Genomic DNA, 71,386 nt, shown 5'->3' with positions numbered 1-71,386 from the left:
AGAAGCTAAAGGAATCTGTGTGGGGCACTATGAACAAGTATGCCTACCAACGAAAATTTCAACCACCTCGACAAAGCTTGACTTCGTGTTTTGTTTTTAAGGAACAACAGTAGTGGAAAAGTGGTTGCTAAATATGTTGCAAAGGAAGCCAACACATATAGGAATACTTCTATTTGGGTTCCTAAATTTCTTGTGACTAACATGCATGGCCCCAAGTCTAATTGGGGACCTAAATCGAGCAACTAAATCTATTTTGCAGGCATACTCCTCCGGTGGGTCAAGTTGGGTGCTTGATAGTGGATGTAAAAATCATATGATTGGAGAAAGGAGTATGTTCTCTTCATATACCCCAAAGATGGACTCAAATGAAAATATTCTCTTTGGAGACAACTCTAAGGGGGATGTGATTGGTCTCAGTAAAGTTGTTATAACCCTTGAGTATTCAATTACAAATGTTTTACATGTTGATTCATTAGGTTATAATTTGTTGTTCATCTCTCAATTATGCAAGATGGGCTTCAATTGTCTCTTTACGGATAAGGGTGTGGAAGTTTTTACAAGGGAGGATTCTTCTATTGTCTTTATAGGTTATTTAAAGAACAAGCTTTACCTAGTTGATTTCAATAAAAGTAAAGCTAATCTTAAGACTTGTTTAGTGGCAAAATCTAGCATAGGGTGGCTTTGGCATCGTCGACTAGCCCATGTTGGGATGAGGAACTTGGCCAAACTTTAAAAGGATGAACACATCCTTGGGCTAACAAATGTTCACTTTGAGAAAGATAGGATATGTAGCGCTTGTTAAGCCAGAAAGCAAGTTGGCGTACCTCACCCACCAAAGAGTAGCATGACCACGACGCAACCATTAGAGCTCATACACATGGATCTCTTTGGACCGGTCGCCTACCTAAGTATCAGGGGTAACAAATATGGTCTTGTTATTGTTGATGATTATTCCCATTTCACTTAGATATTTTCTTGTTTGATAAGTGTCAAGTTAGAGACAAAGTGAAAACTTTTGTTAGAAGAGCTCAAAAGAAGTTCGGTCTCCCCATCAAGAAAATGAGAAGCGACAATGGGACCAAATTCAAGAACACCCAAGTTGAGGAGTTTCTTGATGAAGAAGGCATCAAGCATGAGTTCTCAACTCCATACACCCCTCAACAAAATGGTGTAGTAGAGAGGAAGAATCGTACACTAATTGACATGGCAAGGACAATGATAGATGAGTACAAGACGCCAGACCTCTTTTGGTGCGAAGCCGTCAACACCGCTTGCCATGCCATCAACCACCTCTACCTACACAAGAAGTTGAAGAAAACTTCATATGAGCTTCTAACCGATAACAAACCAAAGGTGTCCTACTTTAGAGTGTTTGGGTGCAAGTGTTTCATACTTAATAAGAAACTCAAAACCTCTAAGTTTGCACCTAAAGTTGATGAAGGTTTTGTTCTTGGTTATGGATCAAATGAGCATGCCTATCGTGTTTTGAACAAAACCTCTGGGAGAGTTGAAATAGCGGTAGACGTGACATTTGATGAATCTAATGGCTCTCAAGTGGAGCAAGTTAATTCAAGTGTTGTAGGAAAGGAGGATCCACCATGTGAAGCAATCAAGCAATTGGCTATTGGTGATATAAGACCACAAGAAGATGAAGTCACTGAAGTGGAGATTTCTCAAGCTACTGATGAACAAAGTTCCGCTGATGTACCTGATGCTGAGGAGGAGCAGACCCCTATGGCAAATCAGCAGAGCGGCAGTGCCGCACATAAGAGCAGTAGTGCCACACTCCCTCTGACAGCAGCAGCAAGTCCAACTTCGATTCAAGGATAGAACCTACAACCCATATTCGAGCAAGAAGATAATGAAGATCCAGAAGATGGACAAAAGGCCATTGATCATCCAAGGCTAAGGCATACAATACAACAGGATCATCCCGTTGATAGCATCATTGGGAGTCTTCGAAAGGGGGTAACAACTCGTTCACATTTAGCAAACTTTTTTCAATATTAGTCGTTTGTTTCCTCTTTGGAACCTCTTAAGGTTGAGCAAGCACTTGGTGATTCGGATTGGGTGATGGCCATGCAAGATGAGCTCAACAATTTCAAAAGAAATCAAGTGTGGACCTTGGTGGAGAGACCCAACACCAATATCATTGGCACTAAGTGGGTCTTCCGCAACAAGCAAGATAAGAAATGGCGTGGTGACAAGAAATAAGGCAAGATTAATTGCTCAAGGTTTCACTCTAGTAGAGGGCTTGGACTTTGAGGAAATATATGCATCAGTGGCAAGACTTGAAGCAATCCGAATGCTTCTCGCCTATGCCACTCATCCCAATTTCAATCTATATCAAATGGACGTGAAGAGTGCATTCCTCAATGGCCCCATTCAAGAACTTGTCTATGTTGAGCAACCACCAGGTTTTAAAGATCCCAAGTTTTCCAACTATGTCTTCAAACTCCAAAAGGCGCTCTACGGGCTTAAGCAAGCACCAAGAGCATGGTATGAATGCCTTAAGGAATTCTTGCTTAAACAAGCCTTTAAAATAGGCAAAGCCGACCCTACCATTTTCACTCACAAAGTTGGTAAAGATATATTTGTGTGCCAAATATATGTCAATTACATAATATTTGGTAGTACTAATCATACTTTTTGTGAGGAATTTAGTAGGATTATGACGAAGAGATTTGAGATGTCCATGATGGGTGAGTTGAAGTTCTTCCTTAGATTTTGAATCAAGCAAGTGAAGGATGGAACTTTTATTAGTCAAACGAAGTACATCCATGATATGCTCAAGAAGTCTGACATGGTGAATGCCAAGCCTATCAAAACTCCCATGCTAACCAATAGACATCTTGATCTCAACATTGAAGGGAAAGCCATGGATACCAAGGTATATTGTTCTATGATCGGCTCTCTACTTTATTTGTGCGCATCTAGGCCTAATATTATGCTTAGTGTGTGCATGCGTGCTAGATTTCAAGCTAACCCAAAAGAGTGTCACTTGGTGGCCGTTAAGATAATCTTGAGATATTTAGTACACACTCCTAACCTTGGTTTGTGGTATCCTAAGGGCTCTAAGTTTGATCTACTTGGGTATTCGGATTTCGATTACGCCGGTTGCAAAGTAGATCGAAAAAGCACTTCGGGGACATGTCAATTCCTTGGATGATCGCTAGTATCTTGGAGTTCTAAAAAGCAAAATTGTGTAGCCATTTCCACTACCGAGGCTGAGTATGTTGCGGCCAGTGCATGTTGTGCGCAACTACTTTGGATGAGGCAAACTCTTCGTGATTTCAGATGTTATTTTACCAAAATTCCATTATTATGTGACAATGAGAGTGCCATTAAGCTTGCAAACAATCTTGTAAGCCACTCTAGAATCAAGCACATAGACATCTATCATCATTTCTTGAGACATGACAAAACCAAAGGAGATATCAAAATTCACTATGTGAGCACCAAAAAGCAACTAGCCGATATCTTCACAAAGCCCCTCGATGAGTCAAGGTTTTGTGCTTTACATAGTGAGATAAATATACTTGATTCTCGTAACGTGGTTTGAATTTTAGCATGCCTCTGTTTGAAAAACTAGTATCTAGGCAAAAGAGTTGAAAATTTTCATATTATGCACGAAAATGATTTATAAAAGGCAACTTATGTATCATGATCATGGTCTGTATTGATTATTTGTTTCTGGTCATGGTATATAGGTGATATGTGTCCATATCTTATACAGAGAGAGTCATATAGATTATAGCTAACTCTCACTGTTTTGGGAAGTGCGGCAGTGCTACGCCTGCCGTGCAGAAGTGTCGCTCTGCGGTAGTGACGGGCTAGGCATGCAGAAGTGCCGCACTTTGAATTTCAATTGAGATTCAACCCAAACGGTTTTACTGTAGGGCCCATTATATTCTTCCTCTTATCCTTAGATCCATAGTAACTTCTTTCCCTCTCTCTTCCCCCCGACGCCGACACTCGTGCCTCTCTCTCCTCTCACGCCCACGCCGTCACCGTCGCTTGGCCACGCATTGCTGGTCTCTAGCAGTACCACGGCAGCTGCCAGCCCTCCCTCAATGTCACTGATGGCTGCTACTGCCCTTGGCCCAAGCAGTTTCTTCCCTCTCCTCTCCAATCCTCATTTGAGAAGGTAGAACCCTAAACCTACTCGATCTATGCAATGTGAGTGTTTATGTGATGGATTTGGGTTCTTAGTGGTACTATGAATGAGTAGGAGGGAGATTTGATGGATAAATTGAATCAATAGGTCAATTCATTTGGGGGCGCTACACAGCACGTGCGGTAGTGCCGCGGTAAGGTGTGGCAGTACCGCACCCCGTAGTTTGAGACTATGTCTAGTTGTGACTTTCCCTAGATAAATCGATGTATTGGTTGGATTTATTCACCACATGCTCTCTCCCACTCAAAATGTTATCAATATTCCCATCTATTACATGACATCATGTGTTTTTATCTTGAACTATGCTCTAGAAATTGTTTGGTGATGTGGGAAGACATTTGAAAAATGGATTTGCTAAGAAAGAAGAAGGAGGTCATGAGCTTGTGGAGATACTGAGTGCGGCAGTGCCGCACTGCCTGGGTAGCACTGTCCATAGTGTCTCTCAAGTTCATGATCTAAGTCCTTTTTCTTATCAAGACTATTCTTCAAGTGATTTTCTATGTCCCATTTGCATAGTTTCTTATCTAGTTCATTCTATGCATAGATGGAGCACGAAGATAGTGACTGAAGAGGAAAAAGGAAGATGAATGAGCAAAGAGACAAGGATCCACCTTGCCGTGGTCGAGGGAGGTTAATAGTAGCACGTAGTAGTGTAGCTCCAAGGGGACTTGGTGATAGGGGGAGGCGCAAGCAATACATTGAAGATGAGGAGAGGCTGGAGATGATAGGTCATACCACTAATGCCATTCCTAACACCCCACAACATCTCTCTGAGTTTGATGGCAAATACATGAGAGATTTTGAGGGTGAGATCATCATGAGACCTCCAGATGACTCCCGCCAGCATGTAGTTGTCAACTATTCTAAGAGTTGGAAGCTGGTGGAAGAAGCAAGGGGCATCAATCCCTATGCAGTGCGTAAGGATTTGGGTATTGATTACAGATTCTAGAATGAGTTTCATTCCAACTTTTATGCCACTGCCATTCTTGCATCCAAGAACACCAAGATCATCAAGATGCCGTATATTGATTGGGATGAGATGCAGGAGAAGGAGGAGCCTGAGTTTGACAAGGTAATTAAAATTTGTGAAAGGTTCCAGCTTTCAGACATCATGGGTTTCCAATATAACTGAAATGAGGAGGTCCTTGCACAATTTCATGCCACATACTTCTATGACCAGACCTCTGATGAGATTCACTAGATGATTGATGGTCAGCACTACCGAGTCTACTTTGACACTTTTAGTCGGATTCTTGGCTTTGGGGAGGAGCATAGAGGTTACACTTACATTCATGATGAGCCTCAAGCTGAGATCCATGACATTAGTTACATGTGGAGAGATAGAAGGATTGCATATGGTAAGAGGAGTGGTCTACATAGCTTCTATTACATCCTCAACAACCTTATCAGGAACACCATCAACCCAAAGGATGGAGCAGCCTCAGATATTAATGGATATGTGAGAAATGTGTTGGCTAGATTTGCTCCAGGTGGGGATAGGTTCAATGTCCCTAGATTCATGTGGACTAAGTTGAGATTTGCAATGGAGGATGGGAGGAGGGGGCTGCCCTATGCCCCTTAACTCATGTTCATGATTGAGAGGGTCACTGGATTTTATTTTCCGAAGGATGGGATGCACACCGTCTACAAAATTAAGAAGACCCAGCCAGCTATAGCTACTTAGGGAGCGGGGAACTCTCATTCTCATGTAGATATCCCTGAGTCTTCCCGCTCTAGGTCTCACAGAGGAGGCAAGATGAAGAAGTTTGGCAAGTGGTTGAAGGCAATCTTTGGCAAGTGCACCTATGCAGCTGATAGAGCGTATGAGACATAGCTTGAGCAGTGTCAGCAGTGTGGACAGGACCTTCCACCACTTCCTCCTATTCCACCTCCTCCATAGTATGACCTTCCGAGTCTCTCCGACACAGATTCAGATGATGAGGATGAGGACCAACAGGGACGAGCAGCAGATTGGGATGAGACCCTGGAGGGATACCGTCAGAGATAGGAGCCGAGACGTTCCACTCTCTACACCGCCACTACTCACCATCAGGGTCATGCACGTATTGACTCCAATAACGATGATGGTGATGGTGGTGCCAGGACTACTGCAGGAGGTGCTAGGGCAGCAGGAGATGATGATATTAATAGGATGGACATCCAGGGAGATAACGAGTAGGTGTTGATCTTTCTTCTTTTTTTTTCTCTTTTTGGTGCTTTATGCCAAAGGGGAAAAATTAGAGGGGTCAACAACTTTTTGACACCATGGTCAGCAGCTGCGCTTCATGTCCTATTTGATGAGTGTTAGTCTTCGCTAGGTGGAAAGTTTGAGAGTCGCTCAAAACTCTAAATTGTGAAATAATGCTACTATTTGACTCTTTGTGTATCAGATATGGACATGAATCATTTGTGTGGATTAGAAGTCATCTTATTGTGCTAGGTTGAATATCTTTTTTTTATCTGAGCTAGATGTGTGGTGCTCGACTCTGTCTTGCTCGTATAGTCAGGTGTGGCAGTGCCACACTCCTAGTGCGGCAGTGCCACACTCCTAGTGCGGCAGTGCCGCACTCAGCAGCAGCAGCAACACATATGTGCATGATCTGTCATATGCATCATGTATATATTTTCTTGACACTATGTGCAGCACCCCACAAAGGCATAGATGTAGGGGAGCCCCAATTTTCACTTCACTAAAGTGTGAATCTTGGCCTCTTATGCCAAGTTGAGAATTCAATTCTCTATTCATATATTTAGGGGAGGTTCTACACCCATGGCTCAAAAAAAATCTCAGTTATTCATTTTATATCTTTTGTAAGCTCTAATTGGGTTATCATCAATCACCAAAAAGGAGGAGATTGTAAGTGCAATCAAGCCCTAATGTGGGTTTTGGTGTTGATGACCACCTAATTAAAGAACTAATGAGATTTATTAAGATGACAAGCAGGGAATTCATTATAGAAGATGTCACATGGAAAGGAGGAGCCCCCAATTATAAATAAGGACGGCATCACACTCAAAGGAGTTTTGAATTCTTTTGTCTTTTAAAATTGAGTATGGGAAAAAGGCGTACTATAAAGGGGGACACTACAACTGGTTAAAAGTGTGCAACCAAATGCTCAATCTTTGCACAAAACATCTTCACACCTTAGCCAAGATAGCCAACTTAACAACTCCTTCACCCTTGCTGTCTTGCTGGATGCGGCAGTGCCGCACCTGGAGAGAGGCACTGTCGCACCGCGACACTGCCGCATTGTGGCACTACAGCACTTAAGTAACCATTGAGAGGCAGGGGGGTATTTATACTTTTCCCCGTCCTCCATAACGTCTCTGTCTTCTTCCCCAACGGTTCAGATCGACAAAAATCAGCAGGTGTTCATCTCCTCTCTCCTCCATTGGTGCCCTTCAAGCTCTCAAGCTTTCCCTTTGACTTCCTCATCAATCCTTGAGAGAAAAAGGTGCTAAAAGTGATTAGAGAGCAGCTCCACTGATTCCCAAAGTCTAAAGAGCATTTGGTTCATGTTTTGACCGGCGGTTGTGTTTGTTACTCTTGGAGCTTGGCTTCTAGCTGGCTAGAGTGTCGCCCGGTGAGCTTGTCAGGTTTGTGGCAGCCTCGGGAGGTTTGTAACCACCTCTTCCAGCGAGTAAAATCACCCCTCATCTCAAGACTCTCTTGACTTGAGAACGAGGTTGGGTCACAAAGCCCTAAGCCTTAGTGGTATACCTCAACAACGTAGACTTAGGCAAGCCTTGGTGGCGAGCTGAACTACGGGATAAATCCTTGTGTCATCTTGTGGTTGTGTTGCTACACTTGTGTTGTTGTTGTTGAGGTGATTTCTAGGGTTTGAGGTCGATCTACTTGTGTGTGGTGTTCCCACCACTTTCAGTTGTCGATCTATGATCTACTACCCTGCAGGAAGCTAAGAAATTTATCCGATCTAAATTTTGTTGGGTAGATTTTGAACTATGAACTAATCTCTCCTGCAGGTGCGGCACTGGTAGTGCCGCACTCATAGAGCGGCGGTGCGGGTGAATTTGACTTCGGTTTGAGTTGAATTTTTACAGGCCTATTCACCCCCTCTAGGCGTACCAGAGATCCTACATAAATTCTAACATCTGTTTTGGTCGCTCTTCATCAGTTTTGCTAGGAGTCATGTGTGCATCAAAGCGCTCTCACTACAACACTGATAAGCTACTAGTCTCGTAGCACTACATCTAAGTGCTCCCATCATCAAATCCAAATTGCACTTAGACACACTATCATGTACTTAGCCTTCACAAAACCTTGCAAGTTGCAAAATATGCCAAATCCAAACTCGGAGGGCCAAGAAAACAAAATGGCCTCAATTGGACTAACTCTTTGCCATTATCACCGTAAAACAAAAAGTTAGCCATATGTTCACCAATCACTGAAACCCGAAAATAAGGGCCTCAATGCATTAAGGGAAAAGAGGAGGATATGTCAATTAGTCAATGTATTCCACCTACACCTGCTCACCATGAGCGGCTTCCAAGGTGTGGGCTGGCACCTTCTTTCTGGAATCCTGCTAGCCAAGGCGCTCGATGAAACGAGGAACTATGCAACTATTGTTCTATGTGACATGTGAGATGCTCTAAATACCTTTTTGCAAGAGGATGACATAGTTTCATGAGCTTATCTCTGTAGTGCAAGAGGATAGGAACAATTGCTCAAGTTTTTTCTCTGTAGTTAGAACATATGTTGATAGGTGGTTTTGAGTTATATCTTGGGTCTAAGATTCTACGCAGCATAGAGCATACTAATATCATTTTCTCTCCCTCCTTTTAACTTTTAAATTTCTACTTTTCCAAATGAATGCAAACAAAGAGATGTTTTACGGCTATTTCAAATGATGCACAGAGAGAGAGAGAGAGCAGGTTTCATAATTGTTTTAACCAAACAACTTATAACCTTTTCACAACACATAACTTATAATAGCTTTTCCACATCTCAAAGCTCATAGCTAAACAAAAAGGCTCTTAGAATAGCCACAAAGTTGTTTTTTCATCGATGCCTCAACAAGTATTCCTAGCATATTCGTTAAAAGAATATTCACAAGCTTGTAGCATATTCTCCTCTAAGTATTGAGGTTTACCATTGCAATAGTTGATGCTTGAGTTTTTTTGCATTTGTTAGGTTTAGCCCACTTTGAAAATTGATGATGAAGGAGCTCTCATATTTCAGACCAGTCTTTTAGGTTGACTTAGGCCTGAGCAGGACATTAAGAACTCCAACTGGAGTCCATCTGGTGGCCTAGTGGACATCCATTGGCATATTATGGGCTTGCTTTTTTCTCCACGGTCGATGCAACCACTGATGTCTTGCTGAATCCCGAATTTATTATATTTTTTGTGATGTCAATATTTGCAGATACCCACCTGAGAGGACGAAGGCGATGCTTGTGCACTGACAGCTTGTAAAGACAAAAAAAAACAGGACCTTTGTTGGCTTGGTGTATTGGTTCTTTTAAAAGCTTTGGTGCTCCTTCCTGCACGCTACGTGTTTTTTCTACGTGGACCTTCAAAAGTTCAAAACCTCTATAGTGCTTTTGCAACGTGGACCATCGTGGGATGACAGTGTTTTTTCGAGTTTGGTGCAGGAATATGCTTATATGCCTCTGGAATAACTTGTTTTTGTGAATTTGGTACTAGAATCTGAAGCCAAGCTTCAGTGCACGATGGGGTTTTTGCATGGTAGAAGACTAGAAGCTATGATATGGAAAAGCTGTCTGAATTAAGTTTTGGGGGATTATCGCTGCTGCATCAACCGTTCTAGTTGTGCCTACTACAAGTTATTAGTTGTTATTGGATGAATGAAAAGATCATATATGCGCAGTATGCTTGCAGTTCCCAAGAGTCAATGCATGAGTCAGGATAAATTTTTTTCAGATTCCATTAGAAGCTGACATCGCATAACAGAGCAACAATGTATCGATAATCAGATCATGCACCACACACACCAGTTTTTGTCCAAGGATCGGAAAACCAAATGCTCTGAACTCTGAAGCAGACAGTTATTAGACAGACAAAAGAAATCGAGAAGATGATAACCTGATGATGGTTATTTACAACGAGCTAGCAGCACTCCATCCATATGAATGATTAATTGTGACCGATCGATCGATAAATCATAAGCAGAAGAACTAGAATAGCTTGTTTTCTGCATGCATGTTTGATGAGTATCTACTCCCACAAAAGGGGCGGTGCAATGTGGTGGGCTCATTCATTCACAGTCTACACTAGTTACATGCATCACGTACGCTAGTTCATTCGCGCACATGGATCGATCTTGCTTAACTTTCAGGCCATTTTGTTTGTCTTCTGATCAGCCTGACTTGACTGTGTCGATGGCATGCGCTAGCTCCTCGATCTTGGCGCCGGTGACCTCCTTGACGACCTTCCCACCCTTGAGGATCTTGAACGTTGGAACAACCTTTATGCCCAGCTCCTTTGCAAGCGGCTGCAACAACAAGCAAGTGCCACACAAATACAGTGGCCAGCAGGTTTTTTTTTTCAGTATTCATGCATGCCATTACATATTCCACACAACTAGCAGTGCCAGTGATGAATGAAATACAGACACAGAAGAGAAGAGATAGATCATAGATGTCAATCAAAGCTAAGTAATCTAGGTAGGTAGCTGACGTACCTTGTTGTCCTGGTTGCAGTCGAGCTTGAGGAACACAACGTCCAGGTTCTTCTCAGACATCTCCTGGAACTTGGGAGCCATCATTTTGCAAGGCCCGCACCTGCAAATGAATTACTACTGTCTCAGATTCTACAATTTACAGTCTCAGATTCTTATAGTAGTAAAAAAAATTGCACGTACCACTCGGTGTACATGTCGAGGACGACGACCTTGTCGCCGGCGGCCTCGACGATGGGCCAGAAGGTGTCCTTGTTGACCTCCGTGACCTGCCCGGTGACGGCCTCAGCCGCAGCTCCCACCGAGGTCGTCTCGATCCCGCTCGACCTCAACGGCGCGACTCCCCTCGTCTCGGAGGCCGTCGTCGCCAGCAGCAGGCTCCTCTTCTGGACCGCCGCCGCCGCCGCCCAGCTGCTGCCAACCGCCAAGACAGCCGGCCGGCACGTCGTGGAGATGGGCGCCGGCGAGGAGGCCAGCCCGTGGGACGAGGAGATGGTGGGTATGCGCAGGGCCATTGGTCTGGTCCGTACGTACTCGCTGGTGAACGGATCGGAGCGGAGCTAGCTGAGGAGGGTACAGTAGCGGCCGCTGGGGGACTGACTGGCTGGCGATGATGGAGGTGCAGCCGTGCAGGGCAAGCAAAGGTGGTGGCTGTGATTGGCCGCCGGGATTTCCCAAGATAAGCCGCGTGGCGCCAATCACACACACGCCACGCAGCGCAGCTCGTTCTCGTTCGTTCGCCTGGTAGTTCTCGTTTGGGCCGCGAAATGAAACGAATGACAGGCCCAGAACAAGACCAAGCCCAGGCCCATCCTGGCTGAACACTTTCCCTCTCTGCTTACCGCGGAGCCCAGCCCAGCCCGAGCCGGAGGTTTTGTGCTCTTCTTCTCCCGGTCCGGTAGCGCTCTCTCTGCTGCTCATGGCGCCGCCGCCGCCTGCCTAGCGGCACAACCGGCTCCGCCCGCCCCAAAAGAGACCTAGCGGGATCTCTTCTTACTTTTGGTATGGCGCTGGGTTCTTCCTCCCTCTCCTTGCCCTGCTGATCTCAGCAACAGATTTTGATGCGATTGGGTAGGCGTTTCCCAAATATGGAGATGTTCGTTTAGTTAGCCAGTAATTTCTAGTTCCTTTGGACGGTGGAGAAGTTACTGGCATGCCAACGTTTTGTTTTGACGTCTAAACTTGCTTTGGTCGTCGTGCTGTTTTAGAGGGACAGCTCATGTGTGTTGGGGTCTACGTCCGGTGTTTGAGTTGGTCTTGTGACTGGGTTTTTTTTCGCACCATAAAACTCTATCTCTTTTTTAATTGAGCGGCAGTGCCTTTACCTTTAAAAAAAAAGAGGGACAGCTCATGGTGGGTCGTTGTCATTTCTTCGGAGGAATGTTTTAGCTATGGCTGTTAGTGGTCCTTGGAGTTGGTTGAAACCGGTGTGACTGTTTTGAACTCATATCCTGTAAACTGCTGGTATCACTAGTTCTGAACTACCATATGTTGGATTTCAATAAAAGCTGGACCAAGTGGTTTGTTATCTAAAATTTCTAGTTCCTTTGTTTTAACTGTGTGAGCGGAATGTGCATACTAGGGTCTTATATAGTTTGGTGTGTTTCTCGCTTCCTTGATGTTTGTTCTGTGATTTATGGCTCGATAAATAGGTTCACAGGCTATGCCCAAATTCATCTTTTTTCATTCATGAGGTAAACAGGTAGGCGCATGAACCTTTTAGCGTGCTGCCTAATTTTGTCGTCTTCTTGGCTTCTAGGAGATGTAGGATATTTTGACACAAAAGTTCTTCTGTGTGACCTTCTTAGTTTCATATCTGATCATTATGCACTCTTCTATATGATCTGCTTAGTTCGTACTGATCTGTATGCTTCATATATGTGTTATCTAAAGAAAAGTTCATCTATTTGTGTGAACACAATGTGTTTTACACATCAATATATGAATATATGGAGTACCACTTGTCCTCTTGCATGGTCAGATCAGTATCCTGATGAAAAAAGAAGCTGGGTAATTGAAATGATTTGGTACCGATGATCGATCTCCAATTAATATCGATGTGATGTTGCTGAGTTAACTCAATTAGTAGCCTCTATGTTAGGATGGACAGAAGAGCTTTTAATATGTTATAATAGCTTCGAAACATCATCATATGCATTTTCGCTTCTTGATTAATTTCAGTGCCATGATCTGATTATCTTCAATGATTCATACTGAACTCCATCTCCTTTATTTCAGTCTCACACTCTGAATACCTAACTCACTTTGAGATTGCGATTTTTTTTAATTTTAACACTTTTTGATAACTAATTCTAAATCTAACATGGTCAGGTTTTTTAAAACTAACACTTTTGGCCGCGCCTATTGCCCTGGCGCGGCCAAATGCCTGTGCCGCGCCATGCATGGTAACACGGCAATGGGCTGACGTGGCGACGACTGGATTTGGGGACCGTTGACGTGGCAGGTCCTGCCGCGCCACCGACCTTGGCGCGGCAGTGCCGCGCCCTGATCCGTGGCGCGGCTGGGCCGAATAAATACCGTGGCCAGTCCTGCCTGCCCGAGCAGCAAGCCCGCCCGCCTCGCCCGCCGCCCGCCCGTTGGTACCTGGACGGTTTAATCGGAACGCGTCGCGTCGATAGTGGGAAATATTGCTTGACATAAAATCAATAGTAGTTTTGTTTCTGTCTTTTGTTGAATTTTTTTCACGGCCAAATAGAGAATTTGATAAGCCAATGATTTGTTTTCCGTCTTTCATAATACGGTTAACCACCATTTTAACTAATCGATTACGAAAAATTACCACCGGCGTCGAGATACGCCGGGACTGTCGGTTCCCGAACTAGTTGGTACTTAATCTCGTCGGGAGTGCTGCCGCGACGTAAAGAAACGAATATGAAGCAAATAAATGACCCCGCAAGTTTTGGACTTAATCTCGCCGGGAGTCCATGCGCAAGTTGATAAGCTGCCACATAACATTTTTATTGTTTTGACATAAGTTTGACATAACATAACCAAATAACCCCACAAGTTTCAGGCGCCAATATTCGCTTGACCTAACAAACTAAGACCTAGGAGTGTAAAGATCCCTCGAACGCATCTGTCTCTTTGGATTTGTTGGCAACACATTAGGAGTGTAGCCAACGTCGGTATGGTCGCGTCGACGATGCGTATGGCTCGTACCTTGCAAGTATATGATACGCACGATTACTTATAATTCTTTATGATCGTTAGTTCATGGAGCCTACGTATTTAAAGAAACTATCTTTGATAGTACCTGTGAGGCTCCTTGGGTACCAAGCGGGGCACCACCTAGCTGAGACATGCTGATCTCATCCTGCGGCTAATCGTCCCACTAGTCGTGTTGTCTGCGGAAGCTCAAGGGGTCGTCGTCGTCATCATCGTTGTCCTCGGTTGCAGGGTCCTTCCCAGCGCTATGATGTGGTGGTGTACGCACCGCAGAAGCAGCACCTGTCATCGGCTGAGAAGAGCCGGCTGGTGTCCTCAAAGAGGCTGAAGACGTGCCACCCGACCGCGTCAGGAGTGGCGGTTCCTCATAAGGAGTGTCCATGCAGCTCAGCTTCTGAGCTAGCTTCCTGCAGTTCTTCTTCACTGTCTGCATAAATAGACATTAAAGTTAGTGCATTAGCCAAACACATATACACTAAAGAAACATTTTCGGAACGGACAAGTTTATGTTTACCTCCACAAAAGCCGCCAGAACGCCTAGCCCCTGCCCTCTAGACTCATGAAGCCAGAACGCTGCTTCGTTGGACAGCCTTGACAATTATGTCACCTAGGTACAGAAACGCGGTTGGACAGTTTTAATACACATACTTAATACCAAAAGGATAACAAATTGTACCATTCAAGTATATTACCACGTATCTTTGAAGTGGGGCTCTCTGTATCTGTGTGTCCTCCCTAGTGGTAACATCGTACACATCTTCGATGACATCTTCCTCTGAGTCCTCGTCAATCGCCTCCTCAGTGTACGGGGGCTTGATATGTGTCCTCGTAGACCGGTGAAGCCACCGCAGGTACTTGTCGAAGGTGTGCTGGTCATGTGGAGGACCCGCATGGACCGGAAGTCGTACCCTATTCTACCACAAATGGATGTGCGCGCTGTGTGTCACGCGCCAATCCTTGGTCTTATACCTCTTCCTGCGGTCATACCTGCAACAAAACGATGTTAGTTGTACCACACACCTCTGAATTGTAGCATTGTTATTAATCGATAACGCACCCGTGCAATTGTTGGTTGGTGGAGTAAAGCGGTGGTGGGTAGCCTGTCATTCTTCCAAACTATCTGCAGACCCGGATGGGCAAGTGAATCTCGACCACATGGAAGAAAATAAGAGGGACGTCGCAGCGATACTCGTTTGACTCGTCCCTAGTGACAGGACTGAGATAGTCCTGGAGCTCCGGAGAATCCCAAGCACACCAATGCACCTAAAATTTCGTAATTGAGTTAGGTTGTGATATAGTGTACATCGAAGAAGACACATGTATGATAGTAAAGAGAGCATAACCTGGTGCTGTGTCAGGACATCAAGATCGTCTATGTACTCCATGTACTTGCACCACGCATTCCCTCTAACTAACTCTGCTTCCGTCCAGATATATAGAGCTATAGGGAGTGTATCCTGCCCGTTCCATCGCTGCATTGAACACGATAATGAATTAGCCATTAATAATCTCATCATATGTAACTGCCTCGAAGAATATAGTGAACCGAAGTACTTACCGGTAAACCATTATTAAGGGGCCTCCCAACGGGCCATCGTTCCCAACACCAAACCTAGAGTAGGTAGGAGCAACCCCCAAGGTTCGCATGTCCTGAGGTGTGGCGGTAGGCAACGCATAGCTATTGATACGTCCATGCCAGGACTGCGCTGCCCCAGCTGTACGCCGCTATGTTCTCCCACGGTTGGTGTAGTATGTCAAGGAAGATCTAGCTGCTGGTGTTGCTTGAGGCGTCTGGGAAGAGGAAAGCACCAAGAAAGTGCCAGAGCCACACTCGAGCAAACCTGTTGAGCAGAGCCTCCTCAGCCTATGGGTCCAAGTAATCAAAGCGCTCTGTGATCCAGGACGACAAAACACCAGAACTTTTTCTGAAATTGACCAAAGAAAATGAGACCCCATGGCTGCAGGAAAGCAATGTAAGTATTAAATAGGCTTGAATTACTCACTTATTTTTCTTGGAAGCCTCGTCGTCCGGTGGAAGAAAGCCAGTAAACTGAGCCACCAGCTCCCTCCAATGATCGTTGTCAACTATCCCTATCACTAGAAGTCCCCCCAACCGAAGGCCTAAAGTAGTGCTGGGTTAAGGGGCGGAAGACCGTGGTTGACAACACGGACAAGCTCGAGGAAGCCAGCACACCGTATGTACGGCACATAATGCTCGTCCCACTGGTGCGCCCTGGTGTGCGTGCGGGGCCTCAAAGGAGGCAAGGCCACCTCTGTGTCATTGTCACTCAAGATGTGTGCTCGGTGCTGGTCGTCGTACTCCACCTCAAGAATGGGGTATAACGGGTGCTGCGTAGGAGGGGCCATCCTGTTACAAATTGATAAACAAAGCGTTAGAGTATTCAAATTAACAAAATTCAAATTAACATTAGTAAGTTCACAAGCAAATTCACTAACCTAACTATCCTAAATCCCCAAACCCAAAATCCTCACTATACTAGATAATAAATACATAATCAATCCCTAAAATCCCTAAACCCTTTTGGATTTAGGGTAAACTAGTATCTATACCCAAAATCCCTAACTAAATAACTAACTATAAACTAAATAATAAATACATAATCAATCCCTAAATCCAAAATCCTAACTATACTAGAACACACAACCTCAAACCTAAAAACTACCTACGTAAATCACAAACAAATTCACTAACCTAACTATCCTAAATCACTAACTATCATAAATCAATAACAATCATAAAACCCTAACTATCCTAAATTACTAACTATCCTAAATCACTAATTATCCTAAATCAATAATAATAAAAAAATATAAAATCGAGAGGGAGGTACCTTAGGAACGAGCGGCCTTGACGCGCTGGCAATCGTGGGCAGGCGTGGCGTGGGCAGGCGGGCGAGGCTAGGCCGGGAGGGCGCGGGCGCTGCATGGCGACGGGGCACGTGTGGCTGGTGGTGGGCGGGTGGGTGGGTAGGGGTGCGGGCAGGTGGGTGGGGTCACACGCAGTATTTATTCGGCCCAGCGCGCCATGGATCAGGGCACGGCACTGCCGCGCCAAGGTCGGTGGCGTGGCAGGGCCTGCCACGTCAACGGTCCCCAAATCCGGTCGTCGCCACGTCAGCCCGCTGCCGCGCCACCATGCATGGCGCGGCACATGCATTTGGCCGTGCCAAGGTAATAGGCACGGCCAAAAGTGTTAGTTTAAAAAAAACCATCCGTGTTAGATTTAAAATTAGTTATCAAAAAGTGTTAAAATTAAAAAAATCGAGATTGCCAGACTAGCCAAGCTGCATTGCTCGATGGACGATCTCCCAGAGGCGCTGCTTGTAGAGATTGTCAAGCGGCTTACCAGTCCAAGTGATCTTAAATCTCTTTCTCTCGTGTCAAAGCGACTATATGCCGTTGAAGGAGAGCTGAGGAATTCCATGTACTTTGGCTGTGGCATTTACCCTGCAATGGCCTTGATTCGTCTGTGCTTCTGGTACCCCAATTTGTGCAAAGCGAAATTCCATGCGATGATGTTGGATGATCATGGCCTCTAGGTGTTTTCATCTTGCTGCCCCTCGTTGACTGATCTTACCTTAAGCTTCTGCATGAATGTTCATGACTTAGGCCTTGGCCTTTTAGCGTGCTTCAAGAAGCTGAAGTCTATGAGGTTGAACACACTACCAGCAATAACTTCGTCTGGGCTTCTCTCAGTGGCTATTGGCTACAAGAATCTGTCTGCTCTCCACCTTATTGGCTGCAATTAAGTAGTAGGTAGGGAAAAGTGGTTGGAGTACCTTGGCAGGGTTGGATCATTGGAAGAACTTGTAGTGAGTTTTTGTGAGAAGATCAGCCAGTTTGACCTAATAAAGATTGGTCCAGCATGGATGAAACTTCAGAAGTTTGAGTTTTAGATCAAAGGCTTGCCCAATATATTTGATCCTCATGATCCTTCATGTGTGGAGCACTGTCAGTATAGATATGATTTCAGCCATGAGAGTTTGGAGGATTTGACATTGGCAAGAGTCTCAACTGAGAAGGAAATAGGACTTCGTTGTCTGCTGAGGAAGTGCAAGGCATTAAAGAACTTGTGCCTTTATTATGTTCATGGTGTACATGACAATGACATAGTTACACTCTCCAACAACTACTTATAAAAGTTTGCTTGCTAAAATGGAAACTATGTGCAAACATTGTGATGAGCTAACTAATAAAGTTGCTAATCTTGAAGCTATCGGTTCTACCCCCACCGAGGCACTAAAAAGAAATGTTCAATTTTTGACATGCCTAAAAAAGATGCCTCTACTTCTTGTAATGATTTATGTTTAAACTTATCCTTGTGCAACCAAGTTTGTGTTGAGAAAGTTGTTGTAGATACATGCACACAAGAGGTTGAAATGGAGAATGAGCAACTCAAGCAAGAAGTGGCTCACCTCACCAAGGACTTGTCGATGTTTTACCACCGATAGTCTGCCACGGGGGTACCCAGGACAGTTGTTCGGGCTTCGGCGAATAGCAGAATTCGGCGGTTACGCAAAGAGACTCACGATTTATACTGGTTCAGGCCCTCGACTTGGTCAAGTAATAACCTTACGTCTAGTTTTGGCGTTAGCCTGTTTACGTTGTATTGCTTTGAGTATCGGGTATGCCTTCTTCTCTTACAATGGGTACCCTCACCAGCCCTTTATAGTCCAGGCGCTGAGAGGCGTTGTTTATGTCCTATTCGGATACAAGGTCAGAGTCCTAAGCTACGCTTCGGGCACCTTTCCTTGTATAGTTTGAGTTGGAGTTTCGGTTTTGCACGTTGCTTTGCTCCGCGTTCTTCTTGGCGATTGGGCTATAGGCCTTGTTACCAAGGCCTACCTCCCTGCAGTATGCTCTATGGGGGGCCCGTAGGGTTCCCCATCAACAAGCCCCCGAGCATTTCATGATAGAGCTTCAAGGGCCGAGTTGTTGTAGTCTTGATCCGGGTCCTTCTTGAAGTAAAATCTTGAGATGGTCTTCTTTGATTCTTCTTTTGGCTGATGTGCACTTTTCCTTGATGTCCTCCGGGTTCTTTTTCCTTTGAGTGCAGCGAGTGCAATTTTGCATTGAGTGTAACCCCCGAGCCTCTTGTTTTTTGGTACAAAAAGCTGGAGGGTCAAAAAATTTGAAAATATGTTTTTCTGTGGTAGGTACTTGCAGCCCCCGAGCCTTCTCCGGGTTCTTTTCTGTTGAAAAGAAGTCGGAAGACGGGTCTTGATTTGTACTCCTTTGATCTTTGTCTTTTGCTAGTCACGGATGGGTCTTGTATAGCCATGAGTGAGCGTCTTCTTTTACTTTTTGTCAGGAATCTTGCTTTTGGGTACTATTCACCTTTGTTGCTTTGCTCTTTTGTTCTTTTCCTCTTTCTTTCTTGTGATCCTTAGCCTTGTTTACCTCTAGTTTGCTATAAATACCTTCTTTGTTGGTTGTGGTTCTTCCTCGAGTAGAAAATTTCTTCTTCAATTCTTTCTTCATTCGTAGATATGCTGGTGTGTGAGGTTGAGCAGCCCCCGGGCTTATGCTTGCTTGGTAATAAACATGCTGCTCTATCTGTTCTTCTGCGTCTAGGCTGCCGCTGCTGCCGCCACTGGGTTCCTTGTTGCAATATTTAAGAATCTTGCCTTTATCTTATGTCTGAGTTTATCCGGTCCTGTTTGGCCGTCTATAACCTTTGTATTTGTCTTCGATCAATGAGATGTATACTTTTTCTCTGTCCAAGTTCTTTTTCGACTATAATCCTTTGACATTGTAATTTTGTATGTGATCCTTCATACGTCTCTGAGTTGTTTGTTCGGTTACTTATTGCTGTTGTCATTCTGGTTGTTGGAGAATTCAATGCATGTCTTCACGGGTTGTATTGTTGCTTGTGGAATATTCTCTTGGATATGCTTGTCCTTGAGTGCCGTTCTTTCACGCCAGAGTCCTCTTTCATTGAATTCTGTCTTTTCATTGTGTCCTTTGTTAGATTTCTTCTGTTGGTGCTCCTAGTCCATGTGCACCGCTTCTTTTGCCTATAAATGCCCTTCCGGAGTGCTGTTTTGATTCATCGAGCCTTTTGTTGCCGGTTCTGAAGTCTCTGTAGTTATGAATATGCTTCGTCCTGTCTTTCTTTTCTTCTTAGATTTCTTTGAATAATATGGACAAGTTTCGCCCTGTCTTTCCTTGTGGCTTTTTTCTGCTTTGCCATAGCTTGTTTCGCTCTTTGGGTCGGCGACCGAGTTGTTTGGAGTGTTTGTGCCGCTCTTTGGTCGAAGTAGTCGATTGTACCGCTCTTGGGATAGACGATCGAGTTGTTGGAGTGTTTGTGCCCCTCCTTGGGCAACGTAGTCGATCATGCCGCTCTTAGGGTAGGCGACCGAGTTGTTGGAGTGCTTGTGTCCCTTTCTGGGCGAAGTAGTTGATCGTACCACTCTTGGGGTAGGCGACCGAGCTGTTGGAGTGCTTGTGCCGCTTCTTGGGTGAAGTAGTCGATCGTACCACTCTTGGGGTAGGCGACCGAGTTGTTGGAGTGCTTGTGCCGCTTCTTGGGTGAAGTAGTCGATCGTACCACTCTTGGGGTAGGCGATCGAGTTGTTGGAGTGTTTGTGCCCCTCCTTGGGCAACGTAGTCGATCGTGCCGCTCTTGGGGTAGGCGACCGAGTTGTTGGAGTGCTTGTGTCCCTCTCTGGGGGAAGTAGTTGATCGTACCACTCTTGGGGTAGGCGACCGAGCTGTTGGAGTGCTTGTGCCGCTTCTTGGGTGAAGTAGTCGATCGTACCACTCTTGGGGTAGGCGACCAAGTTGTTGGAGTGCTTGTGTCGCTTCTTAGGCGAAGTAGTCGATCGTACCACTCTTGGGGTAGGCGATCGAGTTGTTGGAGTGTTTGTGCCCCTCCTTGGGCAACGTAGTCGATCGTGCCACTCTTGGGGTAGGCGACCGAGTTGTTGGAGTGCTTGTGTCCCTCTCTGGACGAAGTAGTCGATCGTACCACTCTTGGGGTAGGCGACCGAGTTGTTGGAGTGCTTGTGCCACTTCTTGGGCAAAGTAGTCGATCGTACCACTCTCCGCTTCTTGGGCGAAGTAGTCGATCGTACCACTCTTGGGGTAGGCGACCGAGCTGTTGGAGTGCTTGTGCCGCTTCTTGGGCGAAGTAGTCGATCGTACCACTCTTGGGGTAGGCGACCGAGTTGTTGGAGTGCTTGTGCCACTTTTTGGGTGAAGTAGTCGATCGTACCACTCTTGGGGTAGGCGACCGAGTTGTTGGAGTGCTTGTGCCGCTTCTTGGGCGAAGTAGTCGATCGTACCACTCTTGGGATAGGCGACCGAGTTGTTGGAGTGCTTGTGCCGCTTCTTGGGCGAAGTATTCGATCGTACCACTCTTGGGGTAGGCGACCAGACCCGTATAGCACAACCGTTTCCAGGTTGGCTGTTTGTAGGGTAAGTAAGCAATCGTACCAGCTCTTGGGGTAAGCGATTGCGCCCGTATAGCAACAACCATTTCTGGGTTGAGCTGTTTGCAGGGCTGCCCCTTTTTCCCCAACCTGATTATGGGTTGGTTCTGTCCGTTGGACAGGGCTGTCAGTCATACCATCTCTTTATGGTAGAGTGACAAATGCTAGCTTGGGTCTCCTTACCCAAGAAGCTATTTGGCCATTGGCCGTTAGTCAGACCATCTCCATATGGTTGAGTGACAAGATTGCCCGTGTAGCGCAACCATTTCTGGGTTGGCTGTTAACAGGGAAGCCCCTTTTTCCCCAACCTGATTACGGGTTGGTTCTGTCCGTTGGACAGGGCTCATATTTGAAGCTGTTCTTCTTGAATAATCTCTGTTTTATTTCTCTTGAAACTTGAGTACAATCTGTTGTACTTAATTATAGAATCTTTTGAGCTGGCTGATATGCCAAGTGTTCTTTACAGGTATTTCATCTAGAGTCGTCAACTCGTATGTGCCGGGTCCTGTTGCTGTCTTCATGATGAAGGGTCCTTCCCATGGACTGAGTAGTTTGTGTCGTCCATCTTTCTTCTGGATTAGTTGTAGTACTGAGTCCCCTGGCTTTAGTGATCGGGGTTGAGTACTTTTGTCATAATGTCTTCGTAACCCTTGCTGATATCTTGCATTTTGTATGATTACACTGTCTCTTATTTCTTCTATTGAATCAATTTCTAACCGCCTTGTTTCTTCTGCTTCGCCTTCTTCATATTGTTCTATTCTTGGAGATAGCCATATTAAGTCGGCTGGTAGTACTGCCTCTGATCCATAGACCAGAAAGAACGGTGAGTATCCAGTTGCTCTGCTGATCTGGGTTCTTAGACCCCATACTACTTTTGGTAATTCGTCGATCCATTTTCCACCATAATCTTTCAAATCTTCATATAATCTTGGTTTTAAACCTTGTAATATGAGTCCATTTGCTCTTTCAACTTGTCCATTGGCCTACGGGTGCGCTACTGATGCAAAGTCTATTTCTATCCCACAATCTCTTGCCCAGTATTGGAATTCTCTTGCTGTAAATGGTGAACCAAGATCTGTGATTATTCTGTTGGGCATGCCAAACCTATGCATGATGTCTTGTATGAATTCCACTGCCTTTTCTGCACTGTATTTGACCAAAGGTTTTTATTCAATCCACTTTGTAAATTTGTCGATTGCCATAAATATGTATTCGAAGCCTCCTTTTGCTTTTTTGAGTGGTCCGACTTGATCCAGCCCCCAGCATGAGAACGGCCAAGCCGGCGGTATGCATATTAAGTTGTGAGCCGGCACATGTGATTGCCTAGCAAACATTTGGCAATTCTTGCATGTTTTGACGAGCTCTTCTGCATCTTTGAGTGCTGTTGGCCAATAGAAACTGGTTCTGAATGCTTTGCCGACTAGTGTCCTAGAGGCTGCATGATTTCCATAGCATCCTAAGTGGATTTCGTCCAAGATTTCCTTTCCTTTATCTGTCGGAACACATTTAAGCAGTACTCCTGATGATGCTGCTCTTTTGTATAGTTTATCCCCCACCAGAACGTAGTTTTTGCTTCTTCGTACAACCCGAGTTGCTTCTGCTTTGTCTTCGGGTAGTTTCTTCTCTTTGATAAAATCAATGTATGTTTGTCTCCAATCACTTTGTATGACCATGATTTGTCTTGACTGGTCTGGTTCTTCTGCTTGATCTATTTCCATTGGATCTGTTGTCTCCTTCTCTTTTTCTGTGTTTCCGAGTTGTTTGATGGATGGGGCTGTGAGTTCTTCCACAAATATACCGGGTGGTACTTTTGCTCTATCTGATCCTAATTTGGCTAGCACATCTGCTGCAACGTTGGAATCTCTTAGTACATGATGGATTTTGAGTCCTTGGAAAATTTTCTCCAATTTTCTGACTTCTGCACAGTACGCATCCATGTTATCTTTTGTACAATCCCAATCCTTGTTGACTTGATTGATTACTACAGCTGAATCACCATAGACAAGTAGTCTTTTGATCCCAAGCGAGCTTGCAACTCTTAGACCATGTATCAATGCTTCGTATTCTGCCTCATTGTTAGTTGCCTGCCAAAGTATTTGTAGCACATATTTTAACTGTCTCCCTTCTGGTGATATGAATAGTACTGCTCTAGCTCCTCCTAACTTTAGGGAACCGTCAAAATACATTTTCCAATGATCAAGTATTGGTTCGGGTTCTTTTTGACTGATTTCTGTCCATTCAGCAATGAAGTCGGATAATGCTTAAGATTTGATTGTTGTTCTTGGTTTGAAGTCTAGGTTGAGAGCACCGAGTTCTACTGCCCATTTTGATATCCGACCTGTTGCATCTTTGTTGCGTAGAATGTCTTGAAGTGAAAAATTGGTTACCACTGTAATCTTGTGTTCATGGAAATAATGTCTCAGCTTTCTTGATGATATCAACACTACATAAAGTAGTTTTTGCACGTGTGGGTATCTCACTTTTGATTCTGTTAGTACTTTGCTTATGTAATAGACTGGTCTTTGCATTTTGTATGCGTGTCCGGGTTCTTCTCTCTCAACCACAATTATTGTGCTGACAACGTTCTTGGTTGCTGTAATGTATAGCATCATGTCCTCTTTGTCTTTTGGTGGTGTCATTACTGGTGATGATGCCAAGTATTCTTTTAACTTTTGGAATGCTTCTTCTGCCTCTTCTGTCCATTCAAAATTTTCTGCCTTTTTCAATAATTTGAAGAAAGGTAGCCCTTTTTCTCCTAGTCGAGAGATGAATCTGTTGAGTGCTGCCATGCATCCTGTAAGCTTCTGTATGTCTTTAACTTTCTTTGGAGGTTTCATATCCATGATGGCTTTAATCTGCTTTGTACTTGCTTCAATTCCTCGGTTACTGACTAGAAACCCGAGTAGTTGTCCTGATGGTACCCCAAAAACACACTTTGTGGGGTTTAGCTTCCACTGCCATGCTTTTAGATTCTTGAAAGTCTCCTCGAGGTCTTCTATCAATGATCTGGGTTCTTTTGTCTTGATTACTACATCATCAATGTATGCTTCTGCATTTCTTCCGACTTGACTCCCCAAGCAAGTTTGAATTGCTCTTTGATATGTTGCCCCTGCATTTTTTAGCCCAAAAGGCATTGATTGATAGCAATATGCCCCAAAGGGTGTAATGAACAAAGTCTTGCTTTGGTCTTCTTCTCTTAAGGATATTTGATGATAGCCTGAATAGCAATCTAGAAAGGATAACAGAGCTGATCCTGCTGTCGAGTCGATGATTTGATCAATCCTTGGTGGGACATATGGATCTTTTGAGCAATGTTTGTTGAGGTCTGTGTAGTCGATGCACATGCGCCATTCTTTTGAATTCTTCTTCTCTACTAGGACCAGGTTGGCAAGCCAATCCGGGTTGATTATTTCTCTGATGAATCCTGCTGCCATGAGCTTGGTGATCTCTTTTTTGATTGCTGCTTTTTCTATCTGGAGCGAATCTTCGTAACTTCTGCTTAACGGGTTTGGACCCTTTGTTCACATCAATTATGTGCTCAGCCAACTCTCTTAGGACCCCTAGCATGTCTGCTGGCTTCCAAGCGAAAATATCTTTGTTGTCCCGAAGAAAGTTGGTGAGCGCGAGTTCCTATTTGGGGTTGAGATTTGCACTGATGATTGTCGTCTTCTCCGGATCACCAGTCAGTAGGTCAATAGTCTTGGTAGCGGCTTCTTTTGGTGGTGTGAAATTGCTTGGCTTCTTAGCCGGTATCTTAATCTCATCTGGGTTCATTTCGTTGGCCAGCATTGCAATCTCCTTTCCTTCCTTTATATCTTGTAATCTTTCGGATATTTGTACTGCTTGTACGTCACAATCATGTGCTTTCTTTAGATCTCCTTTCAATGATAATATGCCCTTTGTTGTTGGCATCTTGAGCAGTAGGTATGGATAATGTGGTATTGCCATGTATTTTGTTAAAGCTGGTCTCCCAAGTATTGCGTGGTAGCATGATTCAAAGTCTGCAACTTTGAATTTGATGAATTCCGTCCGGTATTTGTCTGGTGTGCCAAAGGTGACGGGTAGGGTTATCTGTCCGAGGGGCATAGCTGCTCTGCCGGGTACTATTCCATAGAATGGTGTGCTTGTGGGTGTCATTAGACCTTCACAATCCAGATTCATCCTTTTGAGAGTATCTGGAAAAATTATGTTAAGCCCGACTCCTCCATCGATGAGTACTTTAGTTACTGCTACTCCTACGATAGTCAGACCTAGTACCAGCGGGTAGCATCCTGTGTTTGCTGCACTGGTCCATTGGTCTTCTCTTGTGAAGTGGATGGGTACTATGACCAATCTAGATATCTTGGGATGGCTGGTTCAGCTGCCATGATGGCTCTGTGAGCTAGTTTCTCTTGTCTTTTGCTTCGTGTGTTAGGAACACCTGAAAATATCACCGCTAATTGGCGTTGGGGTTCTTGATAATCTCCTTCAGCTCTCTTTTCCTCCTTCTTGGATTCTTCTTGCTTTGGCTCCGAGTTGTTTTGATTCCTGTTTTCTCTCTTCATGAATTGCCGCTGAAAAGTGCTGCATTCAACTAACTTGTGTCTGGCCCCTGGGTGTATGTGACACGGCATGTTTTCTATGTCTTCCGGCGCTCTTCCTCGGTAGTTGTTACTCTGATAGTTGCTATTACTATTGTAACCGCTGTTGATACGATTGTTGCTATTGTTGTAGTTGCCATTGTGATTGCTACCATTGCTATCATTGCCGTTGCCATTGTATCTTCTTTTGTTGTCTGTGGTTGCCACCATATTGTCCTGCCTTGGTCTTTTGTCTTGCTGTCTGTAATCGGGTCTTCTATTCTCTGGGTTGTCCCTAGCAAATCTGTGCCGAGTTCTTTCTTCTGACGAAATTAGCTTCTCAACAACCCTCTTGAAGTCTTCATTTGTTCTTGGGTTCTCATTGAAATAGTCCTTGTATTGCCAGTTTGCCCAGATTCCTTCTGCAAAGGCCTCTATCACCTCCCTATCAGTAATGTCGTGGACTTGAGCCCTGAATTCTCCAAATCTTCTATAGTATTCCCTTAGACTTTCTCCTCTCATTTGCTTTACTCCTTTCAATTCGGCTGCAGTCATTGGATGGGTAATAATGCCTACGAAGTTGTTGCAGAAAGCTTCTTGCAAGTCTTCCCAATACCTGATTGATCTTGGCCTCAATTTGTCAAACCATTGTAGTGGCATTGCTTCGAGGGCCATTGGGAAGAATAGAGCCTTGATGTCATCGTCTCCTCCAGCTAATTCAATAGATTGGGAGTAAACCCATAGCCATTGTCTTGGTTCGACTTTGCCATTATACTTGGAATGATTTGCTGGTTTAAACTTGTGCGGTAGCTTTAAAGTTTGTAGTCTTCCTGCGAAACAAGGGAATCTGTCGTATGGTTCTGTTCTTCCGTAATCTGGCGATCTTGCCCTTCTGTAATAAGACATGTCTTCTTTTAACTCAGACTCTCCGTAGTCATCTTCTTTGTCAAATCTTCTTGATATTTCTTGGTAGCGTTGACTCAATTCTGGTTTGTCTCTTTCTTGTTGCTTTGAGTAGTGTTCCTTCCTTCCATTGATATCAGCACTTTCTACTGGTCCTATCCTTTGAAAATTCGATTTTTTGGGTGGCTGCTCCCTTTGTGGCTCCTGTGGAATTTCTTCGCCGGGTTGTTTTTCTGATCCCCCGACTTCTTTCTTCTGGTCTTCCTTTGCTTTCCCGTTATTCGTGAGGGTGTACAACTCCTTTGTTAATTCTTCAATTCTTTCCCTTTTTGTATTTTTTGTGGCTTCTTTTTCTGCCTTCTTTCTGTTGTATTCCATTAGCTCCGCTTTGTATTTATTCCAGACTTGCTTCCTTTGTTTAGCCCGGTTCCTCCTTCTAGCTTTCAATTTGTTCTTCTTTATCCTTGCTAGTCTTTGCTCATCATTTTCGTTGCTGTCGCTTTTCTCATCTGGCGAGATGTTGCCTTCTGATTCGTCTGAAGATTTTATATCTGGTATCTATGGTGGCTCCAAAGGTTGTTCTAACTGCTCCGCCATGTATACAGTATACCTCTTCCGAGCTCTTCTTGTACGGTATTCCATCCTTCGTTTGGTTGAGTTGTCTATAGCTTCTGAACTGGATCCGAGTTCTTTTCCCTCTTGATAAGGTAGTTCTTCAACGCGCATGCCAGTCTGGACTTTGCTTGAGGTGAAAGAACCTGGCCAATGCACCACACAATCTTGCGGGGTCACTGTCATGATCATCCCTTCTTGTGCTCCCTCTAGGAGTATTCTTCTTGCTGAGTTCATCTTGTTTTGGGTAAAGTGTTGATAGACTGATGCCGCGTTGCGCAGTCCGTAAGTTCCCAAGTTCTTCTTTGAGTTGTACGGGTTGTATCCCTTCGCGATCGTTGTTGTGTCTCTGAATCCAATTAGGCTTGGCTCTTGTGCCGTGAAGATTGTCTTGGAATCGGGTTGTATCTCTTTTTCAGAGTCGGTTTCGTATCCGCTTTCTTCCTTATTCCGAGTTGTATCCGAAGTTGAGAGTTTTGTCATCTTCTCGACGAGTTTGTATTGAACTTCGTCATCAAATTCTTTTTCTTCTCAGAGATGGGTATGAAGCTTGCCATCGCCGTCAGCCTTGCAGATCTAGGATCCGAAGACAAAGGTTGTTCCCACCGAAAAGGTCATCTTGAGGTTGAGGTCCGCCGAACTCTCGAGAAAAAATTCATCGAAAGCCCCTACCTGGCGCGCCAGCTGTCGATGTTTTACCACCGATAGCCTACCACGGGGGTACCCGGGACAGTTGTTCGGGCTTCGGCGAATAGCGGAATTCGACGGTTACGCAAAGAGACTCACGATTTATACTGGTTCAGGCCCTCGACTTGGTCGAGTAATAACCTTACGTCCAGTTTTGGCGTTAGCCTATTTGCGTTGTATTGCTTTGAGTATTGGGTATGCCTTCTTCTCTTACAATGGGTACCCTCACCAGCCCTTTATAGTCCAGGCGCTGAGAGGCGTTGTTTGTGTCCTATTCGGATACAAGGTTAGAGTCCTAAGCTATGCTTCGGGCGCCTTTCCTTGTATAGTTTGAGTTGGAGTTTCGGTATTGCACGTTGCTTTGCTCTGTGTTCTTCTTGGCGATTGGGCTGTAGGCCTTGTTACCAAGGCCTACCTCCTTGCAGTATGGTCTATGGGGGGCCCGTAGGGTTCCCCATCAACAGGACTTGACTCAAGTGAAAGGCAAGAAGAAGCAAGCTCAACTTCATCAAGATAACACCGTCAAGGGAGTGAAGAAGCTTGATAAAGGATAAACCGTGGTTTGCTATGTAGGCCACAAGTCTTATGAGTGCAAGGTAAAGAATGGGGGAGGAGAAAAGAAGAAAGAGAAAAACAAACAAGCAAGCTCTCCAACACCTACACCAACAAGGTGGACAAGAAGGCCTCCACACCATACTTGTTAAAGAAGAAGAAAAATAACAAGGCAGTGGCCATCAAGGTGAACAAGCGAGCCAACAATGGGGTCAAACGTTTTTGGGTGCCAAAAGAGATCATTTCAAATATGAAGAGCACCAAGAAGGTTTGGATCCCGAAAGGAAAGTGAGAAGTCCGATGGACATCAGGGAATTTGGAGACTTGGTATAGTTTTGGGTGCATTTCATGGGGTGCTTCACATTGGATCATGTCAATTGCCAAGTGGGTTAGTGAACACTATGGACCCAAATTCCTCTTCCCGTGTTAGGTAACTAGATTTAATTTCTTGCAATTTCAATTAGCATCTAGTTCCTTTTCATGCCTAGGTTTGCATTTGCATGTTTAATCATTTGTTATGCATACACTAGGTATATCTTATGGTAGGCTTGCTCGGTTTCACTCTTAACCCTTGGAACAAACCTGCATGGTTTAAATTGTTTAGGAACTCGGCACATAGCTTGTTTTAATAATTGTTCATCTAATATGTGCCAAAGTCCAAATTATAGATAATCTCTCCCGAATATCACCTTCAAAAATGTTTCTCACATTCATGTGATATCATCTTTCAAGTGGTATTTGTGATTCTAAAATCAATGTGCATATCTCCTATAAGTATTCCATTCTTGTGTGCACAAATTTAGAGGGAGGTTACTCTATAAGTTGGATGCTTTGAGACCAACACCTTTTCAAGCTTATCATGTGTGTAGTAGTCTCATTGCAAGGAAAATAGAGTCCCCAGAGTTAAGCATCATACTTCAAATATCCACCACCTATTGCAAGTGGTATAAATCAAATTGGTTTCCATATGTGGTATTTCTAAACCGATATCATCATGTTCTTTGGTATTTATATGCTTTCTCCATGCATTATATAGATTAAACTCCCTTGAGTATTAATTTGCAAATTATACATAAACTACATTCTCCATCGTATGTATGCATATATTTAGTGGGAGATTAGTCTATGTAATATGAGAGTCAAACTTTGTGACCTATTCCACTCCACATACAAAGGATCACAAAGTTTGACCCTTCCTTGTGCTACTAATGTCTTCCTTTTTAGTGTTTGATTCCAAAGAGGGAGAATTTGTAGGACCAAAAGCAAGCCCGATCATAATAATTTACAAGTGATAATGGTCCGAAAAAGGGAAGATAGCGGATTATGGATTAGTCAATGTAATGGGGAGAATCTGTAGGACCAAAAGCAAGGCTTAAATCCATAATGCCACATGGGGACATTTGCAAGGGCAAGGTAAGTTTCCAAAGATGTTTTACATCTAGTACCTTTTAGCTTTACAATTGGTATCTTCATTTGGTATCTTTTAGCATCATATAACCTTGCCCTTTGCATTGCATCCTAGCAAGTAGTTAGTTTTTAAATTTCAAATTTTTTATTATTTGCTTGCTTTGGTCGTGTTGTCATCAATCACCAAAAAGGGGGAAGATTGTAAGGAAAATGGACCCTAGGCCCATTTACTTTGGATTTTGGTGTTTGATGACCAACACAACCAAATTGGACTAATGAATTTGCAAGTGATTGTTTTGTAGTTCAATAGGGTGCAAGACGTGACTTCGACGAAGGCGACGTGATGATCCGATGATCAACACCTTAAGCAAGACCCTAGAAGCACAAGAGAGGACCCAAGAAATCAAGCAAAGTCCAAGCACGAAGATAGAAACCAAGCCGGACGTAAGATCGCGAAGAAACGAGCTTCACAGAGTGATCGGACGCTGGCCTTATAGTGATCGGACGCGTCCGATCAAGAGGCTCGGCAACAGCAGGTGTCAGCAGCAGTGATCGGACGCTGAGGATTGAAAGTGACCGGACGCACCGATGGCACTGCTCATCATCCCGGCAACACATTCAGCACTGACCGGACGCTGGCGGCAAAACGACCGAACCCAGAACTGCAGCGTCCGATTGAGTACAGAGAAGTTTCAGAGCGGCGAAGTTGCGACCGGACGTGTCCGGTGACATGTGACCGGACGCCATCAGCGTCTGATCAGTTGATCGCTCCGAAGATCAAGTGATCGTTGTGAGTGACCGGACGCGTCCGGTCACGACGTTTGCAGCGTCCGGTCAGTAGCAGAAAAACGGGTTTCATCCCCAACGGCTACTTTATCAGTGGGGCATATAAATAGACACCCCAACCGGCCATTTGAGGGTGTGGAGCTGAGGAAACATATCAAGGGTATAGATACCCCATTTTAGTGATCTTCACTTACATAGTGCTTAGTGATTCATTAGGTGATTAGCGTAGGTGCATTGCAAAGTGCTTAGGTTGATTAGACCACCACTTATGCGCTTGCTCTAGGTTTAGGCCTAGTGTTTAGTGAGGTTTGCATACCTCTTACCACTCGGTGCTTGCGTGCACTATTGTTGTACATCGGAGGGGCTTGTAGTCTTACGAGATCACACCAACCGCGTTTGTGGTGTGGCTGCCACCGTGTACCAAAGGGAACAAGGCCCACGACGGTTCGGTCGGAAGCTTGATAGTGAAGACGGCGGGGAGCGGTCTGGGAGAGGCACACCAGAGACCCACTTGTGCGTGAGGAAGGCCCGGGGCTATCCAAGGAGTTACCCGACCGGGAGCTTGGCCCTTGAGAGGGATTCCTTGTGAGGGGCTCCAACAAGGACTAGGGAGAAGCTTGCGTGCTTCTCGATACCTCGATAAACTACCGGAGTCGTCAACGGGAGTTTGCATATCTCTATCTTACTCTTTAGCTTTCGCATTTACATTGATTGCATAACTCCATTTGCGGTAGAGATAGCAACACACTAGCAAAACCGTAGTTACATATTTAGATAGTTTATCTTTTGCATAGGTTTTGCTAAGAATAGAAAAAGAGACCTTAGTTAGAGTTAGAGTTTTAAATTGTCTAATTCACCCCACTCTTAAACGTCACGGTCCCCGCAAACTCAACCTACGGCAGACACTCTGGCCAGACAGGCCTTATCCGCCTCTAGTTCTAGTACTACAATCTTTGAGCCTGTATGCTCCAGTAATGATCAGCATCATCATTGTCCAGTGATGAATGCTCTGCTGTTGTACTTAAACCCTGTATCTACCATTGCAGCACGTTGCTGCTGATATAAAGATGCTTGTTGTTAAAAAAAACTGATAACTGGACGCAAGAACAAGCTCAGCCATCACTGCGCTTCGTTTTTCTTTTGGTTCTAGATTGATTCTGCAAGGTTGTCGCTCATCGGGCACCTGCTCTCCTCTGTCCCAACAAAAGTGTCATTTTACATTCAAAACTTATTCTGATAAAATATCATTTTAGGCGTGGGTCATATAGTTACTAGTCTCCACCATAGCCTGCGGACTCTTCACCTCCTAACACCTTCCGCTCTCTCGTTTGCTAAAAAACAGCACCGGCGAGAAGGCGGAGAGAGCATGATGGCCTAGCACGGAGGCAGAGCACGCGGCGTGCTCTAACCCGAAGGTGGAAACAGAGAGATTTGGCGTCAAGGCGGAGCTGGCGGCGCGAAGGTGGAGACGGCTGGCGTGACCGACTCGGAGGTGGAACGACCGGCCCCGGCACGGATCTTGCTCCTCCCTCTTTTTTCCTCTATTGACGCCCTTCTCCTCCTATGAGATCTGTCGCCCTCCCTCCTCTTCTCCGACGGCTACCCTCCCCTCCTCCGTCCCCAAACTTGCCAACGGAGGCCGCGCAAGGGCTAAGGAGGCGCACTCGCCCATACGTGGCAACGTCATATCATCTTTTTTTTCTTAGTTTGCACCCTATAATTAATGAACATATATCTAGGTTCGTCTTTTATGCTTGGGAGTTCCCTTTGAAGTCGGACTGGAGGGAGTAGTAATTCGTAGGCTCCACAAGATAAAGAAAAATCTCTATGAGAGAATGATGTGGTCATATTTCAATTGAAAAGTATTATACGAATGAGCTATTAGATTGCTTATTACAGATAGCAACATCTTCTAGCCATCAGTTAGCTTTATTACTAACCATTCTCTAACAAGAGAGAATTTGTATTATATTATTATAAAGTATTGGTTTAAAGTTTCTACCAATAATGAAAACATTTGTTTAGCCATAGTCAAATACTTTGTTAGCAAACATTACTGCTAAAGATTAGTACAAAATTTAATCACCTTATCCATCTCATATCGGCCTGTTCGGTTGGCTGGTTCGTATCGTTGCTGGTTTGTGAAGAAGTACTGCTGGCTGGTTTGTGTGAAAGAAAAATATTGTTCCGGCTGGAAATTTATCATCGTTTGTGAAAAGCCACAGCCAAACCAACAAGCTGTCACGTGCTAACAGTACTGAAAGCATCTAGGCCCCTAGTTGGATTTCGGTGATTAATGACAATACAAGATTACTGTGACTAACGTGCGTTTTGCAGAGGCAATTAAGTTAGGTCATGGTAATGGAGATCGATTGGGCGATCTAGTTTGTCATGCCCCTACGATGGAAATTGTTTCAGTTTTCAAAGGACGGACGACAAGGTTAAGGATAACTAGTTCTAAGTGTCAATTGAAGTTGGAGAGACACTTAGAGTAGTTTAGGACTTTGTTTTTCCTTTGGCCGTACTATGAAGGGGGGTATGAACGGGTAGCTTGACCTAGTTGAGTCTAGTGAGTTAGGTGTGGTGCACACTTGTTAAAACTAGCTCTAGGTAGCTCCTATGAATGCCTAAGATCCTTTGGAGCAAACTTCATTCACATATGTTCGAAAGTTGGAAGTGAATGGAGGGTCAAATACTGACCGGACGCTGGCTTCGGTGCGACCGGACGCTGGCCGCAGGGTCCGGTCAGTTCATTTGACCGAGGAGAACAAGTCTGGTGTGACCGGATGCTGGAAGGTCAATGTGAAGGGACGCTGAGGGCCAGCGTTCGGTCGACTCCAGTAAGGGTCCAGACTTGAGAAAGAGTGACCAGACGCGTCCGGTCAGTACTGACCGGACCCTGAGTATCCAGCGTCCGGTCGTTTACAGTAAGCATCCAAGAGCGACCGGACGCGTTCGGTCAGTACTGACCAGACCCTGACAGCGTCCGGTCATCACGTGAAAACTGTTGCGCGGGTTGAACTGACCGGAGTGTCCGGTCAAAACGATCGGAGCATCCGGTCACCCCGCAGAAGCTCATAACAGTTCGTTTTTCAGGCTGCCTTATAAATAGACGCTCCACTCGTGAGTGGAGTTACTTTTGCTCATTCCAACAGCTGAGAAACACGTTTGTGAGTGCCAAGAAGAGCAAGGTCCTAGTGAGGTGTTTGTGATTTGAGAATCTAAGAGTGAAACCTCATTAGTGAATCAAGAGTAGACAAGTGTGCATCCATCTTCTCATTAGGCTTCGCGTGGTCAAGTGAGAGTTCGTGCTTGTTACTCTTGGTGATCGCCATCACCTAGACAGCTTGGTGGTGATTGGGAGCTTGGTGATCACCCGGCGGAGCTTGTGGGTGACCCAACTCAAGTTGTGAGCGGTTTTGGGTGATTCACCGCGACAGAGTGTCGAAGAATCAACCCGTAGAGAGCACTTGATCCTTGCGCGGATCAAGGGGGAGCTACACCCTTGCGTGGGTGCTCCAACGAGGACTAGTGGAGAGTGGCGACTCTCCGATACCTCGGCAAAACATCGCCGCGTTCCTCTCTCCATTTACTTTGAGCATTTACTTTAAGTATTTACTTTGAGCAATTCAATACTTGTCTTTACATTCATAGAATTGCTATGCTAGAGTAAGTTTGGAACATAGGTTGCAAGTCTTTTGTGCATTAATTTGATAGAAACACTTTTTCTAGGCACAAGGGGTTAATTGGGCTATCCGTAGGATTTGATTATTGCAAGAAAATTTAGAATTAGCCCAATTCACCCCCCCTCTTGGGTATCTTGATCCTTTCAATTGGTATCAGAGCCTCGTGCTCACGTTTTTAAGCCTAACCGCTTAGAGCAAGATGTCTCACGAGGATGGACCTCCTCTTATCTTCGAGGGGGATGATTTTCCATATTGGAAAATTCGCATGGAGGCTTACCTAGAAGCTCTAGATGTTGGAATTCTTAGAGCCGCCTCTCAAGGGTTCCCAACACCTAAGAATGCCGCACAACTTCAAGGCGATGAAGTAAACTATGAAAAATGGAATGCAAAGGCTCGCAACACCATCTTTAGAGGCCTTTACAAAGATGTGTTCAATCGTGTAAGGAACCACAAAGACGCCCATGCACTATGGTCGGACGTTTGTGCGCTCCATGAGGGAACCAAGAGTGAGCATGAGGAACGCTATCATCTTGTGATTAAAAAGCTAAATTCTTTTGAGATGCTTCCCAAAGAAAGTGCTAATGAAATGTATTCTCGTTTAAATGTTCTTGTAGAGGAAGTCAATGGGCTTGGACTTACTCAAATGTCACCATCCAACGTTGTGAGAAAGATCTTAAGTGTTCTCCCCATTGACAAATATGGGCACATTGTGACCATGCTACATCAAGGTGATCTTTCCGCTGCTACACCAACACAAATCTTGGGAAAGATCAATGCTCATGAGATGTACATGCACATCACGCCACAAGATGGCTCATCCTCTACAAAGAAGAAAGAGAAGGACTTAGCATTCAAAGCTAGCCAAGATAAGGGCAAGGCAAGACTTGAGTATGAGAGCTCAAGTGATGAAGATGATGAAGAAAGTCTTGCTCTTATGGTGAAGAAGACCGCCAAGATGCTAAAGAAGCTAAATAAGAGTGGCATCAAGTTTGACGGCAAGAAGAAGAAGTTCTTCACTAGCTCAAGAAGAAAGCCAATCTCCGAGATGGATTGCTATAATTGTGGTGAACTTGGCCACCTAGCTCATCAATGCACAAAGCCCAAGAAAGACAAGTTCAAGAACAAGGGCAAGAAAGATGATTCAAGTGATGAAGATGAAAAGAAAAAGAACAAGCCATACAAGAAGAGAGATGGCAAAAAGAGAGACTTCTACAAGAAGAAGAGTGGCAAGGCCTATATTGTCGGTGATTGGCTCACGGACATTGATTTATCAAGTGGATCATCCGATGATGAGAGTGACAATGAGAAGGTGGCCGCTATTGCTATTGATCTTGCATCCTCACCGCCACCATCGCCATCATCCTCTACACACCTATGCCTTATGGCCAAGGGTGAACGAAAGGTAACTAAGAGTGATGATAGTAGTGATGATGAGCGAGCTAGTGATGATGATAGTGATAGTGATGATGATTCACCCACATATGATGATCTTGTCAAAATATTAAGAAAATACACTAAGATCATTAGAAAGAGTAGAGCTACAAATGAAAAACTTGATGCTAAAAATGATTCACTCTTAGCTAAGTGTGATACATTGGAAAAGGCTAATGATGAGCTCAAAGAAACAAATGACTCTATATCATCCAAACTCAAAGAGCTCAAATCTTCTAAGAAAGAGCTTAAAGATAAACATGATAAACTTGAGTGGGTGCACAATGAGCTTATCATTAGTCACAACAAGCTAAAAGATGAATATACAACTCTAAAGATCAATTATGATACCCTTGTTATTGCACAAGAATTCTTACCAAATGAGCCACATGTTGCTACTAACCATGTTGTTAAGATTGATATAGCTACCTCATGTGATGATTTAATTGATGAGAGCATTGAGCATGGATCTAGTAGCAAAGGCAAGCAAGTGGTTGAGTGCAATGACTATGATGAGTATGTCAAGCTCAAGAGTGACCATGAGAAGCTCATGAAAGATCTTGAAGAGATGAAAAGTCACAACACCATTGTGCTAGAAACTCTTGATCATGACAAAGAGTTGATCCTTGAGAATGAGAAGCTCAAAGAAGAAAACAAGAAACTCAAGGAAGAGAAGAACAATGATATTCTCAAGGAAGAGAACAAGAAGCTCAAGATGGAGAAAGGGCATCTCAAGGTGGGATTGAGCAAGTTTGCTAGAGGCAAGCATCTCCAAAGTGAGCTACTCATGAATACCGTCATGAAGATGGATAGAAGTGGCATTGGATATATGGCAAGTGTAGAGAAGAAGAAGGCTCAAGCTCAACACCAACAATCAAAGCCAAAGCTAAAGCCAAAGAGATGTTTTGAGTGTGGACAAGAAGGCCACTTTGCTCATGAGTGTCAAACTCCACCACCACAACTCTTGCCTAAGCATGCTAGACCCTTTGCTTTCAATGCTCACTACATGCTTAGAAAAGATTCTAGTGGAAAGATAAAAGTCATGTTCTTAGGACCCCCCAACAAGAGTAGACCTAAGAAGATTTGGGTGGCTAAGTCACTTGTTGAGAAGGTGAAGGGCCCTCAACAAGTTTGGATCCCTAAAGCTTGAATCTCTTGTGTGTAGGTGAACTACAAGACCGGTGGAAGTCATTGGGTTATTGATAGTGGTTGCACTCAACATATGACCGGTGATCCTCGTATGTTCACCTCACTAGATGAAGAGGTAGATGGACAAGAGAAAATAACATTTGGAGATAATTCAAAGGGCAAGGTTAAAGGATTGGGCAAAGTGGCAATATCAAATGATCATTCCATCTCCAATGTGCTCTATGTTGCCTCATTGAGTTTTAACTTGCTATCCGTTGGGCAATTGTGTGATCTTGGTTTCCAATGCTTATTCACCGAGAAGGAGGTTGTTGTATCCAAAGTAGATGACAAGCAAGTGATATTCAATGGATTTAGATACAACAACTTATATCTAGTTGACTTCACCTCCGAAGATGCAAACTTGAAGACTTGCCTATTCACCAAAACAACACTTGGGTGGCTATGGCATAGAAGACTTGCTCATGTTGGGATGAGCTCACTCAAGAAGCTTATGAAGAATGATTTGGTGAGAGGGTTGAGGGATGTGAAGTTTGAGAAGGACAAGCTTTGTAGTGCATGTCAAGCCGGCAAGCAAGTTGCAAATACTCATCCAACCAAAGCTTTCATGTCAACCACAAGAGTGCTAGAACTCCTACACATGGATTTATTTGGACCAACAACATATAAGAGTTTGGGAGGAAATCTCTATTGTCTTGTGATTGTGGATGACTATTCAAGGTATACATGGGTGTTCTTCCTTCATGACAAATCCGAAGTTGCATCTTGTTTCAAGAAGTTTGCCAAGAGAGCTCAAAATGAATTTGAAGTGAAGCTCAAGAAGATAAGAAGTGACAATGGCAAAGAGTTTGACAACACAAATATTGAATCCTATTGTGATGAAGTTGGAATCAAACATGAAGTCTCCGCAACCTATACTCCTCAACAAAATGGTGTAGTTGAGAGGAAGAATCGGACTTTGATCACCCATGCAAGGACAATGCTAGATGAGTACAACACCCCCAAAGCTCTATGGGCGGAAGCAATCAACACCGCATGTTATGCATCCAACCGCCTATTTCTTCAAAAGTTCCTTGTCAAGACACCGTATGAGTTGCTCAATGGGAAGAAGCCGGACGTCTCCTTCTTTAGGGTGTTTGGTTGCAAGTGCTACATCTACAAGAAGCGGCAACACCTAGGGAAGTTTCAAAGACGTTGTGATATAGGTTTTCTTGTTGGTTACTCATTGAAGTCCAAAGCATATAGAGTATTTAATCATGCCACCGGCTTGGTTGAAGAAACATATGATGTGGAATTTGATGAATCTAACGGCTCCCAAGGAGCACATGAGAATCTTGATGATGTAGGTGATGAACCATTCAGGGAGGCTATGAAGAATATTCCGGTGGGAGACATCAAGCCAAAAGATGATGAAGATGATGTACAAGTCATTAACCAACCTTCTTCATCAAATGTACCACAAGATGGTGAAAAAGATGGGAGAGTGGAAAATGAAGATACTCATATCTCTCATGAGCAAATGGTGGTACAAGCACAAGATGTTGATGCTCCACAACCTCCTCCTCAAGTGGTCAATAGAAGAAACACACCTCTCCTACAAGATCATCCACAAGATCTCATCATAGGGAGTCCATCAAAGGGTGTGATGACTCGATCTCAAAAACTTATTTCATTTATTGCTCATCACTCTTTTGTCTCTTGCTATGAGCCTACCAAGGTAGAAGAAGCTCTTAAAGATCCGGATTGGATCAATGCCATGCATGAAGAGTTGAACAACTTCACTCGCAATGAAGTTTGGACTCTTGAAGAGCGACCAAAAGGTGCAAGAGTCATTGGAACGAAGTGGGTGTTCCGCAACAAGCAAGATGATCATGGTGTTGTTGTGAGGAACAAGGCAAGACTAGTTGCAAAGGGGTTCTCTCAAGTTGAAGGTTTAGATTTTGGAGAGACCTTTACACCGGTTGCAAGATTAGAAGCCATCCGTATCCTTCTTGCATATGCATCATATCATGAAATGAAACTATATCAAATGGATGTGAAAAGTGCATTTTTAAATGGCTTTATAAATGAACTAGTCTATGTTGATCAACCTCCCGGGTTTGAAGACCATAGATATCCTAATCATATTTATAGGTTGTCCAAGGCATTATATGGGCTTAAGCAAGCCCCAAGAGCTTGGTATGAGCGCCTTCGGGACTTCCTCATTGAGAAGGGCTTCACCATTGGGAAGGTCGACACCACACTATTTACCAAGAAGCTTGATGGGCATATCTTCATTTGTCAAGTATATGTTGATGATATCATCTTTGGATCATCAAATGAAGACTCATGCAAAGAATTTGGTGAATTGATGTCGAAGGAGTTCGAGATGTCAATGATTGGTGAGCTTACATTCTTTCTTGGTTTTCAAGTCAAGCAAATGAAAGAAGGCATCTTCATCTCTCAAGAGAAATACACAAAAGATCTTCTCAAGAGATTCAAGATGGATGAATGTAAGCCAATCAAGACACCAATGCCTACAAATGGACATCTCGACCTAGATGAGGGAGGTAACCCGGTTGATCAAACTCTCTACCATTCTATGATTGGTAGCTTGTTATACTTAACCGCATCTAGGCCTGACATCATGTTTAGTGTGTGTATGTGTGCTAGATTTCAAGCTAGTCCTAAGGAAACACATTTAATTGCCGTAAAAAGAATCCTTAGGTATCTTAAGCACACACCAAGCATTGGTCTTTGGTATCTCAAAGGAGCTTTATTTGAATTAATTGGCTATTCCAATTCGGATTACGCCGGATGCAAAGTTGATAGAAAGAGCACATCCGGAGGATGCCATTTGCTTGGTAGATCACTTGTGTCTTGGTCCTCCAAGAAACAAAATAGTGTGGCTTTGTCCACCGCCGAAGCGGAATACATTGCCGCGGGTGCTTGTTGTGCACAAATATTATACATGAAACAAACTTTGCTAGACTATGGAGTAGTTCTAGAGAAAGTACCTCTTTTGTGTGACAATGAAAGTGCGGTAAAACTTGCAAATAATCAGGTTCAACACTCTCGCACCAAGCATATAGATATCCGCCATCACTTTCTAAGAGATCATGTGGCTAAAAATGATATATCACTAGAAGGTGTAATATCCGAAGATCAATTAGCGGATATCTTCACTAAACTGCTAGATGAGGCTTCATTTTGTAGATTGCGGAATGAGCTCAATGTACTTGATTTTAGTAACTTCACTAAAAATTGAGCTTGTGTTGTCCCTTGCATTCATTGTAATATACAACATGTTTAATTTGTGGCAATGCATATAGGGCTTGTCTAACATGGTTAAGATAACCGCCCAAAAGCGTGTGAAGAAGCTTAACCTTGGATCAAACTTGACAAGCAACTAGATTTACTTACGAGTATTGCATATGCATGAATGTTGTTTTGTCGTTTTGTTCCATTTGCCCTCTTGTTGCCTATTTTCTTAAAAAGAATTATAGCCTAAGGCAAAATATTTTGAAAAATGTGAGGGTTTGAGAGAGGTCACTCACATCAGTCCCAATTGGTGTTTATTTGGATCTTATTCAAGTTGGGACTTGATTGGGAACAGGCAGCATGAAGGATGTTTGAAGATTTGCTGGAAAAGGTGCACCGGACGCTGCACCAGACGCTGCTGTCCAGCGTCCGGTCAGTTCACAGGAGGTGAACTGCTGGTGAAGGAGTGACCGGACGCTGTGTCTGTGCGTCCGGTCAGGAAGGGTTCAGCGTCCGGTTGATCGAAGGAAGACCAAGTTGTACTGACCGGACCCTGCCTGCGTCCGGTCATGGACCACCGGACGTGTTCGGTCCCGATTCCAGAGGATTTGGACCTCTCTGGAATCGACCGGACGCTGGGTGGTAGCGTCCGGTCGCTACCACCGGAGCGTCCGGTCAGTGGATCTCGCGCGGCTTCAGGACTCCCTTCTCCGTTTCCTTTTCTGTCGTGTTTTGGGGGATTATTTAACCGTACCACCGCATTTTTTTTCTGCATCCCGCCGTGCCCTAACCCGAGCCGCCGCCAAGTCGCGCCGCCTTTGCCCTAGCCAGCGCCGCCGCCTCCTGCGCCTCCACTGCTCGCCAGCCGTGCGCCGCCGTGCTACTGCCTCGCCGAACCACTGCAACACCGCGCCGGCCACCTCGCACCCACGCCACCGTGCTCCAGCCTCGCCGCGCCACTGCGCCCGAGCCTTCCCGCGCGCCACCGCGCCAGCATAGCCCGCGCCGCCATCCAGGTAGCTCCACCATAGCTCACCGGAGTTGCCCTGTTCGCGCCCCTGCTCTGCCTCCTGCCGGAGTCATCTAGCCCTAACCCTTGTGCTTCGATTACCCTAACCCTAGCTCGGTTCCGAGGATCCCCCGCGTGACATCTTGTCTTTTCTCGGATCACTGATCATCAGGTAGAAAGCCATTCGATTCAAATTCGCATCTACATTGCTTTCTCTATTAGGGTTTCGCATCTATTAGACATATGGTATTTATTTGTATATCCATCTATTCTATCATGCAGCGAGTCGGTTCCGTTGTGGTTCTTCTGGCAGTTGGCAGTCAACTCGGAGCCAAGCTCGCGAGTAAGGATCGAGGCCAAGCCTTGAAAGCGGTAGTTTGATAGTTGATCTTCATCAGCGGTAGTTCACTATCTTGTCAGTTCAGATGGCTCGCACCAAGAACGTTGGTGGTGGCCCAGGTAATGATGATCGGAGGCCCCTGCCTCGCCAGCCAGCCGGATCTAAGGGCAAGTCAACCAAGCAGGTGACATCCAAGAAGCGGAAGTATCCCGATGCAGAGACAGCGAGAGCAGCAGCTGTTGCAGAGGCCTCAGAGCGTGCCGAGAGAGGTGGTGCCCGTAGTAGAGTTGTCATTGCAGATCAGCCAGTTTCACCAGCAGTCAGAGCTGCGATTGAGGAGGTTGAGCGTCGTCATGGTAGTCCAGCTGGGACTGCCACGTTTGTAGGACAACGGGTTGCCATTGAGGAGGGTCCGTCAGCACAGCAGTAGCCCCCACCAGCAGAGCCTCAGCAGACCCAGGAGGCCGAGGAGACAGAGCCGGCACCCCAGCTTCGCCGCTCTGGACGGACCCGTGTACCAGTCTCGCCGAGGCCGCCGACATAGTGGAGGGGATCACATCCTCCACCTAGACCATAGGGTCCACCTCCAGTGGTACACCTCGACTTGAGGGCCGCCACCGCCAGGCAGGTTCAACAGCTGCGTTTTGTTGAGTTTGAGGTGTGGTTTCCTCCGAGGATGGATGAGAGAGCAGCTGAGGGTTTCTACACGCCACTGCAGAAGGATTTCTACAATGCTTATCTCAACAGTGGGGCAGTGTTCAGATCTCAAAGAGTCTGTCAGATAGAGTCTATTGTGGTAGCAGCCAGAGAGAGCATTCGGCCATACTTGTCATATTTGCCAGGACTGACAGATTTGATTGGATGGACGGGGATATATGTACCATCTTGGGTTCGTCAGTTTTATGCTTCACTCTTCATCGATCCACATCACAGGTTTATTCACTTTGCTTTCAGAGGCAAAGACTATAGAGTGACGAGTGGCAGGGTCAGAGAGATACTGAGGCTACAGGAGCAGCCTGTCAAGATGCATGAGGTCTGTTATGGGCAGCAGGAGCCTCCCAGGCGTCCTCATGGAGGGTTGGTGCCTCCTACAGATTTAGTGCGACATTGCTTCAAGGAGCCTTTTGGAGAGGGGTTGAGCAGAAACCCCAGTGACTTGACTCCTACAGCGAGAGTGCTAGAGGCCATTATCAGGAGGACACTGCTTCCCAGGTTGGGATATAGAGAGGGCCTGACTCGCTTACAGCTCTGGCTTCTTAATGCCCTGATGCAGCAGGCCGTATTTGATATCTGGGACCTCCTTCTTTCAGAGATGGAGGATACTATAGCTGAGGGATTCAAGGGTCGCAGGCAGCTTCCCTATGCTCACTGGATCACGCTTCTTATCCGTAGAGTAGTGCTTGATAAACCCCCTGGTATGATGGATGAGTATACAGGTGCCACCACAGAGTTCCCAGTTTACAACCTATCACAGAGGATCAGACACACCACTCCTCAGGCACCCAGACAGCCTAGTCGTCATCCTGATGTACCAGAGTCCGCAGCTCAGCAGGATGAGATCATCAGAGGGATTGCAGCCACTGAGGAGGAGGAGCTAGAGGCATAGCAGGAGGTGAGCAAGTACAGTGACAGTTCTGACGATGACTACCGGCCCATACCTCAGATGCCTCCACGCAGACATGATGTAGAGGCCGGTAGCTCTAGTTCTGCTCCACCTGCTCCGCAGACAGACCCCGCTCTCATTGCTATTCTTGAGTGAATGCAGCAGACCCAGGATAGACAGGCACAAGAGACAGCTGCTACTTTTGCCTAGTTTCAGACTCGACAGGATGAGTTCCAAAGGCAGCAGCAGGCCATGCAGCAGCAGCAGATGCATCAGCAGCAGATACTCTTGCAGCAGCAGCTTATGGGATTCATGCAGCACGTAGTGACAGCTCTTAGGGCCCCACAGCCACAGACTTCGCCCTAGCTTGCTCAGCCTGCTTCCACCACGACGACTCCAGCTATACAGCCCAGCGGGCTTCAGGGTCAGGGATAGCCTCCAGCTCAATTTGCTTCACCTCTTGTACAGGTGTCCCAGTGGTTGACCTCACCCGTGGTAGCCCCGCAGTTCACTCCACTTCAGACGGGCTTCACACCAGAGCAGTCTTCCTCGCTATTCGTGCCTGACACGTTAGTCTCCAGGAGTCTTGGAGCATTCTTCAGCGAGCTGACCGGCATGCCTACACCGCCTCATATGCATACTGCCGGTCCTTCCACAGCAGCTCCAGTCACAGTGACTACTCAGAGGCTCCCCTCGTCTGTTGCCTCGTCAGATCCTACGACAGACATACTCGCAGCTTCACAGGCAGCACCAGCCCCAGCTCAGACCTAGACCGCTTCAGCGATACTTCCTGCCACAGAGGGTCAGTTAGTTCAGAGCTCAGGGTCAGATGATGATGGTGACCAGTTCCAGCTTGCCCCACGTTCTTCAGCGCCCGGCTCGTCCGCTGCAGCCCCGCCGACCGACCCCTAGGTTTTGGTGTTTGACGCCAAAGGGGGAGAGGGAGTTCGAGTATGTAGTCTCAGGGGGAGCTACATTTAGGGGGAGCAAGTTATATAGTATTAGCTCATTATATACATTTGGAGGTTAATTTGTGTGATACACTATTACTTATGCATTCGTGTGTTTACTTTCATGCATACTTTTATATATATGTGATAGTGCTATCTACGTGATTGTGATATTTGACATGTGTGATTTCTACTTTGCATTATCTCTATGTCATATCATTTGTGATGCTTATTTGCTTTTGCTTCCGCGTTTATCCTTCGAAGCAAATGAGCTTTGTTACTCGTACTCATGCTTAATTCATATTCTTTGAGTACATTGTGTTGGCTTGGGTCATATAAGCTTGCCTAACACTGTTGTTCTTACCGACAAAAGCTTATATGAATCAAGCTCTTCAAAAACCTCACTCCATAACATACTCGAGGTGGTATTGTCATCAATCACCAAAAAGGGAGAGATTGAAAGCATCTAGGCCCCTAGTTGGATTTCAGTGATTAATGACAATACAAGATTACTGTGACTAACGTGTGTTTTGCAGAGGCAATTAAGTTAGGTCATGGTAATGGAGATTGATTGGGCGATCTAGTTTGTCATGCCCCTATGATGGAAATCGTTTCGGTTTTCAAAGGACGGACGACAAGGTTAAGGATAACTAGTTCTAAGTGTCAATTGAAGTTGGAGAGACACTTAGAGTAGTTTAGGACTTTGTTTTTCCTTTGGCCGTACTATGAAGGGGGGTATGAACGGGTAGCTTGACCTAGTTGAGTCTAGTGAGTTAGGTGTGGTGCACACTTGTTAAAACTAGCTCTAGGCAGCTCCTATGAATGCCTAAGATCCTTTGAAGCAAACTTCATTCACATATGTTCGAAAGTTGGAAGTGAATGGAGGGTCAAATACTGACCAGACGCTGGCTTCGGTGCGGCCGGACGTTGGCCGCAGGGTCCGGTCAGTTCATTTGACCGAGGAGAACAAGTCTGGTGTGACCGGACGCTGAGGGCCAGCGTCCGATCGAGTCCAGTAAGGGTCCAGACTTGAGAAAGAGTGACCGGACGCGTCCGGTCAGTACTGACCGGACCCTGAGTATCCAGCGTCCGGTCGTTTACAGTAAGCATCCAAGAGCGACCGGACGCGTCCGGTCAGTACTGATCGGACCCTGACAGCGTCCGGTCATCACGTGAAAACTGTTGCGCGGGTTGAACTGACCGGAGCGTCCGGTCAAAACGATCGGAGCGTCCGGTCACCCCGCAGAAGCTCATAACGATTCGTTTTTCAGGCTGCCTTATAAATAGACGCTCCACTCGTGAGTGAAGTTACTTTTGCTCATTCCAACAGCTGAGAAACACGTTTGTGAGTGCCAAGAAGAGCAAGGTCCTAGTGAGGTGTTTATGATTTGAGAATCCAAGAGTGAAACCTCATTAGTGAATCAAGAGTAGATAAGTGTGCATCCATCTTCTCATTAGGCTTCGCGTGGTCAAGTGAGAGTTCGTGCTTGTTACTCTTGGTGATCGCCATCACCTAGACGGCTTGGTGGTGATTGGGAGCTTGGTGATCACCCGGCGGAGCTTGTGGGTGACCCAACAAGTTGTGAGCGGTTTTGGGTGATTCGCCGCGACGGAGTGTCGAAGAATCAACCCGTAGAGAGCACTTGATCCTTGCGCGGATCAAGAGAGAGCTACACCCTTGCGCGGGTGCTCCAACGAGGACTAGTGGAGAGTGGCGACTCTCCGATACCTCGGCAAAACATCGCCGCGTTCCTCTCTCTATTTACTTTGAGCATTTACTTTAAGTATTTACTTTGAACAATTCAATACTTGTCTTTACATTCATAGAATTGCTATGCTAGAGTAAGTTTGGAACATAGGTTGCAAGTCTTTTGTGCGTTGATTTGATAGAAACACTTTTTCTAGGCACAAGGGGTTAATTGGGTTATCCGTAGGATTTGATTATTGCAAGAAAATTTAGAATTAGCCTAATTCACCCTCTCTTGGGCATCTTGATCCTTTCCGGTACAACCACGCGGTAACTGTAGCACGAAAAATAGCTTTCTTTTCACCGAGGCTCCTCTACCGACTTCCTCGCCAGGAACGTGCGTGCGTGCTGCTGCTGCTGCTACAACTCTACGAGACCATCTCTGCAAGGCCCCTGCTGTCTTGATTATTACTGACTGTCTCCCCTGTTCTGATTGCAGCCGTTCGGGGAGGTGCCGATGCTTGAGGACGGAGACCTCACCATCTTTGGTACGCGCGCCAATGAACCAATAATTCACTCCATTTAGTGTCCTCGTTTATACTCGTCTTGCTCAAAATAGCTCAAATTATCTTAAGCTCGGTTTGGTTCCAAAGAAATGAGAGGAACTCGAAAGTAATCTAATAATTTTTTAGAGAAATTCACCAATATTTATGACACCAAAACAATGTCATCAGATACACCAACGAAATATATTTTATTATACACTTATTACTTATTTAATGTTATATAGATGTTGGTATTCTTTCACAGTTTCACCGTGCAGATTATGCCGACAGTTGAAACATGTATTTTGATTGCGCCTGGATAAAAAATGTTTTAATTCATTGTTAAATTAAAGAGGGTATTGCAGTTTGCTTCATATCAAAGGTTGTCACGATTTCAGAAAGCCTCACAGCGTTCTGTGCCCCTCAACGCCGTGTAAACCTGCCAATTCGTTTCACATATCACACCCTTACGTGACCATGGCAACATTTTTTTTTGCCTCATCAACTATAGAGAGAGATACAGATGTTTCTGTGATGATATTGCAAAAAAGAAGCTAACGGCCGTAAGCAACATTTACTGACCGGTGGTACAAGAGGAATAAGCAAAACAGAGCTATATGAGTATATATAAGTGAGGCATTACAGAAAGATGGCATCTTTAAAATCCCACGGTCTAATTGTCATTAGCGTAAACATTAACAAATAATAACACAACATGATCTATATGAGACTAGAGCTAAGTGTGAGCTAAAGTGAAAAAAAAATTACATGTTTTATAAGGAGTCAAGTGGCACAAAACATTTGATATATGTGGTTTTCTTGAAGCATGATTCTTTCATGTGGTGTAAACTGAAATTCAAAATAAAAGAATGTCCAGCACCACAAAAATTCCCAATATATAACACATTTCAAAATAAAAGAATGTCCGGGCGATCGCGTGGCACGTGCTCCGCTAGTACAAGCCGGAGCTCCTAGGGTCCGGCAGCCTAGAGCAGTCGGCGCTGGTGGACATGTGGCTGGATGCAGTGGCGGATCTAGGATGGTGATTAAGGGGGGGGCTAAACAATGAAGACCTAAGGCTAACACTAAAGATTAATGGTGATTTGCCCCTATGTAATAGTGATTTATGAAGAGATTAGGCTCACTAGGGGAGCTGTAGCCCCGGCAGCCCCCCCTGTGGATCCGCCACTGGCTGGATGTGGAGGCCCACCAGCTGCAACCGCCGGCGGGCGCCATCGCCGTCGAGTGTGTCATCGCGCCCGCCTTGTTTGGCCGCGAGCGCAACCAGGCCATCGTCGACGAGAACGTGGAGAAGCTGAAGAAGGTGCTGGAGGTGTATGAGGCGCGGCTGGCGCAGAGCAGGTACCTCGCCGGCGATGCATTGAGCCTCGCCGACCTCAGCCAGTTCACCATCATGCACTACTTCATGGCCACCGAGTATGCCACGCTGGTTGAGGCCCTCCCACATGTCAGCGCCTGGTGGAAGGGTCTCGCCGCCCGGCCGGCGGCGAAGAAGGTGGCGGAGTTCATGCCGCTCGGCGGTGGGCCATCCAAGAAACATGAGTGATAAAGCAAGTGACGCGTGTTGCGTGTTGCGTGTTTAAACTACTTTCCTACCTGTGGCACCTGTTACTTTTATATTTTGTTCACTTTTTATCCGCATGAATAACGGGGGTTTTGTAAATTTAATGCATTTCATCACATTTAGCAATAAGATTTCCCTGTAGCTAGCAGATTTCGTTGAATTTGGCATTGGATATTATAATGCACGGGCACCTGTGCTGCAATAACCACCCCTAGGGCCATGAATATTTAAGAAATGCTTCTATTTTAGAAAGTCTAAGAACAGTTTGGAAGCTAAATTAGAACATTTTAGGGCATCTCCAATGGTTTCCAAATAGCTAGTCAAGGAAGAACTCTATTGTCTATCAGCCAATCAAAGAGAGAGATGAATAGCTAGCGACTGTCAAATCACTAGTCTAGCACGATCTCGCATAAACAACTCTCACACACCTTACGTTACTCTCCACTATAGTGGCTTTTTTATTATTTCCAAGCTCCATCTAGCTAGCTATTTGCAAATTGCTATTGAAGACGCCCTTAGCATCAATTTAGCTACTTCCTCCGTTCTAAATTATAAGTTACTTTGACTCTTTTAGTATATCTATTTTGCTATGCATCTAAATATAATAATATCTCTAGATACATAGCAAAATGGATGAAAAAAAATCAAAGCGACTAATAATTTGGAATGGAGGGAGTAGAATATAAACATAAAGCACCTTTTTCAAGACAGTGTGGTCCCACCCCTGTTGGTACTACGTTCTAATGTTTGCGCTAGCAGTTTGCAGCTGGCAGCCTTGACAGTACTATCGCCCTACAAATGTCTTAGAAGTTGCAAGTTTTGGATGCAGGGAATTTGAGACTATGATATTGCTCGAGGAATTGGCAGTTGGGACACTTGTTGAGAATATATACACTTGTGATTATGGAATCTGATGTTGGGTTTTTCTTATGGTGGAACCTAATTGTTTCTATTATTCTAAAGCAAAACTTGTTAATAATCACCGGCAATTGGAGTTCATTTTGCGTTAGCGAATTAGATGTAGGGGACCTTGTTTAGATGTTGTCAAATTCACCCTCATCCATATGTGTTAGGGTGGATTGAGGTGAAATTTAGTTAAGTTCCACTCCAATCCACCCCAACACATGTGGATTGATACGAATCGGATTATATCTAAACAAAGGCCACACGGTGAGTCAGATTTGTTAGTTGATCTCCACCCTGCTCCCTGATCGGGGGAGCCCAACCCTAATATGGTTGGTGGGCCCCTGTCGCACAGCACATATAAAAGAGAGGTGGGGATCATGGCTCGGGCTACGAGGTTCAACGGAGCCGCCGTAATCCCACTCACAGAAACCTAGTCCGATCTAAAGGCTGTGCTGCCAGCGACGGGATGCCCCACCGCACCGCCGTGACCTCTGCCTCGCCTCTGCAGGCCACGGGATCACCACTGGACCTCGCCACTGAGCCGGAGCTGCCTCGACACCGATGTCCGCGAGGTTGCAGCGCAACCAGGGTGAAATAGATGAACCCTAAAGAGGTCTACTCCGATCTATGGTTACACAGAGGTAATCAACGATCCTAACATTGGTACCGGAGCCAGGTTGCCAGTGTGTAACCCTAACCCTAATCGGGTAAAAGAAACGGAAAAGGGACATGGGGTGGAGGACGTCACTGGAACCCCGGTCACCACCGCCATCGCGCGGGGAAAAGTGCTGGTGCGGCAAGAAAAGAAAAGAGTTCCTTATGGATCTGAACAGAGAAGGGGTTTACTAACCCTAAACCCGTAAAAGCCTTCAACGGGAAGAGAAACAGTAGAAAGAAGAAGAAGAGTGGGTTCGGATTTGGCCGAACCCTAAGACCTAACCCTAATTTTAACCCCATCCCAAATTGAGTTGATCCCAAAAGAAGAAGGGGAAGGGGGAAGAAGGGGAAGGAATCAGTCTCGAGGAAGAACAGTGAACCCTAGCATCTCGATCTCGAATCAAAACAAATCAGGTTGAACCGAACCCTAACCCTAACTCGAATAAAGAAGGGGAAGAGACCCATTCGGATGAACTCCGAAAAGAAAAGAAGATCCAAAAGCAAATTAGAGAAGGGGAAGGTCGGATTCTGAACCCTAACCCTAGATCTAAACCCAAATCCCCACCTCAGGTTCGGATAAGAGAAGAGAAATCCAAATCGGAGAAGGGGGAAAAGAGGAATGGACCTACCTCGCCGTGCGTCGGGATGGCCCTTCACCGGCGCGGGAGAAGAAGAGCCGAGCCGGCCCTTCGCCGGTGTGGGAGAAGAAAAGCCGAGCCGGGGCAGCTGCTCACCGGGCTCGGCCAAGGGGGCGTCGTGGCCAGGCCGCTCGACGGCAGCGTGCTCACCCGTTGGGGAGCACGCGCGCCGGTGAGGTGGCCGGTGACGGTGCCTTGGTCGCTCCACCGCCTTCGCTCGCTCTCGGTGGCTGCTGTCGTTGCGCTGAGGAGAGGAAGGAGAGAGAGCGAAGAGAGAGAATGGGAGGTGCCGAATGGAATTAGGGTTTTTGGGAGGAGGCCGGCGTCGGTGTTTTGATCACCCGATCTCGCCGCTCGGCCGTCCGATTGAAATGAACGGCGCCGGTTGATTGGGCTGGCTCTTGGCCCAGGCGGGCCCGCGCGACCGCGCGACTTTGCCGGCCCAGGCCCAGGTTGCGGCCTAGGTGCGGTCTGTGCGCGCGCGGAGAGATGGGCCGGGCTGTTTCACTGGCTGGGCCAAAGAAACAGTATGAATTTGAGTAATTTTTTCATTTTTCTTTTTCCAGTAAATGTTTATTTCCTAGAAATTGATTAATAGCTTAAAGAAAATAGAAAAAAAGTAATTTTTCCCTATGGGTAAAATTGAAGAAATTGAGTATACGTTTTCCACTGCTAAAGAAATGGTTTATTCTCCAGTTAATTTGTACCAACGTGATATTTAATTGGAGAAAAAGAAAGTTTTTCCGCTGCTAAAGAAATTGTTTATTCTCCAGTTATTTTGAACCAATGTGGTATTTAATTGGATAAAAAAGAGATTTGACATGATTATGATGTTGTTATTTTCTGACCAACGTTGTTAATAGCAATATCATAATTTTAATGATTTATGCATTAATTTTACTTCTGCTCAACGATGATGTAGAATTAGTGTATGAGAACAGTTGTATTAATTTTAAAGATTTATGCATTAATTCTATTTCTGTCCAACGGTGATGTAGAATTAGTGTGTAAGAAAGTTGTGAAAGTTAAAGATTTATGCATTAATTCTATTTCTGCCCAACGGTGATGTAGAATTAGTGTATAAGAATAGTTGTATGTTTTGATTTTGACCAACGTTGAAATCAAGGCATGCAAATGGTGTTATTTATATGTTAAGAAAATGTTTGACCTGGTTTTCATCTTGGCTAAGATGGATTGGGTAGTCACCTCACCGTGTCCCACTGATTCTATGGCACCGATGAGGAAGACAAAAGAGAATGATGCCGATTAGGCAACTAAAGAAAGGGATTTTGAATCCCAAAAGATGTCCTATGACTTTGAGCATAGGAAGTGGGTCACTGCCAACAAGAAATGTTTGACTATGATAAAGAACACGATTGAGCCTGCAATTGTGGGCTAAATCCCAGTGTGTGACACGGTCACCGAATACCTCGATAGAATAAAGAGTCAGTTCACTAGCTCTTCAAAGACATATGCTACCCAGCTGATAAAGTAGCTGGTGATAGAGAGTCACTCTAGAAATGGTGGCATAAGAGAGCTCACGATGCGTCGTCGAAATTATGGCACTGACGTTTAGGCCATATTTCAAGGGAGAGAATAGAAAGACAAGTTAAGAATGATATTCTTCCTCCATTAGAGCTCTCAGATTTAAAACAATGCAGAGAATGCATAAAAGGAAAGTATATAAAGAAAAGTAAGAAAGATGACAAACGAAGCGTAAGAATTTTATAGATTATTCACACAGACATATGTGGTCAGTTTCCTGTAAAGAGTGTGGATGGTAATGATTCATTCATAACATTCACAGATGATTACTCCCGTTATGTCTATATTTATCCAATCAAAGAAAGAACAGAAGCATTGGATAAATGTAGATATTTAAGGCAAAAGTTGAAATCCAACGCAATTTAAAGATAAAGATAGTCAGGTCTAACCGTAGGGGAGTACTACGGTCGGCATACCCCATATGGCCAAGTTCCTGGACCTTATGCAGGGTTCTTATAGGAGAATGGCAAAGTAGCCCAGTATTCTATACCGGGCGAACCTCAGCAGAATGGAGTAGCTAAAAGATGCAATCGTACAATGAATGGATATGGTGCGTAGTATCATAAGTTACTCCACCTTACAGTTGAGCCTATGAATGGAGGCATTAAAACCGCCATTCATATTCTCAATAGAGTATCAAGAAAGTCGGTGCCCAAAACACCGTATGAGTTGTGGACAGAAAGAGTACCCTCACTAAACCACTTGCGTGTGTGGGGGGAGCCCTGCTGAGGCTAAAGTATTTAACCCAAACATTGGGAAGTTAGATCCCAAAATAGTAAGTTGCCATTTGTTTGGCTACCCAGAAAAGTCAAAAGGTTTTCGTTTTCTACTATCCAGAGAGACATACAAAGTTTGTGGAAACGAGACACGCTGTCTTCCTAGAGGACGAATTGATGAGGGGGAGCATGGTAGCTCGAGAAATTGACCTTGAAGTGAAGCGGGTGTAAGCGCCCACTCCAATGATTCATGAGCCATTTTTCTCACTACCTGCTGTAGCTGCACCGACAGTGCTAGATACTGTGGTGCCAGCACCTGTTGTTATCCCACCTGTGGCAACAATGAATGACGATGAGAAACCTGTTCTTCAGGATCCTATAGAACATATTGCCACACATGAGGGGGAGCAACAACAGCCTCAAACAGAAGTTGTGCCAAATGTGAAGGCCCTTAGAAGGTCTCAAAGAGTTAGAAAATCAGCTATTCCTACTGATTATGAAGTGTACAACACTGATGAATTTCAAATGGAGGATGATCCCACCTCATTTGAAGAAGCCATGAGAAGTGATCATTCATCAAAGTGGCTTGAGGCCATAGAAGATGAAATGAAATCAATGAATGCCAATAAAGTTTGGGACTTGGAAATAATTCCTAAAGGAGCCAAAACAGTAGGCTGTAAATGGGTCTATAGAACAAAACTTGACTCTCAAGGGAATATAGAGACATATAAAGCGTGACTTGTGGCAAAAGGCTTTATGTAAAGAGAAGGGATTGACCACAATGAGACCTTTTCTCCAGTCTCATGTAAAGTTTCCTTCAGAATCATAATGGCATTAGTGGCACATTACGATTTAGAATTACATCAGATGGATGTAAAGACGGCATTCCTCAACGGGGACTTGGAGGAAAATGTTTACATGGCACAACCGAAAGGTTTTGTCATGGAAGGAAAAGAACGAATGGAATGTCGTCTAAAGAAATCCATTTATGGATTAAAACAAGCTTCAAGACAGTGGTACTTGAAGTTTGATCAGCAAATAAAGAATTTTGGGTTTTTAAAGAGAATGTAGAGGACAATTGTGTCTATACAAAGTTTAAGAATGGGAAGTTTATCTTCCTTGTCCTGTATGTGGATGATATCTTACTTGCTAGTAGTGATGTCAGTCTACAACTGGAGATAAAGAAGTTTTTGTCCTCAAAATTTGATATAAAAGATCTTGGTGAAGCCTCATTCGTTCTAGGGATCGAGATTCACCGAGATAGAAGAAAAGGGGTATTAGGACTGTCACAAAAGGCATACATAGAAAGAATCTTAAAGAAATTCAGTATGCACAAATGTAGTCCCTCACCTGCTCGTATAGTCAAGGGCGACGGATATGGGGATTTTCAATGCCCCAGGAACCAATATGAGATCAATCAAATGAAAGTGGTTCCATATGCTTTAGCTGTCGAAAGCTTACAACATGCTCAAGTATGTACGTGCCCTGACTTGGCATTTGTTACCGGGTTACTTGGCAGATTCCAGAGTAATTCTGGAACAGAACAATGGAAATTGGTAAAGAAAGTCTTGCATTATTTGCAAGGAACGAAAGGCCTCATGATAACGTATAGAAGATCTGATTCACTCCATATAGTGGGATATTCAGATTCTTATTATACGGGAGATGATAGAAAATCCACGTCTGGGTATGTATTCACTCTCGTAAGGGGAGCTATTTCATGGAAAAGCTCAAAGCAAACCGTCATTACATCATCCACAATGTATGACAGTTTGTAACATGTTATGAGGCAACGGGCAGGTGAACTGGCTAAAGAAGTTCATACCCGGTTTGAAGGTGGTTGACGACATATATAGACCACTTAAGTTATACTGCGATAATAATCAGGCAGTACAGTATACTCACAACATAAGTCAAGTGGTGCTGCCAAACACATTGACATAGAGTATTATGTTGTGAAAGATAAAGTCCGGGATCAAGTCATAAGTCTTGAGCATATAAGTACAGAAAAGATGCTCGCGGATCTACTTACAAAAGGCTTACCACCCAACGTGTTCAGAGAACATGGTGTTCAGAGAACATGTAGCTAGCATGGGTTTAAGGAAAAGCCTAAAATTCCTGGACAAAAGAAGGCCCAAAGATAAGTATCTATTTCAAAACAGAGTAGTGTGTTGTAGCTGTTAAGTCTATCGACAATGGACCATGACGATGAGACATGCTCTATGCGCTAATCTGTAATGGAATGAACAAAAGTAAATAAAATTGAAAGATGGTAGTAAGATCAAGGGGGAGAATGTTAGTTGATCTCCACCAATAGGCCCAACGGTCTATTGGGCCCTTGTCTCTGCTCCCTGATCGGGGGAGCCCAACCCTAGTATGGTTGGTGGGCCCCTGTTGCACAGCACATATAAAAGAGAGGTGGGGATCATGGCTCGGGCTACGAGGTTCAACGGAGCCGCCGCAATCCCACTCACAGAAACCTAGTCCGATCTAAATGTTGTGCTGCCAGCGACGGGATGCCCCACCGCACCGCCGTGACCTCTGCCTCGCCTCTGTAGGCCACGGGATCACCACGGGACCTCGCCACCGAGCCGGAGCTGCCTCGACACCGGCGTCCGCGAGGTTGCAGCGCAACCAGGGCGAAATAGATGAACCCTAAAGAGGTCTACTCCGATCTACGGTTACACAGAGGTAATCAACGATCCTAACAGGATTAACACCCTAATGCTTCCTCTTCATGGAATTCGATTAGGATTTTTTCTTTCCCATCTAACAAAGCTCTTCTCTATTGTGTGGTCGGTCCACTAAAGATGGCTTAGATGGTTCCCTAAAAAAAAAGATGGCCTAGATGCAGCGGTAGATATGCCGATGAGGTACCTGTGCTCCTCCTTGTCATATCCTCTAGTACTTGTTTCCTTTGCAAAGACTAAAAAAAATTGAAATTAAATGACTTTGTTGACTTGTCATCGACACACTATATATGGTCGACCTACTGGTTATTATTGGTTGGGAAGAAGGTCGGGGGATGACGTGTGCAGGAGTTATGCAATGCAACGTGCAAGGCCAGAGCGCCCATGCATCCGCGGTGGGAAGACCACCGGGCGCGGGCGGCCCGGGTCAACAGCGGTGAGCGGATCACACGCAAGCAATGGCGTCACGCATTTCTGCCTGCGGCAAGCGACGACGACGTCACGTACACTTGAAGGCGCCGTCGTTGACCAAACGCTGAACCAGCTAGATTACCAGTCCGATTAGTCATCGCACTCTGCCGCTCCGCTCGATCTTGTTTCATCTATTTCTACCTGCTGCGCCCTAGTCGGGTAGCATAGCCAGCGACCGGCCGCCGCAAGAGCAAGCACACGTACCGGAAACCGCGCAGGCACAGCTAGCAGAGGGCGGCGGCGATGGCGGTGAAGCTGTACGGGTGGTCGAGGTCGCCGTTCGTGTCGCGGGCGCTGCTGTGCCTGGAGGAGGCCGGCGTCGACTACGAGCTCGTCCCCATGAACAAGGAGGCCGGCGACCACTGCCGCCCCGACCACATCGCCAGGAACGTACGTACTACTGCTGCTACAACTACAACTTTACGACCTTCCCTTTGATCTTGATTACTGACGCCATCGCTGCTGTCTTCTGTCCGTGCTTGGTTTGGTTGCAGCCGTTCGGGCAGGTGCCGGTGCTCGAGGACGGAGACCTCACCGTCTTTGGTACGTACTCCAACATCTAATTCACTCCATTTTTTGGGCCTTCTTCTCGCTTACTACTATCTCATCATCAATGAATTCTCGTTGTCACTCAACTCCACTATATATATATCAAGTACTCTCTCTCTCTCTATCTCTGTGTGTGTGTTCATTTTTGTAAGGAGTACGTATTTTGTTCCGCTAGGACAATGATTATGCATTTAGATCATACAAAATTATAGTGAATGTTTTTAAAAATAAGAATACTTTTATATCAACTGAGTGGTCATTGGTAAAAGACGAATTATCCTACTAGCGACCGACAACGCATGCCTAGGACAAAGGGTGATGATCGACAATTTTGCGTTTACTCCACCTGCTTCTCTTGTTTAATTATTGAATATATAAACTAACTATGCATATCTTCTCATGCCGGTTCTTTAGTTACAAAACAAAAATTGCTAGTCAAGCTTAATTAACAAATCTCCACTTGACCAAGCGTAATATGGTACAAATAAAAATTTAGCTCCACAACTCTCATGCATGTGGCCACCTAAACCTGCTTCATTGCTTGCTAGCGTTACTAAAAATGTAAACGAGCCTGGCCTCGTTTACTTTCTTTTTTTTTCCTCTACCTCGTCGACTATAGAGAGAAATACAAATCTTGACATGAGGATATTGCCAAAGCAACTATAATGACCTTAACCAAGATTTACCGGCCGGGGGCAAAAGAGGGATAAGCAAAAGAGAGCTATATAAAAAATGAGTATAAGTGAGGCATCATGGAAAGGTGGTATCTTTAACAATCCATGGTCTAAATCTCATTAGCTTAGGCTCTGTTCGGATCTATTAGCTGCTAAGAGTTAGGTTGCTAATAATTCATAGCTAATATTAGCTACTATTAGCTAGTTGGGTTCAACTAGTGAAATAGTTACTAGTTGGGTATTCAACTATAACAATTAGCTAAACTATAAGCTGGCTGCTAAACAATAAGGAATGGAAGAACAGTACTATGAATCCGAGCTAGCATCGTACTAAATCCGTCCCAAATTATAAGATGTTTTGGCTTTTTTAGATACACTTAGATGCATATCGTTGAGGGAGAATCCGGTGGCGATCTAGAAGACGCGGTGGTCGCCGCCGGTGATCGGAGCGAGTTTCTGGAGAGTGGGCGAGGGTCTCCTTGCGGGGCTAAGGAGAGGTCGGTGGTCGTCGGTGGCGCAAGCTCGTCGGTGAAGGATGGTGGGGGCCAGCGCGGTCCTTTTCCGGCGACGCGGGGACATGTGTTGTCACGGAGAAGGCGCCTTACCCTGGCGCCGGCGATCACGAAGAACTTGCTCCCTCGGAGTAAGGAGGTCAACGACTACGTCGCCAGCGAGAAGGAGATCGTCGAGGATGTGGCGCATCGCCGATCAGAAGGACGTGATGCCTTGTCGCGGATCGTCAAGTTGGCAGCGGTGTTGAGCCAGAAACCAAAGCCAGTCCATGGCGCCGATTTCATCTCCAAGTTCTGGTCGTCCGGCGTTGATTCAGATTCTGATGAATCAATCGATGCGGAGATCGACTGTTCATCGCCGACTTCAGTACCGGTAGTCGCAGTGGGGTTCTCGGCGGACGACGGCAACATCGAAATCTCAACGCCGGAGCTCGTTGAGGAGGCAATCGCCGCGGGCTACACCGTGGAAGACCTCTTCAGGGCAGAAGAAGCGCTTGGATCAGGTAAAACCTCGGCAGATCGCCGTGCTCCTCTCAAACTGATGTCCGATCTTGTGCAACGTAAGGGTGTCGGGAAACCATGGCAAGGCCCTCTACCCGCTCCTAGGATTTCTCGTCCGAGAACTCTAGGGGACTGTGTTGCCAAGGCGACGTACCAGCGGCGTAAACCCTAGACGGTGAGGTCATCGGTGAGTTCGCCGGTGGGCTTCATGGTCTCGGGGAAGAAGGATCGAGTTTAAAAAAAATCGAATTGGAGGAACCCCAGTGCCGTGATCTTGATTTTCCGCCTCTGTCTACCGGTCCATCTCCTGCCGCGATGGCATCACCGCGTAAGACGGAACTGGATCGGTCTCGGGAGGGAGTGAATATGGAACAAGGCTTACCGGGGATTCTAGAGAAGGTACAAATTGGGTCTGGAAAAAATTTTAGGCCCACCCGTGGGCTGTGTTTCCTTTTTGCAAGGACTGGAACAAAACCTAGAACCCACAGCTGCCACAGGCAAAAGGTCGTACTGCCGTGGGCGAAAAGAACCTTTGCCGAGGTGGTGCGTAGGGGGAAGGTTATGGCGAATCAGGGAGGCTACGGCAACCATGGTGCGCGTGGTTGAAAGGTCCTTGTTTGGTTTTGGTAATTAAGTGACAACTTAGGTGGACTAATTGTGTTTATGTGAGATACACAGGTAATTAGTCCACAGGTACATGTGTGTGAGCAACATATGCCATGGAGGTGAAAATGGCTTGGAGATGTTGCAAAGCTCACACATGTGATGATGAAGGAGCTTAAATGCACATGAGACATGACATTGAGTCATGTGATCAAGGTGGAGAAGATCAAGACAAGACTTGGCTTGATGGATCGGTTGCAAGCGTGAAGGGCAAGTCGAAGGCTTTGGAGTGATGGACCGTGTGGCGGTGAAGCTTGAGCAAGACTTGGCGCCGATGGACGATGGCAACGGTGAAGAGCAAGTAAAGTCAAGATCGATGAACCAATATGATCATGTGATGATATGAAGTGGATCATATCATTGTTGATCGTGTTGGTGCATGTGTTGCATCGACGTTGGAGGAGATGGAATGGAATGCGCAAGGCAAAGGTATAACCTAGGGCATTTCATTTCACCGGTCATAGATGTGTAGAGAAGTTTATGACCGGGTTTAGGATAGATGGCCGTACTATCAAGAGGGGCAAACTTGTTTGCATATCGGTCATCTAGTGCTACTTGAGTGATCTAACTTTGCATCGTCGCTAGGATCGAGTGGCGTGGCAAGTTGAGTGGCTAACATCCTTTGGGAAATGATTGTGAAAAGCTAACACACATACACATGGTGGTGTACACTTGGTGGTGTTGGCACATTTACAAAGGAGGTGATGTTTGCAGGGTTGAGATGGGTTTGGGGTCCCTCTCGGCGCTTTCGGGGAAATGGAATGCCTATTTTCTATTGCGCCGGATGCAAGTTCTTGTGGTTGGCACATTGGAGCAAGGGTGAAGAAGTTAGAAGTGAAAACGAGTTGGTCGCGAAGACGCTGGCGTCGGTCAACTGACCGGACGCTGGGTCTGAAAGCACCGGACGCTGGCAGCATACGTCCGGTCGAGCTGGTCGGTCGGCACAGTACCGAGGGTATTGCACTAGACGCTGGTCTGTGTCCGGTCAAGGTGGACCGGACGCGTCCGGTCGAAGAAATACGCCTCGGGGAGCTTACTGGAAACGACTGGACGCTGAGGTCCAGCGTCCGGTCAGGTCAAGTGACCGTTGGAATCAGGACACGTGGCCGTCTGCGGGCGACCGGACGCTGAGGTCCAGCGTCCGGTCAACACGACCGGAGCGTCCGGTCGGCCCGATTTTTGCCCAGTGAAGGGGTAACGGCTAGTTTAGCCCTTGGGGCTATAAATAGAAGTGGCCTTCGGCCATGGCTGGAGTGGAGCACCTTGGGGGACTTTGTGTCCATGCTTGAGAGTGCTTGGGAGCCCTCCATCTCACACATACTTGATAGTGATCATTCGATTGTGTGAGTGAGCGATTCTAGTGCGATTGCATCGTGAGGTTGCATCGAGTGACACTAGGTGATCAAGTTGCAAGCCGGTGGTGCTTGTTACTCTTGGAGGTTGCCACCTCCTAGACGACTTGGTGGTGGTCTCCATCGAAGCGCGCAAGAAGCTTGTGCGGCGCTCCGGAGAAGTGCTTGTGAGGGGCATTGTGCTCGCCCCGCGGGAGCCGCGAAGAGCAACTCTAGTAAAACGTGTTATTGAGCTACCCTCACTCAAGGGGTAGGTTCTTGCGGCGCCCGACGTGCGGGCTTAGCGGGTGATGCTAATTAGCCGCCGAACCACCAAGTGAGCGGTCGACACAACGGGGACTAGCGTGTTGGCAAACACGTGAACCTCGGGAGAAAAATCATCGTGTCAACCTTGTTCTTCCTGTTGGTTTGCATCCCCATTACACAAGCTTGCAATTACTTTTATACATATTAAGCTTGTGTAGTTGCTCTTGTAATTAGATAGCTTGTGTAGCTTGCTAATTACCTTCTTGCTTGTGTAGCATAGAAGTAGCTCCCTTGCGTGGCTAATTTGGTTTTAGCAACCTTGTTAGTCACATTGCTTAGTTTGTCTAGCTAAGTATTTGCGCTCTCTAATTAGGCATTGGTTGCCTTGTTATTGAGCATTGCTAGTGAGCTTTGTTAGCTTTGTGCTTTTGCTTACTAGCATGTGTAGGAGCTCTCTTGTTGCTTAAAATACTAGTGGCATAGGTTTGTGTAACCTTGCTCCTAGAATTGTTTAGGAGAGCTCTAACTAGCCCGGCACCTTTGTTGCATAATTGTTATATTTGCAAGGTGCTAGTGAACATATATAGTGGGGTATAGTCTTGGCTAGACCGATAGTTTTAATTCCGCATTTGTATCGGTTAGCCGACGCGATTAAGTTTAGAAAAGACTATTCACCCCCCCTCTAGTCCGCCATCTTGACCCTTCAGTGGTGGAGAGGCCCCGGCGGCTTTCCACCCGGGCTTCAACCCAGGATTTGATCCGGGGTTTGGAGGCAGAGGTGGTGGCCATCGTGGTAGAGGGGGTTTCCAGTCAAGTGGCCGAGGTCGCCGGGGACGTGGTCATGAACATGGTGGATTTGATGATCGCGGACATGGTGGTTTTGGCTACCATGGTCGCTATCATGGTGGACATCACAACCATGGCCGTGATGGGTGGAATCGCGGTGGAGGTCGCAATCATAGAGGTGGTCGTGGCTGGGGAAATCATGGCCATCACCATGTGGCGCCGGGTTTTCACGGTGGCCATCCCAACGCCGGTGGCCATGGTCACGCCCCGTTCTAGCAGGGCGGTTTTGGGCCTGGTGGTCATGTCGTTGGTGGCCAACCGGTTCTACCGGTCGCCGGCGCACAGGTCGGAGGACAACCGGGAGAAGGCGGCGTTGTTTTCCAGTCGGCCACAGGCGGCTTCGACGCGGGCAATGCAGTGCTCCAACCGCCTGCTGGAGGCCTTGCTGCGGGTGCCGCGTACCAGCCTACCGGTGCTCAGCAACAGATGGTGCCGCAGCCAGCTGGTGCTCAGCACCACCCGGCAGGTACGCACCATCAACTGACCAGTGGGCAACAGGCGAACCATCAGGTTGGGCAGGCTCCAAATGCTATTCAATCGCCTGTCCAACATCAGATAGAGGAGAACCAGCAGCAGCTTCCTCAACAGACAATTGTGCCTACGGAACAGAAGAGCCAGGGAGGGCAAGTTTTTGCTATTGAAACAAGGAAGGTGAACACTGCTCCCCAAAACCCTACTTTAGATGTTTCTGAGTCTTCTCTGAGAGGTGCTAATAAAAAAACAAAGGAAAACCATATTGTTACCGATGCCACACAAAAGGACATACAATTGCTACTTGTACTACAGTTCTTAGTTGCGAGATTTGTCTTGGTGATCATGTGAAAAAAGATGTCCTAATTTGAAAAATTTGCAATCTACTGCTATTCCTTGTGGCTATGCTGTAGAAGGTCTGGGCTTCTATTTCATACCTGTGATTGATACTCCTAAAGTAACTTCTGTTGATACTTCCGCTGTGGTACGTGTGTTGGAGGGTTCCCTTACTGCTGATCAGTTGGCAGTGGAACTTGACAAGCTACTACCAGGACACAGTTGGGTCATTAATCTAAAGGGCACTGATGCTTTTACTACTAATTTCTCTTCTTCTAAAGTGCTAAATCACATGGTGAATTGGGGCCGATGGATACTAAATTAGTGACTGCAAAAATCAGGTTTGAAAAGGGTGCTGATAATGATGTTTATAAATATGAGATTGAGAAAGTTTGGGTCCAATTCCGGGGTATTCCTTTGGAGCTCAGAGAATTTCCTATTATCTGGACAATTGGTACTATTCTGGGTGTTCCTAAAGCAGTGGATACAAAATTCACAAAAAAACATGGTAGATGTAGATTGAAGGTAGCAGTGTTGGACCCTGATATTATCCCCAACCTTGTGGATGTTGTTATTGGGGACTTTGTTTACGAGCTACAGTTCAAGGTTGAGAGAGATTTGGTCGATGGTGAGCCTTATGTCATTGACATGGACTCTACCATTGACGAGGACAAAGACCTAGAAGAGGAAGACCCAGAGGATATGGATCATGATGGGAATAAATTAGGAGGTAATCAGGAGGAACAGGAAGAAAAGAAAAATAAAAATGATTCAGTAGCACCTAGTGAGCCACACGGCACTGGGGCTCCCACTGAACATTTAGAAAATGTTGAAGTTAAACAGGCTGAGGTAGTGACCAAGAGGCTCAGCTAAGCCTGTGGTCGTATTATCACAAACTGGCTTTAATACAGATGGCACAGCACAATGGAAAGCAAGTGTTCTGCAAGACAAAAAAAGAAGCAGGAATTATCAACAAGAAAAAGGGGTTGTGTGAGGGGACAGTGTCACCGACAAGATCTAGCAAGAGGACTGCGTCTATTTCAGACCAAGACTCTTTGGAGAAAGCAACGGCGATGAAAGCACGGCGGAACTTAGATACCACTTCATTTAAAGGTTCTATTCTGGGGAACTTACTGGCTGCGGCAATGGGCAAAGCTGCAGCGGCGTGAGGAGCTTCGTCTTCAGCTTCTTCTTGCAGGGCAACGTTTAGAGACGTCCGCGCTTCACTTCTTTAGTTCCAATGGATGGTTATCGAACAGATTTATTGGTTAGCGTTTGTCAGGATCTCTTCGGTGTCAACTTTGTTATCCTTTTGGATGTTTTGTGGCCCTCTAAGTTTTTGAGTTGGGCAAGGGTCTTGGATCTGGTGTTTGTATTAATTGGCCTGATTCTACCCTCGGGTAGATAAAGCCGGATGTTTTATCCATTATCTAAAAAAAAGCTAAACTATAAGCTAGAGATGTTTGGATCTAAGGTGTCAATATTTTTAGAAGAATCCAAACATGGCCCAATATTAACAACACAACATGGTGGCCTATGTGGGATTAGAGCTAATAAGAATGGGGCTAAAGTAAAACAGTTGGGTCGTTTATATGGAGTTAAGTGACATGAAACACTTTATATGGTTTTCTTTAAAACATGATACTTTTATGTTGAGAAACAGGTGCATCCATAAAACACCTCAACGTCATTTGTTTCGAAATAAAATAATGTCCACCACCACCACAAAATTTCTCAATATGTATACATATTTGTTTATTATATTCAGAATCGCGCGCAATTGGAAGGCACGTGCTCCGAAAGTACAAGCCCGAGCTCCTGGGCGCTGGCAGCCTGGAGGACTCGGCGATGGTGGACATGTGGCTGGAGGTGGAGGCCCACCAGCACCACCCAGCCGCGGGCGCCATCGCCCTCGAGTGCATCGCCGCGCCCGCCTTGCTTGGCCGCATGCCCAACCAGGCCATCATCGACGAGAACGTCGAGAAACTTAAGAAGGTGCTCGAGGTGTACGAGACGCGGCTGAGCAAGTGCAGGTACCTCGCCGGCGATTTCCTCAGCCTCGCCGACCTCAGCCACTTCACGGTGATGAACTACTTCATGGCCACCGAGTACGCCGCGCTGGTGGAGGCGCACCCGCACGTCAAGGCCTGGTGGGAGGAGCTCGCCGCGCGGCCGGCAGCCAAGAAGGTGGCAGGGTTCTTGACCATTGGCTCCGGGGTGACAACTGAGAAGTGAAGAATAGTGTTGTAGCAGATCATTTCACACTATAAATTAAACCGTGTCTGGTACTTCTATCATTGTAATAATTAAGTGTTACTTGCTTTAAGTTCTGATTGCTATATTTTCATATGAATAATAGAGATTTGGAAATTAACTGTAACTATTGCATTAGAGAAAAATAATAACCAAATTAGTTTTAGGTGGGCAGATGTCTTTAATGACTCGCACTACCACATAAATGATCCGTATAGCTGTCAACCCCCCTCCCCCTCCCCCCCCCAGGCAGCCGCCTCTACAAATCTGGGCGGCCACCTGAAAATCGGGAGCATTTTCAACCTGTGAAAGGAAATTTGTGGAGCCACCTCTACTAATAATGTTGGCATATGTAATAACCCCCATTCTTTCATGGACCTCGAGATAGTTACTGTGACCGGAGGAGAAAGGGAGATGGCCTTAGGCTACCTCCAAAAATTGCAAATCTAAGGGATGAATGTTCGGATTTTGATTTGAGGATTTGCTAGAAGATAATTAAATGTTATTCCAAACTTCTTTTTTGAAGTTTTAGTGGTAGATTTGTTGCTTAATTAGGGTTTTTATTTTTTTTCTCTCTTGCATGGTGATTGAGGCAATTATGGAAGAAATGAGATCAAATCTTTGAAGGTACAAAGGTAAATTTAGTAGGTGAACAAGATTGTACCGTTATTTAGTGGTCATACCTTGATTTTAATAGTCTATTAGTTTAATTTTTAAATAGGGATCATATTTGCATCAACATCATCTATAATTGGAATTAGAATTATTTATTTTATCAACATTCATATATTTTTGTTTTAGAAAGGGGATTAAGTTTGCATGAAAAAAATGAACAAAGAGATCGATACCACAAACAACATAAGTAATTTTGATCAATTATAGATATACTTAGCATGAACTTGTAAATGTCTCAAGATTTTAGCATGTGCACGAGCACTAGAAAATAAATGGAAAAAGAATGCACATGCAAAAAAATTTTGGTGACTGTGTCTAATATGCGTGTTTTTATTAAGAGAAAAAGAAAGTTTGCAACACACAATCATAGTATTAATGTTCCAAATATCAATTAAATTATAAAATATTTTCGGCATGTATCCTGGTGTGTATTCGGTCTAGCAACTAGAAGGAAGCGATTTTTTTTTAAATTTTAACACATTTTGAAAACTAATTTTAAATCTAACACTCTCTGTTTTTTTAAAAACTAACACTTTTGGCCGCGTCTATTGCCATGGCGCGGCCAAATGCATGTGCCGCGCCATGCATGGTGGCGCGACAGGAGCTGACGTGGCGACGACCAGAAAGGGTCACGGTTGACATGGCAGGGCCTGCCGCACCATCCATCTTGGTGCGGCAGTGCCGCGCCACGGAGCATGGCGCGTAAGGGGCACATAAATATCGTGAGCAAGCCCCCCCCCCCGCCCGCCCGCACGCCGCGCCCACCCACCCGCACGCCTCGCCCGCCCGCCGCAGCGCAGCTCCCCGCCGCCAGCGTGCCCGAACGGCCGCCCGCACGTGCCCCGCCACCGGCGCCGGCCGCGCCGGCCAAGCCCGCCCGCCCACTCCGGCCGCGCCTGCCCGCCCACGTCCGCGCCACAAACGCCGGCGCGTCAAGGCCGCCCGCTCCTATCAAGGTACCCCTCTCGATTTTATTTTATTTTGATTATTATTGATTTAGGATAATTAGTGATTTAGGATAGTTAGTGATTTAGGATAGTTAGGGTTTTATGATTGTTATTGATTTATGATAGTTAGTGATTTAGGATAGTTAGTGATTTAGTATAGTTAGGTTAGTGAATTTGTTTGTGATTTAGGTAGGTAGTTTTTAGGTTTGAGGTTGTGTGTTGTAGTATAGTTAGGATTTTGGGTTTAGGGATTAATTAGGTATTTATTATTTAGTTTATAGTTAGTTATTTAGTTAGTGATTTTGGGTATAAATACTAGTTTTCAAATGTCGGTACTTACTAGTGCGTGATACGTCGATTTTGATGACTTGATGAAGTTTCGTCAAATGCTTATATTCCTAGTTAAGTTGTTTAATATGTCTGTTAATGTTACTTTGAATATATACATGTGCTTTCATATTATGTTCGTATTGCATAACAAGTAGTTCAAATTTCGCAATGCTACATAATGTTAATTTGAATTTTGTTAATTTGAATACTATAACCCTTTGTTTATCAATTTGAAACAGGATGGCCCCTCCCACGCAGCACCCGTTGTACCCCATTCTTGAGGTGGAGTACGATGACCAGCATCGAGCACACATCTTGAGTGACAACGACATAGAGGTGGTCTTGTCTCCTTTGAGGCCCCGCACACACACCAGGGCGCACCAGTGGGCGAGCATTACGCGTCGTACATACGGCGTGCCGGCTTCCTTGAGCTTGTCCGTGTTGTCAACTACGGTCTTCCGCCCCTTGACCCAGCACTACTTACTGCAGCTGTAGACAGGTGCGAGTGCCTTATTTATACGTAAACATTCTTGTAACAAATTTGAGGCAACTAACAGTCATTCTATTCTTATAACAGGTGGAGGCCTGAGACCCACACGTTCCACCTACCTTGTGGCGAGATGACATTGACCATGCAGGACGTGAAGGCTATTTTTGGCCTTCGGTTGGGGGGACTTCCAATGACAGGGATAGTTGACAACGATCACTGGAGGGAGCTGGTGGCTCAGTTTACTGGCTTTCTTCCACCGGACGATGAGGCTTCCAAGAAAAAAAAGTGAGAAATTTAAGGCTATTTAATACTTGCATTGCTTTCCTGCAGCCAGCGGGTCTCATTTTCTTTGGTCAATTTCAAGAAAAGTTCCGGTGTTTCGTCGTCCTAGACATGGAGCGCTTTGATTACTTGGACCCACAGGCTGAGGAGGCTCAGATCGACAGGTTCGCTTGAGTGTGGTTCTAGCACTTTCTTGGTGTTTTCCTCTTCTCAGACGCCTCGGACAACACCATCAGCTGGATCTTCCTTGACATACTATGCCAGCCGTGGGAGAACATTGTGGTGTACAGCTGGGGCAGCGCAGTCCTGGCATGGACGTATCGACAGCTATGCGTTGCCTGCCGTCGCACCTAAGGGTATGAGAACCTTAGGGGTTGCTCGTACCTACTCCAGGTTTGGTGTTGGGAACGATGGCCCGTTGGAAGGCCCCTAAATACTGGTTTACCGGTAAGTACTTCGGTTCATTATATTCTTTGATATGGTTATATATGATGAGTTTATTAATGGCTAATTCATTATCGTGTTCAATGCAACAATGGAACGGGCAGGATACACTCCTGTGGGGGTATTAACCCCTATACCCTTATGGCTAGGATTGGGCCGGCCCGGACCAGGGGGTCTGGCCCACTAGAAGACGACGCATGGCCCGGCCAATCTGCTCGGAGTCCTGCGCAAGGAATCAAGGCAAACTTGGAGATCAAGCAAGATCCTGGTCGGTTAAAATAGGAATCCTTATCCGGCCACCTATGGCATTTGTAATCGGTTAGGATTAGTTTCCAGATCTGTAACCCTGCTCCCCAGACTATATAAGGTGGGCAGGGGACCCCTCTCAAAACATCTCTCATTGACATACAACAATACAATCAGACGTAGGACGTAGGTATTACGCCTTCACGGCGGCCGAACCTAGATAAAACCTTATGTCTGTCTTGCATCACCATCTTGTTTGTAGCTTGCGCATCTGTCTACCGATAATCTACTACCTTGGGCATACCCCTAGGTAGACTGCCGACCATATTTCATCGACAGTGGCATGCCAGGTAGGGGGGGTGCGTACTGCTCTCTAGACGAATAAGATGGTCATCATCCCCGGTTCCATGGCTACGCTGAACGGCCTCACGTTCACCATCGGCTAGATCACCTGGACCACTGGCTCCGACGACTTCATCGCCATGACCACGAAGGAGGCGCAGATTCAATCTGCGTCGACCACTGCTTCACCTGCATTGGCTATGGCTCCGACCACGGTGGATCTGGCTCTGGCCACACTAGCATCGTCTTCAGCCACGCCGACAACCCGTCGTCCGCTTCCTCGCTACAAAGGGAGGCAGATCGACAACACCGACCTGCTCGACTCCATCGATCGGGTCGGCACCAAGCTTGCTGAAACCCTAGCTCTGGTAAGTTCGATTCAAAATCAACCTAATGAGCAGGTAACCACTACCCACAATAGATCTACCCGACCAGCTCGGGCCAGTCGTCCTGCACGACTCGGTACAGATCTTGTGGTCACGTCTACTCCTGAAGGGCGCTCCGTTCGTCGCCGACCAGCCCCCGCGATGGGTCTCTGGCTCTCCGAGTGCAAAGCCTCGATGGAAAACTACCAGGCTCAGCCCTACAGCCTGCGCAACTTCATCAACATGGTCCGGATTGAGGAGTATCAAGAAGGATCGGTCCACACAGTTCAAGAGGGCGGCTCAAGCTCCCCGTCCGGCATCACATCTAATGGCTCCGTCTACACCAAGCTCCAGCATCATGACAATGAAGGTGTTGAATACGATCTAGATATCCCAGACCACGCCCCGGGGTTCCCATGATTCCCATCTTTCCCACCAAGGCGAGGAGACTTGATCAATGTCGTCAGTAATGACGAGCCACCGGTAGTTGGCGAAATAGAACAAGAAAGGCTAGCACGCGAAGCACGCAATATTGACCGGTTTAATCGTCGACAAGCCGAAGCCGAGGCAGAAGAGGAGGCACGACGCATAAGGGTCTAGCCATGTGATCTTAACAATGCCTTTGATAGGGTAGGGGACAAGCAGGTCTTTAGGACTCCAAGCGCTAATGTAGTTGTTGCTATGGCGACAATGCAATGACTACCCAATACCCTAGAAATCCAGGCAGTTCGTGATGATATACAAGCTTACCCAACGGCTGCTATGGCCTAGACCACAGAGATTGCAAACCAAGCTCGGGCTCCGTCCGTCTCAGTCGAATCAAGCCGCAGCCGCCAGTACTCAAGTCGCTCACAGCCACCCAACCAACATGGCTCGCGCAACAACGACCCATCAGACAACTGTCAAGGCGGAAACGGTGGTCATGATGGTGGTCGGGACGACAACCGCCGCGACTACCGGGACGACAACCGTCGAGACAACAGCGATAATCGCCGTGATAACCGCGGTCGCAGGGTCAACCAGGGGGGCAATCGAGATCGCCGTGATGGCAATAACGATCTCTGCCATTACCTCGGAGAACACGATCTACGCGATCGCATTAACCAAAGAGCCGACGATCGTGCATCCCATGAAAGCTATCATCGTATGGAATATGATACCACCCATGGCCCTCTGGGTTTGAAGCAGTTTACCCCTCACCTTCGCCAAGTCATATGGCCCAAAAACTTCAAGCTCGAAAAACTCCAGAAGTACGACGGCAAGGAAAACCCCGAGTTATGGGTCATGCTCTATGAAACCACGTGCAGATCAGCCATGGCTGATGAGCACGTCATGTCTAATTACTTTCCAGTTGCCGTCGGCCATGCAGGCCACCAATGGCTGGTCAGCTTGCCGGCATACTACTTTGATTCTTGGCAAGAGCTCAAGCAAGCATTCATTGACAACTTCATTGCTACTTGCGAACAACCCGACAACAAATATGATCTGCAGCGGATTCGAGATCGCAAAGATGAGCCACTGCGCGAGTACGTCCGACGCTTCTCAGAGATGCGCATCAAGGTCCCGTCAATCTTCGACAACGAGGCAATCGAAGCTTTCATCACTGGTCTCTGCTTCCACGATGCCCTAAGGGACAAGCTCCTCCGCAAAAGACCTGAATTGGTCACAGCGCTCCTAGCCACTGCTAAAAAATATGCGGATGCTGATGATGCTAAAAAGATAATCATCGAAGAAGCAGCAAGGGTTCCACGCTCCGACCACCCCCACACCGTGACGACTACCGCGGCAACCGTGGTCGGAACGATAATTTTGATCGTCGCAACCAGCGCAACAATTCCCGCGACCACCGCGACCAGCGTAATCAGCGGCATAATCACCGTGGCGATTACAGGGGCAAGCGTGCTCGGGAAGATGACGGCGAAGTCAACGTCGTTAAAAAAGGTGGCGGACGTCGCAACTACAAAGAAAACTACGCCAAAGCATTGAAAGGACCCTGCCAGCTTCATCCCAAGTCAAACCATACCATGGAGAATTGCCACGTCCTCAAATCTATCTACACGCGCCAACAGGCTCCGGATACATCTGACAAGCCTAACGACGCAGGGGAGCAGCGTAACGAGGACAACGATGATGAAGACGCAGATCCCCATCATAAGTACGTCAAGCCAACCGACCGCGTCCACACCATCATCGGGGGCAGAGTGTCCATCGAGACCAAACAAGAATGCAAGCTGCTAGCCCACGCTTGCTTGAACATGGCCAATGCCGACAACCTCCTTGCCGATCCACGGCTCCCTCCTTGGTCTCACCGTGAGATCTCCTTCAGCAGAAAGGACCAATGGGCTGCAATACCTGAGCCAGGGCGTTTTCCTCTGGTTCTCGATCCTTGTATCAACAAGGTTCAGTTCGACAGAGTGCTGATTGATGGCGGCAGTTCCATCGATATACTATTCAAGAACAGTTTGCCAGCCCTGAAGATAACCCAGGCTGATCTCAAGCCATACGAGGCACAGTTCTGGGGTGTTCTCCTCGGACAGAGCTCTACACCTCTCGGGTAGATCACGCTACCTGTGTAATTTGGTACCCTAGACCACTTCTGCACCGACTACGTCAACTTTGTGGTCGCCGACTTCGAAGGCACCTACCATGCTATCCTTGGCCAACCAGCGCTCACCAAGTTTATGGCCATATCTCACTACAGGTATTTGGTGTTCAAGATGCCTACTGAGAAGGGGGTTCTAACTCTTAGGGGCAACGTATACGCAGCTTACACATGCGAGGAGGATAGCTTCAAAATAGCAGAGGCTCATGATCTCTCTATTCGCATGGCCGAGACCACGCTCGACGCTAAGAAGACCCCAGCTAATCACCTGGAGATTCTAGTGCTCGAGGCCCCATGCAAGAACATCAAGTCCAAAGAGCACAAAGCGATCCAGCTGGTCGACGGTGATCCTAGCAAAACGGCCCTTATCGGGGCCAACTTGGATCCTAAATAGGAAGACGCGCTCGTCAGGGTCCTGAGAAGCAACA

The 71,386-nt window shown here is 45.8% G+C and overlaps 3 protein-coding genes and 1 pseudogene across 3 annotated transcripts; 3 read left to right on the top strand and 1 right to left on the bottom strand.

Annotated features, from left to right (window-relative positions):
- Positions 1 to 10,172: 10,172 nt before the first annotated feature.
- LOC136517457 (thioredoxin F, chloroplastic-like) lies at positions 10,173 to 11,439 on the bottom strand. The gene is made up of 3 exons (XM_066511018.1): positions 11,022 to 11,439; positions 10,842 to 10,941; positions 10,173 to 10,652 (listed from the first exon to the last, which is right to left on the bottom strand). Exons 1-3 carry the CDS (start codon positions 11,351 to 11,353, stop codon positions 10,518 to 10,520), a joined length of 567 nt encoding a protein of 188 aa, XP_066367115.1. The 5' UTR covers positions 11,354 to 11,439; the 3' UTR covers positions 10,173 to 10,517.
- A 5,902-nt stretch (positions 11,440 to 17,341) lies between these two features.
- Positions 17,342 to 18,184, top strand: LOC136515366 (F-box/LRR-repeat protein 14-like; annotated as a pseudogene).
- Positions 18,185 to 43,694: 25,510 nt separating this feature from the next.
- On the top strand, positions 43,695 to 48,212 carry LOC136515365 (glutathione S-transferase 4-like). The gene is made up of 2 exons (XM_066508977.1): positions 43,695 to 43,763; positions 47,784 to 48,212. Exons 1-2 carry the CDS (start codon positions 43,695 to 43,697, stop codon positions 48,189 to 48,191), a joined length of 477 nt encoding a protein of 158 aa, XP_066365074.1. The 3' UTR covers positions 48,192 to 48,212.
- Positions 48,213 to 55,943: 7,731 nt separating this feature from the next.
- On the top strand, positions 55,944 to 64,356 carry LOC136518485 (glutathione S-transferase 4-like). Its single transcript, XM_066512143.1, has 3 exons — positions 55,944 to 56,222; positions 56,327 to 56,375; positions 63,751 to 64,356. Exons 1-3 carry the CDS (start codon positions 56,076 to 56,078, stop codon positions 64,215 to 64,217), a joined length of 663 nt encoding a protein of 220 aa, XP_066368240.1. The 5' UTR covers positions 55,944 to 56,075; the 3' UTR covers positions 64,218 to 64,356.
- The last annotated feature ends 7,030 nt before the right edge of the window (positions 64,357 to 71,386 follow it).

The sequence above is a fragment of the Miscanthus floridulus genome, chromosome 17 (assembly GCF_019320115.1).
Source record: "Miscanthus floridulus cultivar M001 chromosome 17, ASM1932011v1, whole genome shotgun sequence".
NCBI lineage: Eukaryota > Viridiplantae > Streptophyta > Magnoliopsida > Poales > Poaceae > Miscanthus > Miscanthus floridulus.
Note: the sequence above shows the minus strand (reverse complement) of the source record. Positions and strands in the feature narration are given on the sequence as shown.

Coding starts and splice junctions, on each gene's coding strand:
- LOC136517457 (XM_066511018.1), bottom strand. CDS start 11,353: ATGGCCCTGCGCATACCCACCATCTCCTCGTCCCACGGGCTGGCCTCC. Junction 10,942..11,021: donor CTCGACATGTACACCGAGTG/GTACGTGCAATT, acceptor ATTCATTTGCAG/GTGCGGGCCTTGCAAAATGA. Junction 10,653..10,841: donor ACTGCAACCAGGACAACAAG/GTACGTCAGCTA, acceptor TTGTTGTTGCAG/CCGCTTGCAAAGGAGCTGGG.
- LOC136515365 (XM_066508977.1), top strand. CDS start 43,695: ATGCAGCAGCAGCAGATGCATCAGCAGCAGATACTCTTGCAGCAGCAG. Junction 43,764..47,783: donor TTATGGGATTCATGCAGCAC/GTAGTGACAGCT, acceptor GGGGAGCTGTAG/CCCCGGCAGCCCCCCCTGTG.
- LOC136518485 (XM_066512143.1), top strand. CDS start 56,076: ATGGCGGTGAAGCTGTACGGGTGGTCGAGGTCGCCGTTCGTGTCGCGG. Junction 56,223..56,326: donor CCGACCACATCGCCAGGAAC/GTACGTACTACT, acceptor GTTTGGTTGCAG/CCGTTCGGGCAGGTGCCGGT. Junction 56,376..63,750: donor CGGAGACCTCACCGTCTTTG/GTACGTACTCCA, acceptor TATTATATTCAG/AATCGCGCGCAATTGGAAGG.